This window comes from Populus trichocarpa, chromosome 1 (assembly GCF_000002775.5).
Source record: "Populus trichocarpa isolate Nisqually-1 chromosome 1, P.trichocarpa_v4.1, whole genome shotgun sequence".
Classification (NCBI taxonomy): domain Eukaryota; kingdom Viridiplantae; phylum Streptophyta; class Magnoliopsida; order Malpighiales; family Salicaceae; genus Populus; species Populus trichocarpa.
In genome coordinates this window covers 36,506,231-36,575,954 of record NC_037285.2, presented here as the reverse complement: position 1 = coordinate 36,575,954, position 69,724 = coordinate 36,506,231, and the positions used below count along the sequence as shown (strand labels likewise).

Sequence of the window (69,724 nt, the reverse complement as noted above, 5' to 3'; positions counted from 1 at the left end):
TTACCCCCCTATAATATTTCTCAATTTCATCCTCTACCATTTTTAATCTTTAAATAATCTATCAAATTATAAATATATTTTTTAATTTTGTCCCTTATGATTTTTTAATCTTTCAAATTTGGTCCTCATTTTTTAAATTTTTATTTAAATTGTATGAGATCATTTTTTAAACTGTTTTTTTTTTAATTTCATTAAATCTAATCCTTATTCTTTTTGTTGTTTTTATTTTATTTTATGCTTTTGCATATTTTTTTATTAATATTTTATCAACGATTTCATCATTTAAAATTAAATTTGTTGAGATTTAACCTTTTTGATTGAACTCAGGTTTAAGATTTCACGAGTTTTAGAGATTACATCATGTTTAGAAGGTTTGCATGAGTTTGCTTGGTTTTTTCTTTTATTTTTTAAGTTGATGTTTTTTTTATTTTTATTAATTTTTTTGGAGTTTTGCTTATTTTTTAATCTAGTGGCTGGCAAATCTAGTGGCAAGTCTAAAAGACCGAAAATAACATGCCTGTGAAGTTTTGGTGATGGTTCGGGAACACGGTTAAAATCGTGTTTTTTAAAAATTTAAAATTTATTTTTATTTAAAATTATTTTTTTATTTTTTTGGATTGTTTTGAAGTGTTAATGTCAAAATAATTTTTTTAAAAAATATATTATTTTAATATATTTTTAAATAAAAAATATTTTAAAAAATAGCATTCTAGAAAAATGTTTCTCAAGAGATAACTATGAGCTTTCCAAGAAAAACGCACACCATACTTGACGATCAAGAAGATTCCCCACTGCACATTGAATGGGAGACAGAAGAAAAACTATGAGAGGCTGCCTCCTATGGTAACCACTCATCTCACATCACATGATTTTCATAAATGGCCGCCTGCTGCTTTTCTAGTTGTCAAGGGGTTTGGTATATATCACACCTGTAAAAACACATAGTTACACGCTTTCAGTGGTGGGGCAAGTACCTTCTTCAATCTTCCGTCATGTTTTGTAAGACAAACGCACACTAATATTCCTGTGTAGTTCTGTAGCGCCATTAATTTTGTGTTTATTTTGAAACTTCTACATGATCAGGTCGGCAGGCTGTCATGATCACCCTCAGAACAAGAATTTCATAAAATGCAGTAAAAACTATCCTGTGGCATAGGAAATCCCAAATTATTCATCTTTTGTGGTCTAATTTGGGGTGAATTTCTAGCAGTTCAGTTTGTTCTTTCGATCTGCTCGGTTTTGGTTGTTTATAAATTAAAACCAAACCATGCAGAACTCAAATTTTCAAAACCAAATTAGTGAAACCGAAATATTTCAATTTGATTTATTTGGTTTTTAATTTATCATTTTCTTTTCCACTTGATTGATATTTTGAAAGGAAGTGGTTTTATGTATCATTATATTTTAATAATATAAGGATTGTATCTAATTTACCATATTATATTATATATTTAATTGTATCTAAATGTTTTTTTTATTGGTCATATTTTTATTATAAAAAATATCAAAAAATTATTTTAACCCAAAACCTACAAGGTAAGGTTCCAATATATAATTTATATTATTCTATAAAATACTAAAACCCTTTGATTCTTTAACTGTACCTGGGTTATAAGTAATTTGCTTCAATTTTTAACTTGAAAACTTATTTGTTTTTCAATGCTCTTTACTACATTGAAAGCCTTATTCTCATGCTAGGATTTCATCTCCTCATGCATGATTTTTAACCACTTATTTTTCTTTTTAATGTTTTGACTCTTCCATGTTAGTAACCAACACATACCCGTTAAGAGAATATCTAGTATAAGTTTTGCGAGGTCTAGTAAGCCTTCTCAATTGTGGCTAATCTAGAGCTTCTTGAATAATAAGTTTAAGAATAACAATATTATCATCATCATTAGCTGGCTTAGGATCATCAATTAATAGCTCAAAAGAAAAACCACCATTATTATCATTTTGCAAATTTCTTCCATGACTAAAAGACATCAAAGGTAAATATGGAGTAGATCTTGGATCAAAATTAGTAGGAATAAATTTAGTAGACTCCATTTTTTCCTTCTATTCAAAGCCTTTAGTGGTTTGATCTTTAAATAAGACAAAATCTCTACATCTAACAATTGTACTCTCTTTATGAACCCGTAACCTATAACCAAACTCATCATCTTCAAAACCCTGGAAAACACATTGCTTTGTCTTGTTGTCAAGCTTATACCTTCCATCTCTAAAACCATGTACAAATGCCTTGCAACCAAATACTCTTAAGTACACATAAAAAACATATTTTTGTTTACATACTCTATCTGTAACATCAAAGTCAATAAGAACTGATGGAGAAAGGTTGATAATAGAAACTATAGTTTTCATTGTCTCACTCCAAAAAGGATTTAGATAGCTTTGCATGAGAAAACATACATCTACTTATTTTAACAATTGTTCTATTCATTCTCTTAGCCACTCCATTCTGTAGTGAAGTCTTTTGATTTTTCTTCTCCAGCTTAATACCATGTTCCCTACGGTACTTCTAAAAAATTTTCCTATATTCACCATCATTGTTAGATCAAACACAATTTAGCTTTCCATCGGTTTTCCTTTTGACTCTAGTATGAAAATCATTATAGACATCAAGTACTTGATCTTTGGATTTTTAAACAACTGGCCCAAAGTTTCCTGAAATGATCATTAATAAAACTAACAAAGTATAAAGAAACTCCAAGAGACTCATTAGTCATAGAGCAAATCAATATGAACTGAATCGACAATATGTGATCTTCTATATGAAAGTGATATTTGAAATGAAACTCTATGTTGTTTTTAAGCTAAATAATTAGTGCAAATGTTTAAGTTCATACATTTTAATGAAATGTAGTTCTTCTTGGAAAGAATGCCAAGGCATTTATCACTCAATTGTCCAAACCATTTATGTTATAAATTGGTGGAGACATTTTCAATTGCATTTACCTTTCCCGTAACCTCCTTGAATTGTGACATGTAGAGACCAATCTTCTTCCTTTTAGCAACAATCAAAGAACTTTTGGAGAGCTTCCATTTACCATCTCTAAAATAATTGTGATAGCTTTTTTCATCAAGTGTACTCGTGGAGATCAAGTAGGAGCATATCAAGTACATGCTTAATATCTTTAAGTTGCAACTTGCACACAAAATTGATTTCTAACCAAATATCTCTAATGCCTATAAAGCTAGTCCTCTATTGGTTTATTATCCTAACTTGACCAAAGTCACCAACAATATAGAATGTGAAAAAATCTCACAGCAGTATAACATGATAAGAAACAGTTGAATCTGCAACCTAAGTGGTATCCTGACATGTAAGATTAACATAATCATTATCACAAACAATGGAAACATCACCATTGAAAACAACTATAGTTGTACCATTTTCTTCATTCTTATCTTTGCCTTTACCTTTTTTATATATTTTGTACTTTCTACAATCCTTTTGAATATGTCCAAGCTTGTCACATTAATAACCCTTAATTCCATCCCTTGAATGAGATCTCTCTCTAGGCTTTTATTTTCCTTCTCAATCATCATATTCTCTATCTTGCTTGCCATGATAAAATCTGTTTTGCTTTCTCCCCTAACATTTTATAATAGGTACATGAGACTTATAAGTGCCTATCCATTTCCTTTTTTTTTTTCTTCATTAGAAATATTGCCCTTTACTATCTTCAAAGTGAGCTTTATATTCAGAGTAGAATTGCTAAGTGACACCACCAAAATCTCTTAACTATCAGGCAATGAATTTAATAGGATTAGTACTTGTATCTCATCATTAACTCAAGATTCATCAATTGACATTTGATTCAATAACCATTGAAAGTTATTTAACATTTTCACCATCTTTATATTTTAAATTCAAAAGGTCTCTAATCGCAAAAGGCTTGTTTTGTGTACTTATTTTAGCAAAGGTTTCTTCAATATCTTCCAAACTTGTAATCCCACAATGAGTTTATAGGCATGCTCTGCTCTTAAGAAGACTCATACTTTAAATATCATATAGCAACTGGGAGAACAATGTCTTAGGCTGCAGTTTCAGTGACGGATGTAGAGTAGCTATTCTCAAACACTCTTAGAGACTTTTTTTTATATAGATCTTCAATTTGGTCGGGATGGGTCCACAATATTCTACTCAGAGGTAGATCTTTATGGCATGTCAGGCCCCTTTTAGTGTCCTCTTGGTCATGAAGAAAGATTCTTCACAACAGAGATTGGTGTAGAGGGAAGTTTGTTTCATGTATTTGTGATGAGACTATTACTTCTATGTGGTTAGACTATTAATTTCTACATGGGCAATGGTTTTGTGACCTCTTGCTTTAGAGTTGCTAACATCTACTAGGCTCCCCTAGAATGCTAAGTTCTCAAACATTATTGAAAAGGGTACTTGAGCCTTTCCATTAGGTAGTTCGGAGCTTCAGCCTATTTGAGACTCATTTCACATTCACCCTAAGAGTGCTTTACCAAACCATTATGTTTGGAAAGGTCATTCTCTAGGGAGGTTCTCCATTGACTCGGTATGAGGGGTTCCTAGAGAATCCAGATCTACAGGCTCTATGCACCATCTACTTTGATTTTGAGGATTCATCTCGAGGCATTCATTTATCATTTAGCTTGTTTCTATGGGTTGTCTTCATATCATGGACAGACTACATACTTTTCAGATCATTCCTTCTTCGATATGTATTCTTTGTGGGTTGCAGGTTGAAACACAAGACCATTTGTTTTGTCAATGCCCTATTTTTTTCTATAATTTGGGGTGCTATCACGAGCAAGACCCTTCTAGGTTGGTCTTCTACGACATGGTGACCTCTGCTTCAATGGGCATACACACACTTGAGAAAAGAAAAGGGAGTTCATGCATCTTCTTGCTCAATTAGCCCTCTCAATCACAATTTACTTTATCTAGTATGAGAGGAATAATTGAGTCTTTCATCAGTTTTATCAATCTCATCATGATGTTTGAGATGAGATTTTTGAACTGGTTTGGTCCCGGTTGATTAAGCTAGAACCAAGATATCATATTTCAGTTGCACTCAAATCCATTTGGCACTTCCTATAGTAATTAGGTATTATTGCTCTTATTGCTTTCTGAGTTCTGCTTACCGCTTATACTTATCTATAGAATCGGTCGACTCGTTTTGTGATTTTCAGGAATCAGTCGATCGTTTCCTAGGTTTCTTTTTAAACCACTGATTGACTAGTTAACCAGTTGTTTATCTTGGCAATTTACTTTCGCACTCTTGAGCTTCATTAAGCTTTTGCCTCTTTTTTTGGGATACTTTTGATAATTTTGACCGAGTAACAAGTCTTTGTACTACTTGAAATATATCCATCATACTTTTATACCTTTTTTTTAACTTTTAATACAATTACTTTTATATATAAAACAACTCTTCCTGGACTTGGATGCTATCTGAACGACACATTCTTATTTATTTTCCTGTGACACAAATGAAGCACCCTAATCCTGTGTGGTTACGTAGTTCCACGTATAGCAGCAGCAGCAGGAGTATTGTTATTTTTATCATCTACGCAATTATAATTCGACACTTGCCGGCAGCCTGGAATCACCTCTGAAACGGAGGTTTTAACAATACTCTGCTTAAACTGCCTAGTAGCATCAAAGACAAGCAACAAAAATACAAATTTACATAGGCTCGAAAATATTTTTATTTTTTATTGCATATCCTTATTATCGACGAAAAAAATGAGAACTCTTCTCGCTTTAAATCTCAACAAGCCTTTCTTCTTAGCTTGCTCAATTGGGAATTTAGTTTTGTCATGGGAGAAGCTCAGGAAGTGCAGCTCCAAGTCATGGGTAAGCAAGCTTTTACCTGACTCCTATTCTCCTTCCTTCCAGTCCTAAACTTTACAGAAAGAAACACTGCTGATTGCTTGTATGAATTCAGTACAAATGGTTATTAAACATAGTTTTTAACTTCATCCCTCATCACCTAAAGATAGCTAGGATATATTATTTGAATATTTTGTTCAGATTGAAAAGGGTTTGATATTTAGGATTCCGAGTACACGATTTTCATTTCTTGAGATGTTATTAGCTCTAGTACATTCGAAAATTTGATAAATAGGAATGGCAATTCTGTACCATTTCCAATTCATTCCAAAGCATATATACATACAATCTATGCTTTTCAGTCTGAAAGAGAAAACTGAAGGGGGAAGAAAACAGCTTCAAATACTGGTTTGTGTACTCCGCATGCTCATGGATTCCTCAGGATATTAGAAACTCAAGTGGCCCATTATTGGATGATGAGTTTATAATTGATTATGCTCTGTACTAAACCAATTTACTAGTAGACTAGAACGTAAATATACTGAATTACTCTACATTTATGTATCCTTTCCAGGGAAAGAAGCCAAAGAGGCAAGCCCACCTAGGCATGAAAATGAGACCAACCAGCCAGCAATACCTCAAAAGAGAAACTCTAAGTGGTGGCTCCTAGTGGCCTTCTATTCACTTCTTCTTCTTGCTGGCCAGTCAGTGGCCGTTCTCTTGGGAAGATTATATTTCGAAAAGGGTGGGAATAGTAGCTGGATGGGAGCACTTGTGCAGCCTGCTGGATTTCCCATTCTCCTTCCCTTTTACTTGTCACAACCAAAAAGTCCTTCCACAAGCAACTTCGAAACAAACTTGCCTTCTAATTTAGTCCTTGCTTCAATTTATATTTCAAGTGGCTTATTTCTAGCCATAGTTAGTATGTTGCATTCACTTGGTCTCAAATACCTTCCAGTGTCTACTTATTCTCTTGTTTGTGCATCCCAATTGGGCTTCAATGCTTTGTTCTCTTTCTTCCTCAACTCCCTTAAGCTCACTCCTTTCATAATCAATTCTTTAGTACTTCTCACCATCTCCTCCATCCTCCTTGTATTCCAAGACGACTCCGCAGAATCTAAACAAGTCTACAAAAGAAAGTACGCATTCGGATTTATATGCACTGTTGGTGCTTCTGCTGGATATGGATTGCTGCTTTCTTTAACCCAATTTGCCTTTAAGAAGGTTCTAAAGCAGGAAACCTTCAAGGTGGTTTTGGATATGACAATCTATCCATCACTAGCTTGTACCATTGCTGTCCTAGTGGGACTTTTTGCTAGCGGAGAATGGAAGGGTTTAGGGAAAGAGATGGAAGGTTTTAAACTTGGAGAAGTATCCTACTGCATGACTTTAATTTGGACTGCAATATCCTGGCAGCTTTTCTCTATTGGTTGTGTAGGATTGATTTTCGAGGTGTCCTCGGTCTTCTCGAATGCCATTAGTACTTTTGGTTTGCCTGTAGTTCCTGTCCTCGCCGTTTTCTGTTTTGGTGACAAAATGGATGTTATCAAGGCTATTGCCATGGTGTTGGCTATATGGGGCTTTCTTTCATATGTCTATCAGCACTATCTTGATGACTGCAAGCTCAAGAAACAAAAAAGCAATGCCGCCGCTACTGAAATGTTAATCACTGGATGAGGATTTCCATGCACACTTATGTTTCATATACAATGAAGGAAATTCCTCTATCTCAGATTGAAGGGGTTAATAAATAATTGGAAGAATTGAATTTTTTTTAATGATAATCCTCCAAGAGTGATTGTCAATTCATAATTGAATTTACACTCCTTGTATGCTGTTTCTTCTATCAATAAGGAGCGACAATCACTTCAGCCCTCATACTATAGATTTTTAGTTATTTCAACCCCTATCCAATTCTACTGCAAACCAAACCAAACCCTGTATTAAGAGTTCGTCCGTTCGAGAGTGTGATGCAGTGTGTTTGAAGCCGTGTTTTGCTCTGACTACAATTTTAGTGTTTGATTAATTAATACATATTATTACATGGATTCATTTTTTTATAAATTTTAATTAAAAAAACTATAATTTATAACTTTTTTAAAATTTATTTTTTCAAACAATTAAAGTAAAAGCTTCTAAACTATCAAATACACTTTAAACAGGCTGCGACGTGTTAGCCCTTCCATTACCCAGTTCCGCCAAGGACAAAGCATTCTTGTATCAAACCAACCACACGATTACATGAAATGATTCATCGCAGGACTTGGACTTGTTTTAGTTGCAGCTATACCCGACCAATTGAACTGTGTCATAGATGGTTGAAAGTGATAGAAATAAGTTAAAATAAGATGTTTGGATTTTACTCCCTCTTTTTTTTAACCTCTTCTTCCATAAGAAATTATGTCACCAAAATTAATGTATTCAATTAGGAGAAAAAACGACGATCCTCCCGTTCATTTAGTAATTTTTCACCAAAACTTCTTTTTTAATTAAACAATTTCCTCCTCGTTTTAGGGAATTCAAAAACAAAAATCATTTTGTCATCGAATTTTCATTTCGGTGACAATCTACCCGGAATCCGTCATAAAATCATGACTTTGTGACTGAAAATAAATCGGCCTGAAAAAAACATGTGGTGCGTTTGTGATCAAATTTGGTAAAAAAACAATTGTGACCGAGTTTGCAATCACGGATTAATTTTTTTTTAATTTCTTGGCAGGAACTAATGATTGAATTCCCAGTCGCAACCAGGTCAAAAAATGAAAAAAATTGATTTGCCGGAAATGATTAATATTCATAAAATTAATAAAAGAAATAGAGGGCTGTGAATAGATTATAAATAAAATAAAAAAAATGGTGTAAATTTGATAGAAGAAAAAAGAGGAAAGTTGATTTTTTAAAAACTTTTACATAGTTTGTGATAAATTTGTGACCGAATGTTTTAGTCACAAAATGTCACAAACGAAAAATAAACTCAAAAAAGAGAAAAAAAAACATTCGTCATTGAATTTTATGATTGAATGATTTGCTACTTACTATATGGTCACAAATCAGTTAAAAACAATAAAAGGGTTGAACAAAAGTTGTGACCGAATATAATTTGGTCAAATTTATGGCCAAATAATTTTCAATCACAAATTTCAATAATAAAAAATATGTATTTTTTTTGTGATTTCCTCGGATAAAATCATGAGCATTTCAAGCTGTTTTAGGTTTATCAAGGGTTGCATCTTAGACTATGGGGATCTCGTTGGGGTTGGTGTTTCCCAAAACACAAGTTCCTTGTTGGAACAGGATCTTTTGATACTTAAATTAATAGGAAGGAAAAGTAATATACATGAATAGAAAATAGATTAAAGTTGTGGGGAGTTCGTATGTGAATGTTGTGTGTTTCTATCTAAAACTTGTTTAATGTTTGAATTCTACTTCAAATGGTATGTGATTTCTTACCTAGTGAACAAGGTACTTATAGACCTAGATCACATCAATTTAACTCTAAAGCATGGAGAGTAGGGTACCTCGATGTATAAAGTCGCAAGCATGTAGAGAATGGAGTGGTAGAGGTTGTTGCTCACCTCATAGAGAGTATTAATGTAGACACCTTATAGAGTATGTGAGTGTTACCATTTGTGGAAAGGTTGATGTTAGCCATGTATTGAAAATGTAATATGCATAATGCAACACTAATATCTTGGGAATAAATATATTAAGGTATGTGACTTGTGTGAGGGTAAAGAGAGAGAGGGGGGATATGTGTGAGAGAGAGGAGAAAGTGTGTGGAAGAAGGAATATGTGTATGACAGAGAATGTATGTGTGTAAGAGAGAAGAAAATGTGTGGGGAAGAGAAGGTATGTGTGAGAGAAAGGAGATGTATAAATAGAGATAAGGAAAGGGATAGGTATAGGGAGAGGGAGAGGGAGGAGATAAAAGAAAGAGTACAACTTATCCGTCTGGCCTAAATGGTTAGTTGTTTGGGCTAGCCCAAATAGCCATTTTTTGTGTTTTTTATGCTCTATCATTTTCCCCAGTCTTTTAAACAATCATGTTTCCAAGCCTTAACCAGTACAAGCAGAGGGAGAGAAAAATATGCATGTCATGTTAGCTTCTCGTGATTTTGTTAACGTGCTTCCAAGAGATATGATAGTTTGATCAGTTTGTCTATTTCTCTTAGAATAGAGAACATTATTATTTATTATTTAGAAAGTCGATAATGCTTTGTGATCATGAAATAAGTGTTAAAGAATTGTATATGGAGATGTTGCACGGAGACATGGAGATATGAAGAATTTGTTTGGAGACATGAAGGTCCTGCATGAAGATTTTATTGGAGACAAGGAAACATGTTTGGAGGGTTGGATAATTCAATGGAAATCTCCCCATAAATATTTTATTTGATACATGAAGAATTCAATGGAAAAATAGAGAAACACTATTGCTTTTATTTGCAATTCAAAAGATTGTGGAGATATAATTTTAAAATTATCTGATCTCGAGTAAAGAATTATAGGGATATTTTTCTAGTTTGGGTGGCATGTCTTTCCTTATAAATCATAGGAGGTATCCTTTGAAGATCAATCTTTCTATCTTTTTTTTCCAGGGCATGTCATTCCTCAATATCATGACTGTTATAATGGTAAAAATAACATAACTTGTTAGGGTTTTTTGTATTCATGCCACTTTTTAAAAGTGATGCATATTGTAAAAAATCATTTTCCAGAATGGCAGCCTATACCTCAACATATGTAGTAGTAAGATGTGTGGTCATGAACTTAGAGAAAGTCAGGTAATCATGAATGGATTCATTGATGCTCTTTTTAGATGTCTTGGTAGGATATTTATGGCATTAAAGAGATTTTATTATATTAAAACAAAAATGTCATGTCTAGTCATGTTTGCTTATTCTACTTAAATATGGTTCTTTATTTTCTGTTTCACGTTGAGAAGAGTTCTCTATGCTGAGCATTTCCTTGTTAAACCTTTAGGGATATGCTATAGTGCTCTCTTCTTCTTGTTATGTGATGGTGAAGAACTAAGTAGTGTTCTTTTTAGCTTAGTATTTTTATAATAAAACAAAAGATGATCTTAACATAACATAAAGATTATAAAGGCCAAGGATGGAGCCAAATTAAAAGTCGTGATACCATACCTGAGTAAATCCACATAATGCTATTGGAAAGATTTTGCATATGGCATCATTCTTTTACATTATAAAATTTAGAATGCTTCTCGTATTTTGTATGTTCTTTTTACTATTTGTAAAACCATCGTAGTTGTTCAAGTTGACCTTCATGGATATAGTATTTGGATAAATGAGTGTGTAGCACTTGATGAAAAAGTTGAGTCTCTCACATGGTGGGAGTGGTGTTCAAAGATCGTGCAGTTATTGATCTCATCTCACATCTAGGTCTTTTTGATAAGGAGCATGTGAGTGAGATTTAGAAGAAAATTAATAGTGTTGTGACTAAGACTTTTTAAGGAATGCTCTTTGTAGCGGTAACAAATCTTTTAAACAGTTAGAGCATGATTGTTCTCGTTCTTTTCTTACATGTAGTTCCATCATGTTCCTTTAGGGTACTGTAGTTGTTTATGTGTATTCTAGTGTACATGTAATAGAGCTACGTGTTTTATTTTCTATTAAGGAGTGGAAGAGTGTAAAGCTATTGTTGGATAGCTATAACATCATCATTAAGCATTTGCACTTAATAGGGGGGTTGTCTTTATGTATTCTGGTGTACTTGTAATGAATCTACTCTGGTGTACTTGTAATGGATCTACGTGTTGTATTTTCTATTAAGGGAGAGGAAGAGTGTGAAGGTGTTGTTGGATAACTATAACATCATCATTAATCATTTATACTTGGTTAGAGAGTTGACTCTTTAGGCTTGATGTTTCCTACAACTCAAGTCTCCTATCAAAACAAAACACCATCAGAGAGCAGGGGGTGAGGAGATATGGGTGCTATTGTGTGATTTAGGGTTTTTATAAAATCTTCATTTTATACCTTTTTTCTATAATTGGTTCAATCAGTATTTGTTAAACTGGTCTGATTCAATCAGTTTTAGATTTTTGAAATCGGAACCAATTCGAACTGAATTTTTTATTTGTTTTTTAATATTTTTTTCTTCTTTTTGGTTCAATTTTCTTGTTTTTTTTCTTTTTAGTTTTCTTAGATTTTTCAATTGCTCAGTTATTTTGAACACCCTAAAAATAAAGAATATTAAGGAATTTTATAACCTTAGGAGGTTGGCATGGTGGCTCATAAGATACGCTACGTTGCTTGATTTCTTGGATTCATACCTTAATAATAGTACTTGAAAAAAAATATATTAAATTCATCTATATACACGAGATTGACATTGTTTAAAAAAAAATAGTCTCCGTTGATATGGATCTTAGTTTAAGGACATCCTTATTGTTAAACAAAAAAAAAAGAGAATTTTAGAATCTCCTAAGCTTTTTTTTAATCCCAAATCCAATCAAAATACTTTATTATATTTTTTAATTCTTACAATTTAATTTAATTTTATTGTAGAAACAAGTTTATGGTAAGAATAAAATGTTTTCATGGTTTATATATATGGTATTATACATTATCTAGATTATGAAAGAGTTAATCTTTTAAAAAATTCAATAGAATTTAATAAATCTTTTAAAAATTAAATTAAAAAAAAATAACAAAAGAGGGCTTATGTGTTCCTAGTGGCTATAAATTGTTCGAAAATAGATGTTCAAAATAAAGCCATAAAAAATATGTTATTTTGTGTTTATATATATATAAAATTGTTTAAATATTTGTTTTGCAAAACGGTGTCATTTTACTTGGATGAGGATGCATTGTTGATAATGAGCAATGTTAAGTCTCTAATAAGTGAGTTAGTAGCTCCACAAGCAATAATTAAGTGGTAAGGAATCAACTAGGAGAAGAAGACATCTCTAGTTTGACTTCTACCACTTGTTTTTCTCAACTCACATGTAAGTGTGTGATTACTAAGAATCTTGAATTGGGAACTCTCTTCCGTGATTTGATCTTGAAAGTGATCATTTATTTGTGGATCATGTTTAGAAATGTATCCACGATATCAAAAAAAATAAAAATTAATGTTAAGCCTCCAATCATTTTAGAGTTTTAAATCAGAAATAATAATTATTTTTTTTCACATAGACATAAGTGATAAAAATTAGAAAATAAAATGGTGTAAAAGTTTTTACAGTTGCATACAAATTGATCAATTCATGTATTAATATTATACATCAACATTGCAAATTGCAAGCAAGTCATATTTCTAGGATTGTTTTGTTAATTTTTCTCTAAATGTAGATAAAATAATAAATAAAATAATTTAAGAGTGATCAGAAATCCAATATAATCCATCATAAAACTCACGAGGACGACTAGTCTATACCTAAAACTAAATGTGTGGTTCTATGTAAAAGGTAATAAATAGCCAATAAAAATCAAACAACGTCCTCCTGCTGGAAACGGCGGGTTCTTTATTATTAATTGTTAAAATAGAAAATTAAATACAGTTAGAGCCACACATAGACCAACTCAATCACAATCATTTTTAATTTCAACGCTATCACTTCACTGTACTGATCATCCCAAGAAATTCATTTACTTTGTATGTATGATCTTTTGCTTTGACATTCAGCCATCCTTAATCAATATAAAAGAAGGATAACTTCTCAGGGACTGGTCTAAAACCCACGTGGAATTTAGTTTCAATTAATTAATTAACTAATACACTAGCTGGCTTGAAAATATCCTTACCGGCAAACCAACCGGAGTTATTGAATTATTTTCGGGATTGTTTGAGATTGTAGTAATGATGATGATTTAAAGTGTTTTTTGTTTATAAATACATCAAAATAAAATTTTTTAATTTTTAAAAATTTTAAAAAATTATTTACCTTGATGTAGTAATCCAGAGTGAAGTCGAGAATTAACTTCAACATGTTTCTGCATTTGTTTATGCATTTAGAATAATATGATAAACATTATTATTTATTTTTTGAGAAAAAATAAAACAGTTTGGCTGTGAAAATATGATGATGTGAACTGTTTGGTTTTGCGGTTGGAAAGTTTTTGTTGTTTAAATTTTATATATTTTTTAAATTAATTTTTTGATATTTTTAAATAATTTTAATGTAGTAATATTAAAAATAAAAATAAAATAATTTTTTTTTTAATATATTTTTTTTAAAAAAGTATATTTTAAAAAATCATTACCGAACTGGCGGCCTAACTAAGCATACTTGACTACTTGTATTCGTCGACGATGGGACACAACAGATCAACAAGTGGCCGGGTGGGTATTATTTTTTCTTCTTCTTTCAAATCAAATTAAAAGCATGCATGCATCCATCCACATCGGGACCATTAATTTCGGCCTGAATGTCTGACAAAACAAGCAGTTGACTTGGTCGTAGGTAGTCGTAGAAGGCGATCATTTCCTATCATAGAGGATCAGTTCCAAAATAATCGCATCCTCAGGCCTGTCTGTCAGCATGGAGACTGGAAACTCATCTTCAGCCACAACTTGACAAGTATCATTTGCTTATAGTCCTTACATGCATACATGTGAATGCTTCTCTTCCAGTGTTCAATTATTAAGGCTTAACAAGTGAAGAATGGAGGGTAGCTGAGGTTGTTTTTTAAAATATAGTTTTTAAATTTGGTTTGGTGGCCGGCCCGGTTCAAGGCTCGGGTTTCGGGTTTTGATCGGGTCACCGAGTCTTGACCGGGTCTTCAGGTCGGCCGGGTCAATCTCTATTTTTTAAAAAAATCAAAACGGCGTCGTTTTAATAAAAAAACAAAAGTCAGCGGATTGCAACCGGGTTTTGCTAGGTCAACCGGGTTGGCCAGGTCATGACTTTTCCTATTTTTTCATCAACCCGGCCAGGTTTCAGCCCCGGGTCGGTCGGGTCGACCCGCCGGGTTTCAAAAATATGTTTTAAAGTACTTTTTACTTGGAAATGTATTAAAATGATTTTTTTAAATTATTTTTAAAATTAGAAAATTAAAATAATCTAAAACACCAAAAAATATATTAATTTAAAATTGTTTTTAAAGACAATTACCAGTTACCTTTAGATTGTATTGTTAGAATTGTTACATTGGTTATTTTTTAAAATAATTTTAAATAAAAAATTAAATTTTATCCCGCTTCCATTCAGAACGCAATACAGAACTGGAAAGAAAGAAAGAAAAAAACTAAAAAGGCTCATGAGTCCCATCAGCAGCTAACATCAGAGAACAAGCATCATCACATAATACAAGAATGCTAAACAGAGATCCATAGACGTCTCAGTCTCCCTTCCCGCAAAACCCATCTCTCTTGTGGATCTTCTTAAGTGGCTGTCTTCTTGTCTTCTAGCACGTTAAATTAATCTGACAAATACTCGAGGTAAATCTTGTCAGAACTCCAACTTTTACGCAAATATATAGTTGGTGTCTAAATATTCTGGCTTGCTTCGGTAAAGAACAAAAACCATATTCCACTGATTTGGTTTTTCCAGCTGAGCCTAATATAAATGCCGAATTTGTATCTTTCCTATACTTAATTTATTTGGGACAAGAAATATGCTTGTCGTGGTTGATTTATTTCACGCATTTTGGGTGTCAAGAGGGCTCGTCAGAACAACTCTTGAAAAGTGTGAATTTGTTGAAGCAATCAATCCGCGGAGATGCAGAGTAGACCTTGCCGTGAGAAAAATGGATTTGAAAAATAATTAAATTGCATTGGGATGCTGCTGGGGGGCATCCGCGGCGAGTTTTAAGAGGAAAAATGAAGAAAAAGAGTACCATCTAATACTCATATTGAGAAATCTAAATAACTGGTTTGCTCAGAAATCCAAGGCTAAGGATGGAGGGTTGGCTATACAAAACGAAGATAACAATTATCTAATACATTGCATTGCGTATAAGTCAAAACCTGTAGGGTAAGATAGTAAAAAAGAAAAGGAAAGGGAGTCACTCAAGTGTTTTTTTATGTACATGTTATACGTGGATTAAATATACATGCATGCAAAAGATGGTAACATATAACTTGCATAATAATAAACATTAATTCCAAATAAAAAAATAATATAAAAATGAGATATAAGAGTAATGCTTTTACAGATATTCAGATATTTTTGTTTAATGAAAATCTAAACACAAAAAAATATATTTACGCAAGATGATAAATAACCCAACAAACTAGGAATACAACTCGAAAGGTTATGGTTGGAGCACCATTGAACCAGCAAATTTAGGCAAGCATTTCGCATCAAAAGATAGAGAAGAAAGATAATAGCAATAATCTAATAGCTTATATAAAGGCATATTCAATTTATTTATCTATGACATAATTCTAAAAGACACAATGTTGATATGATAGATGATCGTGAAATCAATTATTGGCTAATTAACTAATCAATCACTCATCTTCTAATCAATTATGCTATCTAATATTGATCATTTCTTTCTTTTTTTTTCAATGAGAAGAAACTACAACTAGGATCTAAATAGTTTATAAAACCTATTCAAAACAAATGAAAACTAAATAAGCATAAATTATAAAAATATTAGGAAAGAATTATTTGAAATGAAAAAAAAATTAAACACAAATTAATTTTGTTAATTTGAATGAAATAAATGGACAACAATTTAAAAAAAAAACTTAAATAATTTATTCAAGTTAAATAAAAAATGAACCAATGATGGTTCTAAATCAATTGTGAAAATCAATCATCACAAAATGAATTAAATCAACAAGTGTTTTTCTCTTAAAATTATCTTCATCAAAATATACCATGTAAGCTAACAATCAAAATTTAAAAGATCAAAGTCTTGTCAACAACAATCAACACGTCAAACACACAACAACAAAAATGACAAAACCAAACCAGGACCAAACCATTACATCCCAAATAAACCAATCAATTAAGTTCAAAAATTTGCCCTCTCAACCATATGATATGATAGAGTATTGAACATCAACCTTATTACACCTTAAAATTTCTTTGACAGCATCATATACACCCTCAGAGTATCACACAACATTATGAGCCTAGCACTTTAATGTTTTTCAAAAAAATGCTCAAAGAATAAAAATCCTCATAATTAGTAAAACATATAGGTAAAGGATGAAAATATTAGGAGAACATAGAAAAAATACCAAATATATCACTAGCATGTGTATGCTACACACTATTGCTCTTGTTACTCAATAACTAGTTCCTAGTGGCTTCTTTCCATGCATGCATGGACTAATTTGCCTTGCAGCCCAAGATCTGATGGTGTAAGCCATCGATAACCTATAAGCACATATCTGAACTCAAATGATGGTTTCCTATTCTTCAATTTTTTACTGAGTTGCTAATGTTGCTTGTTGGTTTTTTAAGGGCTTTTGAGAGCTAAAAAAGGCTACAAATATGGTCCTCAATGTAGGGATGTTATATTCATCACCATAGAAGAAGAAAATTTTGAGAAGAGGGGCTAATATGATTGAGTTCAATGAATTTTAGTCAGAATAAACACTATTGTGGATGAGAAGATGGCAGTGAAAAGGGGAGAGCTTGACTTTAGCAAGTAAAGGTTTGGTGTGTCGTATTTTGACAAAGTTAAGTGAGGGAGAGAAGTAGATAGAGAAATGGAAAAGGAGAAAGATATTTTTATTTTTATTGCTTTCTTGTATGGTCCAGCCCTTTCATCTTTTTAGATTTGTTATATATATAAACCGCGTTGCTCTTTTACTATGGATGCTAAGACATTTTCATTGTGGATTGTGGCAATGTGATGCTAGTTTTGCCCTTGGTTAATTCATGGTTGGGTGTTGTTGGGTAAGGGCTATCTTGGTTTTTGGTTGCTTTCTTTGTTAGGCGCAGGGTGAGGCAAATGAGAGTCAACCATTTTTTCCTGTTGTGGGTTAGGGCTTCTTGTGGGCATGCATGCTTAGTGTTCGAGCCTCTTCGAGGGTTCTAGAAAGCCGTTGGTTTTCATATGACTTGGCTAGGTTGTTGAGTGGTGTGAGGGTTGTCTTGCAGGGGATGGTGTGTAGTCATTATCATGCATTTAATGCAATGCAAGGTGCAATTGTCTTTGTTCTTTGTCTTTCCATGATCTCGTGGGGCCCGGTTATTACTTTGGTGGATTGGATTTTGATTTGGGTATGGGGGTTTGGTTTCCAGATTTTTAGTTTCTTTTCCTTTGTTTTCTCTGTGTTTGGTTTGTAGATTGTTTATTTCTTGGCCTCTGCCTTTTCTTCTAATGTTCTGGTTTGGCTCATTTTTAAAAATTATGGTTGGTTTTGCTTGTGTTATGTCACTTCATGTCATGTTTTTTTATATCTTTGGGAGAGTGGTGTGGTACTGTTTTGATGTATTTTCTTCTGCTAAGGAGTAGGTGTTATAGTTTGGATTTGGCATCCTTTATCATTTGCATCTTTTTTTTAAAGTCTTTCCTTTTTGCTTAATTTGTTAGGTCCTACGGCATTCTTTTGCCTTTTTATTGGTTCTATCAACCTTCTATTCCTTTTTTTAATTTACTTGGTTTCAATTTTAGTCTTTTTTATTGTCATTTTAACTGTTTTGTTATTTCTTTTCCTCTTAATGGCTTATCAAGTTTGGCTTCTGCTCATTGTGTTTAAGTTGGAAAAATTCTAGTTTTGTGGCATGTCGTGCTGGTTCTTTTGTTGAGGTACTGTTATGACAACTTAAAACAAAAACAACATTGTTCGAGACTTTAGATAGCTTCAAAATTTTCTGGTTATAATTATTTGGTTCCCTTAATATATTAATCAACTACATTATGACAACCTTTGTTGTCTTAAATTTGCTTGCTCTATAAATTTTTAAGCCTTCTCTCTTGGGTTGGTTTGTTTTATGCTATTTTTTTTCATGTGTGGCACATTTCTTTTGCATGATAACCTTGTAACCAACAACATAATATTGCATATTCCATATTTTGGATAATTAGTCATCTGGCTTTAGCTCATTGACATACACAACAAGCATTTTTTTTGTTATAGCAACATATTTACATGTGATTTTATTTGCATGCATACTCAATTGCTTTGCAAGAGCAGTTCTTGCTGTGGGGCTGTTGCCAAGGCTTTTCCTGTTAGTAGAAGCATTTTCCTATGGTTTTCTCATCTTTTTAGCTCCTTGCTTTTCTACTGTTGTGTTATAGGTTTATTTCTTACCTGTATTTTTAGTTTTTCCTCTTTGTTTTATCCTTTAATATTTCGCTGTGTTTTTATTATTATTATTATTTCAAACTAGATGTTTGACCTACGCTTTCACGATAAGTTTTAAAAAATGTTTAAGTTTCAACCACGTTGTATGAAAAAAAACAAGAGGCATGTGTTGATGTCTCACAAGCTAGAATATTTACCCGGATATTTTTGCTATATTGAATTGGACACTTGTTGACGTATAAGTATAATTTATGTTTATTTAAAAGTTGGAGGACTATAGTGTAACTTTCCTTAAACTTCTAACATGTCCCAAGCGTTATGGGTCTGGCATGGTTGTTAGACCTACGCGTCATGGATCTGGCAACCATACTAGACCTAGGTCGTGCTAGACCCAAGGCGCTTGGATTTGGCGATTTGTGTTTATTTAAAAGTTGGAGGGTCATAATGTAACTTTCCCTAAACTTCTAACATGTTATCCATGTTTAGAGCCTTTTTCCATTCTAGTACATATTCTTCTGAATCCACTCTTGACTGAGAAATCAAAATCAAAAGGCCTTAAATTAGGATTAGATAACTCGTAATAAAACTTTGATAGCCAAAATGAATCATTAGGAATTGCATTGTATGTCCACAATATTTTTTTCGTGTGTGGGTATTGTTGGTCAAGGGCAAAAAAGCCAACACCTTTTAGAATTTTGCTTGATTTTCATAGATATTTTGCCTCTATTTGATGTTTTAATTAGATCTTGACACAATCTTTAACCACACCAGACCCAAGCACCTTGGGTCTAGCAACTAGCACAATGATAGAAAAAATATCACGGCAGAATGCGGACATGTATATATATCTGTGTGTGTGTGTGTGTGTGTGTGTGTGTGTGTGTGTGTTACTGGATTTTTTAACTAGGTTCTTGGACCTTGGTTATCTAGAAACAACATTTTGTGTTTGGTTTAAATAAATGGATTAATTTTTAAATAGGAGAAAATTATCCAAGAAAGTTACGATAAGAAAAGTTAAGGCCTTATTTATTTGTTGGAATGTGGTTTCTATGAAAAATAGATTCCTAGAAAGTGAATAATTTTTTAATTTTTAGTAATATCATGGAAAATAAGTTGAAAAATATTTTCCAGTGTTTGATTATATCATGAAAAATAAACTGAAAAATAAATTTTTAATTTTTTAATTTTTTTTCAAGTTTAATAAAAGAATAAGGACCAAATCTAACAGATAAAAAGTTAAAAGATGATGAAATTGAAAAAATAAATCTAATTTCATAAATTATTTCAAATAAAATAAATAACAATCAAATAATAGAGATCAAATCTGATAGATAAAAAAGTTGAAAGATGATGAAATTAAAAAAAATCTAATTTAATAAATTATTTCAAATAAAATAAATAGCAATCAAAAGAATAAAGATCAAATCTGATAGATAAAAAATTTCAATTAAAAAAAGGATAAGAGAAAAGCAAATAATAGTAAAAAAAATGAAGACCAAAGTTAATATAAAAATAAAATTAAATCAAATTCTAAATGATGAAATTGAAAAAAAAAGATTCAAAACAAAATAAATAGCAATCAAAAAATTGAGAACCAAATTTAATATAATCAACAAATAACAAGATATTTTTGAATTATTTGTAATTTCTAAAAACTATTTTTTGCCCAAAATAAAAGAAAAACACTTTCCTAGAAATCAAACCAAATTTTTATTTAACTAAAAAGTGTTTTTCATTGATCAAATTTTCTAATAACAAACAAACACGATAAAGTTTGGAAAATAATTTCTAAAAAATTATTTTTCATAAAATAAATAGGACCTAAAATAATTTTGGGATATCAAGCTTGCACATTAAGAATATTGTTGTGTTTTTTTTTTTCACTCTACTCATGTGTTTTTTTTTTCTCCTTTTTTTTTCTACCTTCAATCTCTTTTCTATTCTCTCACAATTGTTTTTATACTTAAGGCTTAAAAAAATATCAAAAATTATGAAAACATATAAAAATTGTTAAAAATTCAAAAAACATGAGAAAAATAATGATAAATGCATTTTTTTTTTAATTTTTTGAAAAATATTATAAAATTAAAGAATCAAAATTAGATTGTGACATTGAACACCGTTAAAGAAATTGAAACTATCATAAAGTCTAGGAACCAATTAAATAACTCTTCATGGTTAATTATGACGTAAAGCTCTATCGACCCCATGAGAACAGCTAGCTAGCAGGTTCAATAAACACACAAAATGCCATATCATTGTGCTCACTTTTAATGAGACAAAAATTATCCCATAAATATTATAATTATATCACATAATACTTCGATTATATATATATATATATATATATATATATTGTGCCTGCCTTGTATTGTGACAAGAATTATCCCTCAATTTTAGAGGAGGTTAACAACCCCGTGCTTGTTTGTGAGTGTCTCACATAATCAAATTATTTAGTAATGTAGAAGACAAATTTTATTATTTTTAATTTATTTATTTTAATTGTAATATTTATTTTAAGATTTAGTTAATTTTTTAAAATTTGACAAGGGCTTTATTAGTAATTTTAATATTTTATTTTATTTAGCTACCACGATTTGGTAAAATTATATTTTTAAGATCTTTATAAATAAAAAATTATAATAGATTTTTGAAGAAACGTTAAAATAATAAAAACAATTATAGTTTTGGAAGTTTCATGTAGCCATGTCGGGTTGTTTATTTTAAAGATTAAAATAAAAATTAATAAATCTCCTTATCCAGCTATCTATGCATCATTTAATATCTTTCCCTATATTTTTCTTTTCTAGAAAATAAAAATGTATATTATATATACATGCGATGTAAATAATTTTTTTTAAGTACCAATAAAGAATTGATTTAGCGATTAAGATATTGCTATATTTCTGCAAGGATAAGAACACAAAATTAATTTTTAGAAAACGCACTTATTAGGAAGGGCAGTCAGAAACCCCGAACAAGATAAGATTAGTCTCACTTTTTAAAAAGATACGAGGATACTTGAGTAAGAAAAAAAATAATTTTTAATCTCGGTTAAAAAAAGAAAAAAAAAAGAAGCGGTTCTGCAAAATGCATTATTAACCTAATCTTTTTTCTATATTATGGGGAAAAAGCCACTATGTTCTGAGATGAATGAAAGCAAACGAAAGGCCGTCAAGCATCCAGACTGATTACAGATCATGCATCCACCATTCGGAGATTATCAATCAATCCATAAAAGAAGCATATATTATACGATCATGGGGCCTGCCATGCCAATCCTTGACTAGGATGCCTAAAAAAAAAACAGGCAGAAGCACCTTGCATCTACTTTCGTCTCTGTAAGTCACTAATTCCAAGAAGAACATGGGATGACAGATTTATTTACCATATACTGTTACGATCAAAACAAAAGCAACCAAAGATTAACTTAAATGGCATAAATACATTTGCATGCTGCATCTTCATTTCATTTCATTTGAAATCTCTCTCTCTCTCCCCCTCTCTCCCTCTCTCTCTTCTAAGCTTTATCTTTTCGGGGCTTCTGCACTACCTTTGACATGGGAGAAGCTCAGGAAGTTCAACTTCACATCATGGGTGAGTTAGCTCTCTCTTATTCTTGACGTGTGGCACTTTTTATCAAAGAGTATATATATATATATATCGCAATTTCATCAATGTTCCTCTGTTTTAACTTCTTTCACAAGTGTATGTATGGGAATTAATTAGGTGGAAAGGTCATGAGGTCTGCAATAAGCTTACATTTAGCAGTAGTACTATTAAGAGTACATAGTCACCTTGGAATCATTGGTTATTTATGATGAAAGAAATACGCATCAAATTTCTTCGAAGAGATATGGCAAAGCAAAAGGAGAGTAGGATTCTTTTACATTTTTTGTTATACAGCTAGGCAGCTATACTGGTTTTCCCTGCAAATCTCCAGATGAAATTCTGCCGGCGAAAGTTCGTCTCCTAGGTATTCGTTGTAAATTCTCTTTCCAAGGAGGAGGCTATTCAGGGTCTGTCTTGGAAATCTATTTAATAAGTTCCTATGAATCATGTTTTTGGCCTTGCAACAAGGTTTTAATTTTTTAAGCGCCCAACTTGGGAGATATCGACATGCTCAAATATATTATTTTCAAATACAATCATGTATTCTTTGTACAGTAGCTGACTTGTCCGATATCTGTTCTTATTATCAGACCAAGAAGCTAAAGATCAAACAAACTTACCTCAATATACAAGTATCACCGATCAGTGCTCAACGGCTCCACAAACAAGAAACTACAGGCGGTGGATCCGCATGTCAATCTATACAGTCTTTCTCCTAGTTGGACAGTCAGTGGCTATGCTTTTGGGAAGATTGTACTTTGTTAAAGGTGGAAACAGCAAATGGATGGCAACACTAGTGCAACTTGCAGGCTTTCCGGTTCTTATTCCCTTCTATCTCATCTCAACTAACAGTAAACCCAGCACGAATGATAGCCAAATAAAATCACCATCTGTCACAACACTTGCATTGATTTACGTATCGATTGGACTACTTGTAGCAGCAGGCTGCTATCTATACACTATTGGACTGCAGTACCTTCCTGTGTCTACTTTCACCCTCATCTGTGCATCTCAGTTGGCCTTCAATTCTGTCTTCTCCTTTTTTCTCAATGCACAGAAGTTCACACCATTTATAATCAATTCTCTAGTCCTCCTTACCATCTCCTCTATCCTACTTGTCTTTAATAATGAGTCTTCAGACGGCACTTCTGGAGTCTCCAAAGCAAAATATGCTATTGGTTTCACATGCACTGTTGCTGCTTCCGCGGGGTTTGGACTGGTGCTCTCTTTGACACAGTTCTGCTTCAACAAGGTTATAAGGAGGCAGACATTTAAGGTAGTCCTGGACATGACAATCTATCAACAAATAGTAGCGACTTCTGTTATTGTAGTTGGACTTTTTGCTAGTGGAGACTGGAAGGGTCTAACAAGAGAAATGGATGGGTATAAAATGGGAAAGGTTTCTTATGTGATGAACTTAGTTGGGACTGCCATATCTTGGCAGGTTTTCGCGATTGGCTGCGTTGGATTGATTTTTGATGTTTCTTCCTTGTTTTCCAATGCCGTAAGTGTTTTGGGATTGCCTATTGTTCCAGTCGTAGCTGTGTTCGTATTCAATGACAAAATGGGTGGTGTGAAGGCAATTTCAATGGTGTTGGCTATCTGGGGTTTCATTTCCTATGCCTATCACCACTATCTAGACGACCGTAATTGCAAGGATGAAAAAAGAAATGCCGATGAGGTTTCTAAAGCTCCCATGCTGGAAAGCTAACTGATTTCTACGATATATGGGAGCCTGGAAATTGATCGGTGACAGATTTCCATGGTTACATACAATTCGGGTGCCTCTGTCATGTCCTAAAATGTAGTTTTCTTCCGTGTAGCAGACCTGTAAAACAGTTAAGCTAGGAGTGCTGTAAAAGAACATCGATGATCAAATTATACGAGCATATTGGAACGATTGCTGAGTATGAATTGGTTTAGGTCTATCTGCTGGAAACAACGTAACATGTTAATTGAGTAGCAGGGACTAAAAGATCTGTCACTGAATCTCAGGAGACTAATCACTTATCAGGATTGCATTCGCATGTGGATGTGGATGACCTCTCATAGCAATTTAAAACTGCAAGTGGTGCTGTGTATGAATTATCATTAATGCTTAGCCATCCCTGCTGACCAGTTGGTCCATTCTGTTAGAATTTGAACCTTCCACTTCTCTCATTAAGGCTTACCATTCGAATCTGGACATAGATTGGCCATAAGATGTGCTAAAGTAAAAGTATGTAGTTAATAAACTACATAGCTTTTGGACTCCGTGGAAGTAGATGCTTTTCTGACATGGGAATTCGGCCCATGGATATTTGAGAGAATGATCGATTGTACAAATTCATAAGATGAACTGAAACTTTGTTATCCTTGAATTTGATTTTGCTTCTCGAAGTTCAAAGAGGTGAGTTTTATTTTGTGCTTGATTGACAACCCTTCCAACATTTATAGCTGAACAGTGTTTTAATGTGTGTGCCCTTATCTTATCTAAACTTCTCCTTGTTCATGAATATCCCGAATGACCTCAATGTTTTTTCCATTTACATTCAAGGTATTGCATGATCAATCCACCTGTTTTTTAATCTTAGCTCTGCAAGCTCATTACGTGTTAGAAAATTTTGTTTCAAAACATGTTTAATCTTTATATTTGAAATCAAATTGAAAATAAGATATATTCTGATGGATCGGCATTTATTACTTTTTGTTTGTTTATTTGTTTGAAACTACTCTTCAATGAGCTAACCATGAGAAGGTTAAGACCCATAATTCTTGGGCTCGGCCAAGCATTGAGCTTAGACACCTATGAATCTAGCAAATTATCAGACCCATTGTCTATGGACATAGCCAAGCGCTGAGCCTAGACGCCTATGAAACTAGTGAGTCGCCAAACTCATTATCCCTAGATGCAGCCAAGCGTTGACCCTAGATGAGACTGTAGATCATATATATTTTATCCCGATGGGACAGGTTAATATTTCCCCTACAAGAAAGAGAAGAACATGAGGGGTTATAAGAGGAAACAAAGATGATCATGCTAAGTTTAAATTTTTCTCTTTGCTTTAACAATAGCAATTCTATCTTAATAGAAAAACCCTTAGTCAAAGGATAATTGATTTTTCTTGAATCGATTCTAATTTAATCATTGTAGAGTCCCAAAATAGATAAAAGGAGACCTTTTGCAGGTAACAATGATAATCTACTTTTGCCAGACCCGACCTTCAAGCCCACTGGATAAAACAGGACCTCATCATTAGCGTCGACTATAAGGAAAAATTCCAGAGATATGATGAATTTACTCTTCCTAGTGTGATAGTACATTTACTTTGTAAGTAACGATTGTCTCCCTAGTGCAACGATATAGTTTATCTTGGAAGGGATTAACATGTTCTTCATAGTACGATCGCTCATCTCTCCAATGATGGGATAGACACTGCATCAATAATGGGGATGGATATGCTCTCTCCATCAAATTTTTCAAAGATGGGATGAATTTATTATCTCTAGTGCGATAACACATTTACTTTGAAAGTAATGATCATCTCCCTAATCCTACGACGCAGTTTACCTTGGAAGGGATTAACATATTCTTCCTAATATGATCGCACCTTTCTTCAAGGATGGGATGGACATTGCATTAGCAACAAAGATAGATACGTCATCCCAAATCAAATCTTTCAAAGATGGGATGAATTTACTCTTCCTATTGCGATAACACATTTACTTTGCAAGTAACGAACATCTTCCTAGTTTTACAACACAATTTACCTTTTATGTTGGATCATGAGTTTTATTTTCTCTTATCTCTTTGTGTTTGTCGTTTTCTTTAAGGTAGACCCAAAAAATAACTAATTGAATATCATTAATTACTCTCTAAGCATCATAAAATTTTCCCTAAACATTCAACCCAAGGTGCACTTAGGCCTCAAAAGATGGTCTTGTGAGCTTGGGCTTGCAATGCATGCGTGTTTGGGCCTGAAATCCAAGCCCATATGTCTAGGCTTCGAAGCCCAAACTAGTTTTTTAAAAAAAAACATAAAACAGACGACACTCGTCTAGAGAAATAACACGTCATTTCCCTGCAACCTTTCTTGATCACTAGACTTGTCTTTGATCACTGAAAAACCAGGGTCCAAGATCTTAGCCTCTAAATAACCAAATTTCAATCATTTTTCACCGATACATTAAAAAGAAAACAAATCTATGGACCCCTAAAACCTCATTTCCAAAGGAAAAAAATTAATCAATCAAAAACCTCAAAATCAAATAATTTTTTTTTTTAAAAAAAATGAGACTTGATCTACTTTTTCTGGTATTATTAAAGGTAAAAACCATTTCTATTTTTCACAAACACTAAAATTGAAGTTATTGATAATCAAAACTCGATCACCCAAAAGCTTTATTTTTTTCTAATTTTTTCAAAAACTTTTTCTTCACTCTCAACCTCCACAAATTAAAACATGATGAAAATAAAATTTAAAACCATCACATAACAACCTAAAAGAAAAGTGACAAAATATGAAAAAAATAATAATAAATTTAAGAGATCAAATAGAACTTTCCCATACCTTTTGTGAAAAAGAATTGTTTCTTCAATTTTGGTCATTCATCTCTCAATTTATTTTTGACAAAAAAAAACAAACTCTATTTCATAAAATTGATTCTTTATTTAATGTTGAAACAGTTAATAACAAATAAAGTGTTAAAACGTTTTAATGACAAATCAAAACATATTTCAGAGTATAAAACCACAAAAATATAAAGTTAATTAACTAAATTGAAAATTGTGCAAACCACAAAGACCAGGTGTTAGGAATGGGAAAAAAATATTAACAGTAATTTGCGCACAGCGAGGAGTTGTAGTTTATTTAACAATAACAATATATAATTATATAATAATTAAATGTAGGCTGACGTCCAACAGCCCAACCGCAAACTCTAAAATCGCATGGTTATATGACATGGCAATATTTGACATGCATCTTGCATCTAAAGCTGCCTCAGGACAGCTTCTCCCGTCCAAAACATTTCCTTTAAAAACATAAGATCACTTGTGTTGTCTCCAGCTGGTGATGCATACAGTTTTTGTCAGCAGCTATACTATTGGAGAGAATGTACTCCAGCAAGGGCACAAAGAGTATATAGATGGCAGCTCTAGCACAACTTAAAGGCTTTTCGATCCTCATTCCTTGCTCCTGCTCCCAACTGGAAAATCCCACAATAAACAGTATCCACCAAAGAAAAAAGAAACAGCCATCAATCTACCTCCGATTGTTTGTATATGCCTCTTTTGATCTATTCTTAGCTGCGAGCACTATGAAGTGCTGGATTGGACTCTTGTATCCTCCTGTATCTACACAATACTCTGCACATTCCAGAAGCTCCTCAATTTTTTTTTCCGAGTCCTCCAATCTCAAACATTCACTCCTATAACAAATTCTGATCTCCTAGTCACTATCTCCTCCATTTCATAAATAAGGCATGAGAAACAGCTAGCAAATGTATATTCCAAACAATTATTGTGCTAAAAAAGTACATGAAAAGAACGTTAGAATTGTACCAAACAAGTGACGAAGAGATGTTTAGGCAGTAAAATGACCAGCTCATGGCATAGTGGCGAAGAGATGCTCTTTACATGCTGGCAAATCATGTTCATACCTTACATCGCTCTCGCATATGAATTGTATATGTATATGTATTATATATCTATGCAATACGAGCTTCACAAAAGCAACACTCTTCCCCTCCCTTGCTCTCTCTGTTATGGACATCCATAAAACAAATAGATCTCCTTCTCACATGAAATTCAAGCTGGAGACTAAGAGCTACAGGTTGAATACCACTCAAAAGAAAATTTCAAAATGTAGATTGCAGTGCAAAAACATGGAGGCTTCATATGTACTCATGTAACTGGTAAAATCAATGAACTACATGAGACAGCCAACATAATGAGCTCGTGGATATTTTCTCTGTAGTTGTGGCCATTGTACAAAAAACTGATCAGCTATCCGCAACTTGTAAAGAAGCAAACCACTTAAAGAGAGCTTCCTCACTCTCGCTATGCTCTCAACATAAAAAACAGATGACCACCTAACCCCCACCATCTGCAGGTCAAATGGATATGGTATTACAATTAACTCCAACACAATATTAGAGAAACACAACACAAAGACTAAGGGCTGAGAGAGAAGACATATACCTTAAACAAGAATGCAATTACACAAAGAGGAACACAAGTACCAGGGCCATTGCATAGAACCTGAGGAATGTCAGTGGCACTTAATTTAGGAATTTCTTTAGTAACAGAAACGACTAGAAAAAGAATAGAAATTTTACCACTTGAGGTCTGATTCGAATCATTAGCCATAATGCATGAACCAAAGCTAGGAAAGTTGTTCCAATAGAGGTTATGTATGACTGACCAACTTCCCTACTCCTGTAAATTTGCAGGAATTGAGTAGAGCCTCCCTTACCCCCACTCTGCAATAACAAGTTAAAAACCACTTCAAATTAGTATAAATCAAAAATATACCATTCACAATTATTTTTTCCTTTTCAATTAAAACCACTCACAATTAAAATAAAAGATAAAAGCAACATTAAGTATAAAGCCAAGAATTCAATTCGACGTAAGTTCCACATTTTATACCGAGAAAACCAAAATGAGAAAAGTTAAAAAGAGAATAATTTGATGAACCTACCAGATTAAAAACATTTTCCTCCAAAAGATAAGCTTTTTGTAAACTCATATTATCAGTAGCAGCAGCCACATAAAACCTAGGACAAAACCTATCTTTTTGCAGCAGCACATTCAACACATTGATCATCTCCGCCGTGTGTCCTCCTATAATTGACAGCAATAATAATTAATTAACATAGCTGAAAAATATTACAGTTAAAAGAATTAGTTTGAGTTACCTGATCCCAAAACAATTAAAGTGCTGAGTGGTTTTGGGGATTTTGAGGGACGCAAGGGCTTTCCTGATTGACATAGAATGTAGAGAACGCGGGTAATTGCAATCAAAACAACACTGGCTGTGACGGTGATGATGGAAGGAGTGAAGAGACAACAATTGTCATCGTGTTGGTTCTCCATTTTCCAAATACAACTTCTAAATGTTGCCGAGGATGGAATATTGATTGAACTCCAAGAATATCTCTTACCAAACTGCTTATGAATTATTTCTGAAAAAAAAAAAAGACAAAATCAAGATCAACCAACAACAAGAACTCAAGCCTGATCTCCCTTTTCTTTTTTCAACTCAAATCTGATCTCAAGAATCCCAAAATCACAGCCAAAATGAACAACCAAGAATTACCCAAAACTTCATTCAACAAATCTACAAATGGGTTTAAAAAATAAACAGAAATAAGAATTGGGTTTCTCTCTAAAAGTCACTCAATGAAGAACACAAATTAGTTTTTGGATAAATTTCACCGATTTAAGCAGCAGAGCAGATTATCTTTTACAGGTAGCAGCTTTTTCGTCAACTCTATTGCTGCCAATGGATTGTTCATTCTACAGCTTGCATCATCTTAACAAAAGTCATAGCATTCAGTCATACAAATATATATTTGTCATTGTTCTACTACTTTGTAATTGGCACACATGAAAGTTGATTCAAACGGCATTAAAAGTTACAAACTGAAATTGAGAGACAAATAAACCCTGGAAATTAAAATTTGTTGTTTACAGACAGACATGTGTTTGGGAGGGATGTGGAGAGAGAATGAAAGTGAAAAGAAAAAATACCATAATGGGTACTTACAAAGCCCTCACTAAGAATTGCCTCGATTCCTTGCTACTAAAGAAAGATTCGCGCGCAGTTGCTGGCTGGATGGCTGCTGGGGGTGGCCGCCTGGCCGATCGATGTAACTCAGACCGGAATTTAGCGAAAAGAACAAAGAGATTGAGACGTCAGGGAGTGAGGGCACAGAGTCGGACTTGGGAAAACAAGGAGACAATGAGCTGCTAGTCGTTTCACGTTTATAATTGTGTGTTATAACTGGTAACCCAAACGATATATATATTCATTCCAATCAGTTTTTTTTTTTTTACTCGCATGTAAATTTAAAAAAAAAACAAATTACACGTCACAAAAAAAATCTAATATGTATTTACTTATTAGTCTTAATAGTTATAGGCAACTAGCTAAAAAAAAAAAATTAACTAGATGTAGATGTAGTAACCCAAAAATATTCAAACTTGTTTTACAATTTTATCAATATGTCCAACTTGCTTACAATTACAATCACATTATAATTAAATATAATAATTAACATAACATAATATTTTATTAAAATTAAAATAATTATATCTAATCATTTATTTATAATTCTTATAATATTATATCATACAATCTACCTAGTTCAAAAATCACCTCAACTCATGGATAAACCTGCACCACCATCTTAACTTGTTCAATTCAAAAACGGTTTGTAGCACCCTTCTAAGAGTTAGCATCAATATCAACATAGCTCATAAACGAGCTTAGGATGTTCTAATATAAACTAGTATCCCTAACATTTTCATGATAAGTCATCTTATCTTTTATTAATGTCGTTTCGAGACACTTAACCTCCTCAATCTCTTGAAGTCCACCACGACACAAATTGAGTGTAATGTTGGTCATGACACATCTCATCTAGAGTTTTGAAACTCGGCCCTGTGGTCAACCTGGCTCAAGGCCCGGGTCACGGGTTTTGCCCGAGTCACCGGATTTTAATCAGGTCACCTAAGTCAACCCTATTTTTTAAAAAAATTAAAACGATGTTGTTTTGATATAAAAAAAAATTATCAACGAGTTACAACCGGCCGGGTCACACCGGGTTGTGACTTCCCTTATTTTTTCTTAAACCCGGCCCGGTTCCAAACTCGGGTCAACCGGGTCTCGGATCGACCCGCGGGGCCGGGCCGGATTTCAAAACTATGATCTCATCTCATTGATGCCTTCACTGATAGTAGATGCTACTTTTTGAGCCTCACGTCATAAGTAATAAATCTATATACATGCATTAAAAAGTAATTAGCATTTATCATCTATAATAACATTAACAATTTTTAAAAATATTGTATTTAAAAAATATTTTGTCAATCGATTTTCAATCTCAGATATCGGGGTATATAATAAATCATATAATGTGAACACCTAGGGAAACGCAACCAGGTAAGTGTAATAAACTGACTCATGATGGGAAAATATCATTTCATGTGTATGTGTGTGTGTGTATTGTCAGATGTCGATCCTCAAGTATCTAATCCCTCCTAATATCTCAAAGATTTAGGTAAGGTTTATAAATCACCAACTAATTCTCCTTATGTTTTCCCTGATGGCTGATGCTATGCAGCTCGACGCTAGTATCAACTTAATTTAGTATGTTCTGAGACAAACCAAATTGTTGCATTACCCAACTAGGGTAGTGCATCCCAACTATATCGAAGCAATGTAATGGAACTTGTGTTAACCAGACCTCAGATACCTCATAGAATATCGATGAAGTTGGTGGTATTAAACAATATGAAAGACTTATATTAGATAACAAGTCAAAATTAAAAGTTGACGTCTAAATAAAAAAAATACAATAAATTTGTAACTCATACTTAATGAGGTTGCTAGGTATCCAACTTGTCCTAGTTTAACTCATGAACATGAATGGGATTTATTGTGAAATGTTTAACCCCATACCATCTAGCATGATAAGCCACACAAATAGTAATTGCTTTGCATTTAATTTATATAAATAATGTGTTATTCAAAATTATTTTAGTTTGTTAGTACCTAGATCCAATGGATAATGACCTTTAAGTGTAAATGTTGAACATATTATTACCCCAACTTTTTAGATGTCTAATATGAAAATGCTTTCATGATTAGAATTATATTAATTAACATTAATGGTTTTAAATTAGTATTTAAAATGCAATTAATTCTAACAATCAAAGTATTTATTGGGTCATAATAGTTAAAATAATTATACATAGAGAAATAATATACTCTCATCAATTTGTCTTCTCTTCTTTATATATGTTTTATGACACGGCCAAAGAGTTGATATCTTCTCCCAAATATAGGAGTGTTAAAGTAATAAATAACCCGGCAAGACCGAGATCGAACCACAGGGAGGTTAACTGTATAAACTATAAATAAAGAAATAGATAATAACAGAAAATGAGTTGAAGAGAGCTTTGAGATATGATATTGATATAAGGATTAAACAATGATAAAATAATTGTCAAGGTTAGAGGATCCACTAATGTTATTTCAAACAAGTATAGTATAAACTATTTTTATTACTCAACTGGAAACCACACAGAAAAGAGGTTCCAATCGGATTATAAATTGTTAACATGATTACATTAGTTATCTTATTCGACTAATGCTAATACTTGTAAATGTTGTCAGGTATTCATGATTATAACTTATGTTAACAACAAATCAAGTTCCTTTCATAGCACAAGTGTCGGTTATACCATACGATTGGGCTATGAAAGTGCCAAGTATTTGTTGTACCAAGGGTTATACAACATAAATCTAGATTAACCATTTAACAAGCAAAATATTAAAAGTGAACAAGATAACAAATACAAAACATGTTAGTATCAAACATTAAAGTCCATGTTGAGTTTATACTATTCTTATTCTTACACCATTAGTGTAACCTTTTCACCTTGACATAATAAACTTAATTAAACATAATGAAAGAGAGAAACATAAATAAACAAGATAAGAACATAAATAAGATATAAGTTAACTAAGTAAAGGAAATGAAATGAAAAGCATAAATAAGAGATTAATATAAACCAAACTTAAGCATTATAAAAATTTAAAGAAAGAGAGCAAGAACATGATCTTGATCTGAAAAACAAGATGCCTAAATGCATGGCAAATGCCTCCTTTTATAGGCCAAATTTTAGAACTATTGATTTGATGACTAATTGTTGAGTGGGTGGCCACATCTTGACTTGGTGACAATTCTTATCTTCTTGTCTAAACAAACGTCATTGCTAACATCAGAATTTGAACAGATAGTCATCATGAAAGTTCTAGGAAATTGTCTCAACTTTTCAACAAAAAAAGAATCGGTGCATTTAGACTTCTAGAACTCGAGATATAGGCTAAACACTGAACAATGTCTGGGCTGCAGGGCAGATTCTGACTTCTCTGTTGTTGCTACAATTTGAACTTGAAAACAGTATTTTTGAATCTTGGACTCTACATGGAAGTTTTAGGCCTATGTCTTAGCTTTCCGTTCATATAGACCAGACCTAAATCCAAGTTCTATAGCTCCAGGTATGATCCAATAACCGAATAGTGTTCTAGTTTGGACTGAACCAACATCTCTTTTCTAAGCTTGCCCCTATCTTTGTCTTCTCAATTTCAGTAGTTAAACTCATCAATCAATCCTTTGATTTATGTGACAGACCTGCATGAACATTTACCATAAATTAAAGGTATCTTATAGTATCAGACTTTTTATTATAAAACATGCTTTAGTTAAAGAGTTATTGATACTTCAAGTGCAAAATGATGATATAAAACCTTGATAAAAATGCATTTTTAAGTACTAATCATTTTACATAGTTGATGGTAGAGATATGAAAACATGGCCCTCTTAGTTGTAATTAGAAATGGCCTAAAAGTCAAGTAATGTCAAAAAGAACACTAACACTACATTGTTTGTGGTACTTATAAAAATAAAGCCTCCAAACATATACCTTATGTATGCTCAAGTATTCATAACCAATTAGTCATTTATCGCACCTACTAGGGGTCTTACAATTTGTATCTAACCACATCAATTTGATGTAGTAGCCTCTATAAGCACTAATCATATGCACTCATCCTAGTAGACAACCATATAAATCATCTCTATCAACCGACCCTTTATATCCTATCACTAGGGCTCCATCTATCAGGAGGCCAGTCAACATAATGACATCATGTAGTGTGGGTGAATTTCACTAACATGTAGATGGACCATGTATATCTTGTGCCTCAATTACTCCACCAACATTATAATCAATATATGGTCAAGATATATGCCACGCAACTAACTTACCTCAATAATAAATGGGTGGGCATGCTCATGCAACTATATAATTGCATGTTATCGAGGTGTCATGGGATCACTACCCTAAAAATCAAGCTATTTATGCAAAATTATTTAAACAATTATAATAGTTTAAAATTTTATTATTTAAATATCAATTAAAGTAGTTTTAAATGTTTTAAATCCAATGAACTGACCTCTTCATTCTAGATATCATCGGAACGATGTTTTCCTACATTTATAAAACTAATATGTCATATAGACCTGGCTCTGCAAGCAAGTGGTCATGTTTGTCGGCACTGCTAGAAGTAGATGAACCTCCTCTAATTCGAACCATGGCTCCTCTGTGGTTCTATCACAATAAGTTGTTAACATTAGAATATAATTAAACATTAAATTAGTTGAATTAAAAACAATAATTCTAATAATTTGAAACAAATACAAATATTAACATGCATTGTCAAGTTTCATAAGTTTTTCTGTTATGACCTACTTGACCACATATGTCATATTTATTATGTAACAGTCCGGCTCAACTTGCCATATATTATCCGCTTTAAGCCTTACCGCTCTCACAATTTTGTTCATGATGATGCAAGCCCACTTTTAAGCTTGACACCCCAAAACGCGTATGAAAAATCAGCAACCAACACTCTTAATAAGGCCAGTTACCACTCCTTCACCCGCCGATGTGGGATATTACAATCCACCCCCCTTAAAGAGTCTGACGACCCCATCGGCACAACCAGACAGCCAGTGAGGTCGGCTCTGATACCAAATGTAACAGTCCGGCCCAACTTGCCATATATTGTCCGTTTTGGGCATTATCGCCCTCACGATTTTGTTCCTGGTGACGCGAGCCCACTTTTAAGCCTGACGCCCCAAAACGCGTATGATAAGTCAGCAACCAGCACTCTTAATAAAGCTAATTACCACTCCCTCACCCGCTGATGTGGGATATTACATATTATGTGAGTGCCCTCTTTAGCATTTATTTCCTTACGATGATGAGTGGATTTTCTTTAATCCTTATTTATTCATCATTTAATTGGACATCCATATAAATCTAAACCAATATATACAGGGCATAATGGTGTGTTAAGCAAGGGTTGAAAATGAGTATATGCATTTTTGTATGAAACGTTGGAGAAGAAATTATGAACAAATTGTACATAGTCAATATTTCATAAAATGTAACATGTGATGAGGCATAAACATGGTCGATAATGCAATTGTCATTTACTACAAGTACAAGTTACTTCATTGATGTTAATTATTTTTTGGACTCTTCTTGTATCGCCATCTATTGGGGGTGTCTTAGACTGAAATAAATCCATTGCAAGATCAAATAGATTTGTCATGTGTGTTCTAAAAGTTGCCACATTAGCAAGTAATTTAACTAGGATGTTTGGAGGTCACAATACACCACGACTTAAAATTTCTTCAACTTTGGCTCTTTGCTCTATAAAATATTTATTACACCTAAAAAGGTCATCTACATTATAACCATTATAGGCAAAACACAAATACTACTCAAAAAATTATTAAGAACTTTGACAAATTCATTATCATATTGTCATAACAATAACCACTAGAATCATATGAGAGCGCCCATTTCTCTTAAAGTTTAACTTTTAGTCAAACTTTGATTGCATCATCAGTATCCACTAGATCATCATATAGGTATCAAAGTAAGGATTCCCTACTTGGTTTAAAAAGGGCTTTCTAACATTATTTGAATAAGAAGTTTAGCCATATAACACTTCCTTGAATGTTAGAATAGTAGGACACTTAGTTTGTTAGTATATATACCTTGTAGTCAATCAGTTAGTTACACGTGACATTGACTTTATTCATGTAAATACATTTAATTTATTAATAAAGGCTTATTTATCTTTAATATTCATGAAATATTTGGTTAATGAATTAAATATTTGATTAATGAATGTAGAGTGAAGATAAAGTCATTGGGATAAAAATGTTTTACAAAGAAAATTATAAAGTTGTTATAATTATGAGATTCCTATTGCATTAAAGAATTGTTCTTAAAATGTTCCTAGTCAATACTATATTAAGACCAGATATTAATTAGAGTTGTAGAGACTAATATATATTATGTTCTTTTCTTTGTGAAAGGAAGTAGTTGTTCTCATAAACTAAGGTATGATGGTTATTGAGAACTAATATGTAGGTGTGTCAGATAACATGTTCATTGAATTGACTCCATAAGGATTCCATATGGAGAGATCATATGTGTTTATGGAAAGGTTCACGTGATGATTATGTAAGTGATCTTTAGACTTTAGATCACTAAATTATCTTATATATGAAGTTTTATGTTTTGATCCTGCTACATGTTGTCCCAATTAAGGGTAACAAACATACATATATTGGGTATAACATAAACTATACAAAGGAATTTAAGTAATCAAAATAGCATTCATCACCCTAGGTGAATTAGAAAATATGTTTCATCAGTTCTCAAATAGTATTATTGTAAATCGTTATGTAAGGTGGAATGAGATTTATAAAGAGTTTTAAATCTTATTCAAATAATCAATAACTATAATGCTAAGAATAAACATGATTTAACATAGTAGGCATATTTTATGCTATAATGTCTAGATTATAACATTGTTGATGAAGGGATAATAATTACACTAAGAAACTGGTCACTAAAAGGTTAAGTCAAACCACTGATGACTTTTCTAATATTAGAGGGATTATGACAGGTTACTAAATATTATACTTGATTTTCAAATATAAATCAATTAATTATTTAATTGATAATAAATTAATCTGTTTAATTTATTTAATCCTATTTTATATAGGATTGTGATTTATATCTGAGCTAACTTATTAGGGAACTTAATGGACAACACACATAAGAATCATTTGTTAGAAATTAAAATGGGATGCTTAATCAAGTGTGACTTGATTATAAATAAGTTTTAAAAATTAAGGACTAAAGTGTAATTTATACAGAGAATTATAATTCTAGACTTAGAAAAATCAAGTAGGGATTTGATTGAATAAATTTCTAAAGTTAGCCTAAAATAATATATATGATATTATTTAATGGGCAAATTGATATTTTATCATTTATAGGGTTTTTAGGTTTCCCTATAAATAGAAAGTTATGCCTCTTATTTCTAGTGGATGGTAAAAAAAAATGAGTAGAGTACAATACTGAAATACTTAAAACACAAAAGAAAAGAGCTAGCACTCTAAGGTATATCAATTCCTCTCTTCTAAAAGGATTTAAGAGATTTCTAACTAGTGGTTTGTATGGATTATCGTTAGAGGCCAGACAATTGGACGGCTTGTGATTTATGACAACTCGACTTTTGAAGCAAATATTCAAAGCCAAAAACAACATCTGATCTTCAGGTAATTTTTGCATAAAACCCTAAAAAAACTCTAGATCTGTCTAACAGAATCTTTGAGACTCCAAAAAAAAATTTAAATTTATTGTTTCCATTATGTCCATATGTTTCGGGAAACCCAACATAGTTATCATATGCCCTTTGCTCTCACACATTACACAACTTTCTTCTTGTTGTTCACTCACAACATGAACTTTTTTAAGCTCAAGAGACTCTACTTTCTTAACTAATAAGGCTAGTTTAGTGTTGAGGTCATCAATCCATTTCAATTAGAACTTCCCACCTGAATGAGAAATGGTGTTTCTAAACTTAATATGAAGTGGAAGAAAGGTCTCCTGTTGCTTTATATTATCAGTCAATTGTTCAAGAAAATCAAAGGCTTCACTTGGTTTTTTGTTATAAAACTCACCATTACACATGATTGGCATTAACTTCTAAAATCTACAGTTTGAGAGTTATAGCAAAACTCACTAACCTTCACATTTCAAAAGCATTGTGAGGGCAAACATTTAACAAGTCTTTAATCGTTTCCCAAGCTTGATGAAATGACTTATTTGAACTATAAGAAAAATTTATCATTTGACGTTATAAGGTTATAGTCCTATAAGTGAGGAAGTATTGTTTTTTAGAAACTCACTTTACATTTCTCTTTATATGCCTATAGACCTAGGATGCAAGGATCTAAAGCTTGGTTTTATCATTTAGAGAGAAGAGGAAAAATTTTAGCCGAATAGTTTCCTGAGTGCATGTTCTATCAATAAAAATGTTACATACCTCTTCAACATCTTTAATGTGTATGTATGGATTTTCAGAATCCATACCATAAAATGTGGGAAGAAGTTGAATCATGCCCGATTTCAAATTAAAAGCTTGTTGGTTAAAGGGGAAAATAATACATGAAGGTGTACTTTGTCTTGCTAGGTAAAGATACTCTCTAAGAGTTTGAAAATTAGGTTGGTCATTTAATGGTGGAGTTCCATTTCCTTGGACACTCCCTTTACCCTCTACATCTCCAACACTAGCCATGATGAAAACAAATTATATAATGACTATATGAATAAAAAAAAATACAAATAAAAGTAAAAGAAAGGTAAAAAATAAACTAATAGCTGAAAAATAAAAATACAACAAATTAGAAAATCCACACTCCAACTAGTAAGCAATATTAACAACAATAAATGTTAAAAGATAATTAAAACAATCATATACAATAATCATTAAAGATAATTATAACAAGCATAAATAAAAGGATGTAATATCGACCAAGCAAAGAATAAATAAATAAATGTTAGAACACACACACACATACACACACATTGTTTTCCAATAATCAATCCTAAATTTGTTACCTTCACTTTCTAGCTCTTCGACAATGACACCAAAATTGCTTGACTGTTATTTTTTATTGGCTTGTTTTAACTTGCAAATGCTTGAGTGTGCAATATAGCAATTAACTCGGTAAGATCAAGGTCATATCAATGGAGAGCTAGATCTAGAAATTAAGCTAGGTAACAAAAAAAGACTCAAGAGAGATTAAATTAAAAATAACTTGGTTGAAAATGATTAATGAAATTGTTCTCAAAGATGAATGAATATGAATAGATTTTAAATCACAAAAAAAAAAACATAAGTCTTGGTTTTAAATCAATTTTAATGATGATGTATTGTTGATTCGTTCAACATATTTAAGATAAATCAACCTAACATCAACGATGGTGATATTAGATCGGAAGATATTACAATGAAGTTCAAAAAGATGAAAATGAATTCTTGCTTAATAATGGATAAGTAGTTTCACATTAAGTATAACATTGAATCAAGCAATCTTTATATCAAAACTAAGGTTAATGCATAGAAATTCAAGATTATAACATTACCTAAATGATTTCTAAAATTTCTTTACAATAATCAATCATTCATGAAGAAAGTGAGAAGATAAAACATTAAGGTTCATTCATACCTTAAGAACTCACCTCAACCACCATTATTCTTGATTTGGAAATAAGAAAGAGACTAACTAACCATCATTATATATATAAACACTTGAATAAACATGAAATAACTTAAATCCAATTTACATAAGTTTTACAAACTAAAAAATAAAATTCTATAAAGAAGAACACAATACAATTTCGGTAGGAATTTTAACACAAATCTAACTCTAACTTTGGATAGTAATTCGACCCTTTTTTAATATGTTTTTAGAGTTGTCTATTGGGAACATTATTATAGATAGTTCTGTTATATTTTCAGATCATTAAAGAATAGCTCATTTGGACATCTTAGTCAAAAGTTAAAGGCAACACACCAAAGGTTATTCTGAAAAGTCAAATTAGAACATCTTGGAGAAGACTTTGGTGCATGTGTTTTCTTCTTTATAAGGTATTTATTTCATTTGTTTGACCTAAAATGATGTAATATTGTCCCCTTTAGCTTTCTTTCCATGTGCTTGTCCTTTTATATTAATAAATTACCCAAAACATGCCAAATGTTATTATTATGTGGGCTTGTAAGATCATAAGTTGAGTTTGGGCTAATTTGGGGGCTGTTTTGGGATTCTTTAGGGGCTGAATTTAGGGTGTCTTGGGGGCTGAATTTAGGCATCAAACAAAGTTACAAATGTATCTATTATTTGGGCTAAAATTTTCATTGAAATCTTGAATGTTTGGTGGTTGAAATTTACACATGACATGAAGCAAGTTTAGGCTTCAATTAGATCATGTGTTAACCTTTTCTAGGATTGGAATTAAAATGGTTTTTAGGGAAAATCCGGAGCATTTCTTTGAACTAAAATTTGCTTCAATCTTCACTAAATTTCTCTTCAATTCTTCGTTCCAAATTCTAACCTTAAAAATATTTGAAATAATTCATTTAAGCTTTAAAAATCTATCGAAACATTAAACCAAACTTCATTACCAAAAGGCACACCAATTATTATGCAAAACCCAAATAAAAACAATAAATACATATGTAAAATAAGAGATTTAATGACACTTTTGATGCACAATCATTTACGATGTAGACTTGTATAGGTTTAATATAAGGGATGATAGAGGTAATAAAATAGACTTGCATGAGTTTAATATAAGGGATGGTAAAGGTAATAAAATAGTTGATGATGTTTTGACATTGTAAATTATGAATATGCATGAAGTATAAGGAGATGAAAAAAATCCATATTTATGTTGATGCTGATCCTAATGTTGTTTTATTAATATTAAAAATGCCTAAGTGTTATACAGTCAAACCAAATGTTGTTGGTAGGTTTAATATAATAAAATATTTTATAAACAATAATGGTAATAAAGTCACAATAATTATTGATGAATAAGGTTTAGATTTCAATGAAGATGATGATTGTGTCGGTATGGGTTCTGAAGAGGGTACAACTACCACTGTGGATATTGGTAGTGATTATAGAAGTTATGGTGTTGATTTTCAAGTGGGTGTTGGTAGTTCTAGTAAAGGTGCAAGTGCTAGTGTGGGTAGTTTAAATTATAATATATTAAGTAATATGGTTCGTTTTAATGTAGAGGGTGGTATTAAATGTGAGAAATATTACTAGGATGATGATTCTAGTAAAGATGACAAGGATTATATTCCATTATATAAGGAATGATTTGAATTCTAGAATGCAAATGAAGATGAATGGATTGATAATTTACAAGGAGATGCTTGTTCTGGTCACACATTGAATGATACAATAGATTTAGAGAATGTATAAAAGTTAAGTAGTGATGAAGATAATATTGATGTTGAAGGCAGTGAAACTACTAGTAGTAGTGATAAGGATATAAGTGGCATTGATGGTTTTAAGTGTTGATCGAGTTACACATTCATGTTTTTATATATTTTGATGATAACAATAAAATAAAAAATGCACTAATATTATGCTTGGTTAAGAAAAAACTTTAAACAAGTTTTATATAAAGAACATATCAACAAGCATGATAAATTACGTGAAGAACTCAATTCAATAGTCTAAGAAGAGAGGAAAATGAAGGCTTAGAATAAGTGTTCATTTTAGTGCTTAAACATAAATCTTTATATCTTACTTGATAGTACAATTACAATGAACTTACACATTTCACTTTGTATACATTAAAGGAATGATAATAATCAGATAAAATCTAAGTTAGATGGTTCTAAAAATTCACCTAGGTTAAACTTTCAAATCTTGAATTCTGCATGAACCGGTTGACCGTTTAGGGTTAACTAGTCGATTGATTAGCTTGACCAATTTGAACCGGTCAACCGTTTTAGCTGTCAGAGAAATAATAATGGTTATAAACGACTAATGTTTCTTAGAAACACATATATAACTTGTCTAATTGTAAAATTAGTAAAAGAATTTGAACATATATATTATGCAAGCCATTCTAAGATTAAAACTACTACAAAATTATCAATTCTTGATCATACTTTAATTTGTGCTATTAAACCTTGATATTATAGTACAAAGAGTATTTAATCTTATTCTCACTACACTTAAACACTTTCATATTCTATAAGTGCTATCTAGCGAGATGTGAAGATATTAGAATTTCAATTATGTTATCCATTCTATTGAGAAAGTTTATTGTCAAAACAAAATTATCTTTGTAAATCTTTGAGAGTTAGGTAAAAACTCTTGGTATTGGTGAGGGAATCTCACCAAGAAAAATATCATAAGAGAGATTTCTTCAAGTGGTATAAAAAACTTGGTGTGGATTCATCAAGTGGAAACTATACTTTAAAGCTTGGATAAGTTAAGGAATACAATACTCAAGTACAATTTGCTACTTGATGTGTGGATGTAGGCTTGCCAAACCATGTTAAAAAATGAATATGCAAATTATCTTTCTTAACTCTTTACTCTAAGTACTTTAATTAAATTATTGGTTATTGCATTTACTTGAAGTAATTTATATTAATTGTAAAATTTAGTGATATATCAAATTCACCCCCTCATAGGTGTTAAATTGCCTTAATCCTTAAATAACATTAAGGTGGGTGTTAATGAATTGATTAAGTTTGTTGAATGTTAGGTTTTTACTAATATCACTCACTTTAGAGATGTTCTTAGAGAATATAAAGTGAAACATGGATATCATATGAAAATATACATTAATCAAAAGGAAAAAGGTTGGAGCTACAAGTATAGGTGATTGTTGTGTGTGGGAGATATATGCTTCTTTAGTTCTTGGTAGCAAGAATTTCATGGTTAAATCTTTGTGAGACCAATATAGTTGTATTAGGCTTGGAAATAAATAAACAATTAATGGTACTTGGATAACAAAGAAGTTGCTTCCAATTATTAATGACCCAAACATATCCAGTGAAGCATTTGATACAATATTGGATGATAAGTTTGGGATTAAGTCATACCTAATACATCTATGAAGAGCTAGGACTAAGGCTAGAGACTTTGTGGAAGGAAGTCCAAAGAAGTTTTACAGGAGACTTCCTAGATATATTCAGATTTTAAAATAATATAACTCAAGGTCTAATGTATTTATAAGATTTAAACTTAACTACAACTATGAAATATATTCACTAAGAAAATTTCAAATGGTGTATGTATGTTTGAAGGTGATGAATGAAAGATTCGTTAATAGATGTAGACCCTTTATTAGGATTAATGACTGCCATCTAAAGAGTTCTTATAGAGGAGTATTATTATCTGCAGTTGGTTTAGATGACAATAATGAACTATTTTCTCTTGTTTATGTTGTTGTTGAATATGAAAGCAATGATACATATAGATTGTTTTTATATGCACTTCATGGATGAATCAAGCATAGGATACATCAGAGACCTTTCTGCATCATATATGATAGAGAAAAAGGTATATACCTCTTTTACAATAAATATTTTATTTGTATTTTTTATAACTCATTTGATGTTTTCATATATTTTTATGTTTTTTTTGTTAATAAAGTCTGTTTGAAGTTGTGATGGAGATTTTCTCAAAGGCAATCCACATATATTATTGCAAACATATCTATACCAATATAAAAAAAAAGGATTTGGGTGCCTCAAAAGCTTATACAAATATGGAATACAACAATCATATGAAGGATATTAAGATTGAATACAATGGAGCATATAATTGGTTAAAAAAAATACATGGTAAGACGTAGGCTAGACATTTATTTGATAATACAATTAAGGTAGAAAATATCACTAACAACTTGTCAAAAGCTTTCAATACTGAGGTTGGGAAATACAAGGCTATTCCAATTATGATGCTGCTAAAAAAAAATTAGATTGAAACTAATGGATAGGTTTAATGGTAGATTTGTATAATCTACAAGATGGGAAACAAAAACTACACCATATGTGAGGAAGTTAGTGGACAAGTCTATTAAGAATGGGAAAAACATGAGAATGATTTTAGTTAGTAATGTTGAGTATCAAGTATATGATGGTCAAATAAAGCTTTGCATTGATTTGGATAAGAAAAACTATTTTTGTGGTGAATGAAAGATGACTGAATACCATAAAGGTATGTGGTACCTTGTTTGAAGTACAAAATAAATTGAAATTGAAGATTTATATCATATGTATTACATTATAAAAACATAGTCTGAGGTTGTTCACCTATTACCAAAGGTTGTATTAGATCTTAAAGATGAAAATATAATTGTACTACCCTTGAACCTAAAAAAAAGTGTGGGTCGACCAAGGAAGAATAAAAGAAATGAAGAAAAAGAAGAAGGACTTAGTAATGTTTGAAAAAAGGTTGTCACACTAAGGTGTAATAAATGCAAATCGTATGGCTATAATTTCAAGATATACCAAAGAGGCAGTGCTAGTAGTCTTGGTAGAGTATCTAGAGGTGTGAGAGGATTTATGGGTATTATAAAGGGATTTAAGGGATCTAATAGTGCTATAAGAGGAATCAAATGTGTTATGAGGGGGTTTATTGGTGCTAGTTAAGGATCCAAATGATTAACCAATACTGGTAGAGCTGTTAGAAAAGGTGTTAGTACATCATCCTCTTCATTTTTAATAGATATATCCTTTTCTTTTAATTTTCATATTGTTCAATGTACATGCTCTTAACATTCAACATATAAAAGTTACAATGAGTGAAAAATATAGAGATTTTTTTTTATTAGTGCCAAACTATTATGTGTGTTTATGATGCGGTCTATAAACATTTAAGATGATATATATATCTTTTGAAATATATTGCATTGTTTATGTATTAATATTATGTTTTATATTATAAGGATGTTAATGAAATATTGTTATTTGAATTTGTTTCATGCATTAATTTCATTTGTTCGATGTGAACATTATAATAGTTATGAACATCAACATTGCACACGCTAAGTTAGCTACCACCATCAACTTTATACTTGCAATGCTAGCCTTTATATTATGATTCTTGATCCAAACTCAATGTAATTCATCTTCCATTTTATTCACTTCATCTAGTATAAGCTCAATATCATTAACACATGTAGACCCTCTTGTATTTAATTCAATTTCATTTATAGGCTAGCAATAATTAATGAAGGTGTTGTCACATGACATGTCATCACATTTGTATAATAGCTTGTTCTTGCTAGCTTAGTTTATGAAATCCTAACATCTATTTTTCCCTACATTGCATACACTTTCAATTCTTTAAGTTCAATTCATCATAACTATTTTTGGCTCCTTGAGACCACTTGCCTCATGATTGATAAAATAGTTATAAGATTTATATGGGATAGCAAAAAGGGTAAACAAGGGTGGCATTTAGTGAAATGAAATACTGTTACTTGTCCTAAAAGATATGGAGGATTGGGGGTGAGAGAAACTAGGCTTGGGAACATTACTCTATTGGGTAAGCTAATATGGCATCTTATAAACAACCCTAAAAAGTTATGAGTGAGGGTTCTCACACATAAATATATGAGAATGCATGATCTTTTCCATCTTTCAGATCAGCTTCTTACATGTCCTTAAACTTGGTATGATTGCTGGTTGGAAGGGGATCATTTTGCTTCTTATATTCTTTCTGTCAATATAATGGATATTGATAAGCAGGTTAGGGATATATGGAAAGATAGCACTTGCGACTTATTATTTGGGATATCAGAAGGTTGATGGCTTGGAATTGGGATGTGAGGATCCAACATACTTACATGGAAGCAAATGTGTGTGCAGATTTCATGGCCAAACTAGCAACTAGTGATGATCAGGGATTTATTGTTTGGGATGTGCCTATAAAAGGAATTGCCAGTCTTTTATTAGCAGGCCAACTAAGGACCTATTTCCATACAGTAGTCAAGTTTTTTTTATTTTCCTTACTGTACCAAAAAAAACTACATTATATCATGACAATGCACATTTAATTCAAAATTTTACATGATAAAAATTTAAATGTTTTTCATCATTAGAGCTAATCCCGTTGCTACGTGGTGACACTTAACTATTTAAAACTATAAAAAATATTAAAAGGGAAAGCAAATTCACTATGTATATAAAAACATTTTGTTATTCATTATGATAATGTAATTATTTATTTGTCTTCCAAAAAAATTCAAATGCCTATGTGTTGGCGGTATTTCAGTTTTTTTTGCATGGCTCATTAGTCATTAAATGATTAATCGGGCTATATTTGTCTCTTATAATTTTTTTATATATGGTAAACTAACTCAACTGCCCTCAAAGTTAAAATTTTTAAAATTAATAGACAAGGATATTTCTATTTTTTTCACTTTTTAAAACACAGTAAAATGACAACTTTACACTTGAAATAAAAAAAAATTAAAACATGCATCCATGGGACTTTCGGTCTTTTCACTCCTTTTTTTTTGTTGTATTCTAGTTTCATGGAAGGAAATTTGGTATTTTTATATAAATTAGTTGTTATTTTAAGTGGAGCGTATGACACCTCTCATCAGCCAAAAATGCCCTTCCACCATGTCATTGGAAGCGTCGCCGCGCTCTTTTCCTATTAGTGCGGTATATCGATGGTGATGGGGTGGTTTGTTGTCAATGAGATTTTTTTTATCTTCTTTTCTCTCTTCTCCCTTGAAATTCACAGTTTGATCCTCTTTGTTGTTGGTATTCCAACTTCAGTCCTTATTCTTTTAATTTCTAATTTTTGTTCTTCACCTTTTAGTAAAAGTTTGATTTATTTTAATTTCATCATTCAATCTTAATTTTTTATATATTGTTTTTTTTTTCAATTTAGTCCTTATTCTTTTGATTTCTATTTTTTTTCTTGGCCTTTTTGTAAAGTTTTTATTTGTTCTCAATTTCATCATTCAATCCAAATTTATGGTATATTATATTTTCCAAATTGATCCTCATTCTTTTAATTTTTTCTTATCCTTTGGTTAAATTTATTTTCCTTTTCAAGTTCTCCCTCCAATCGAAAACTTGTAGTTTCTTTCTAATTTATTTTTTATTTTGATTTTTATTCTCATTATTTTAATTTCTATATTTTGTTTTGGGTCTTTCTATGTAATTGTTTTTTTTCTGATTTCATCATTCAACATTTGAGTTGTTGGAGATTAGGCTTCGTGGTTTTTTCATGTATAGTGCTTTTGGTCTAATGATCTAGGTCATGAATTTGAAAAGTTGATGGGGGTAAACATCTTCTTTTTATTTTTTTGCTTATTTTTTTTATTTCATTGTTTGACATTATTTTTTTTAAATAGCTTTATGATTTTCTTTGATTTGTTTATCGAGTTATTTCAACCTTATAACCTGAGAAAAAAGTTTGAAGGGTTAACTCGGACTGACTTGACCCTTATTGCCCAAATTACATGTTTATTATGCTAACCCAGGTTGACGCAGGCTGATTGTTTTGTCTTTTTTATTCAATTTCATCTTTCTATATTTAATTAGTTGAAAATTGAACTACATTGTTTTTCCACTCTTGGAAAAAAAATTATTTCTCAAGTTGTTGTGAACTCTTTTTTTACTAATCTCTTTATCCGTATACTATTATTGCCTTTTTTTTATTATCTGATTAAAATAAAACCAACTTATATAACCAGTCGATGCTATAACCTGAGTCATAGAATTTTCTTTTATAAAAAAAATATACTTGCGATTCTATATTTTCTTATAAAAAAATAATACAAACATAACCATAACGCAGGCACACATCTATAACTTGTTAAACAAGACTTTTCTCGTAATAGAACAACAAATGTTTTTTTACTTGTATTGGAAATCAAAACACAAGTGATCTATCTCTAAAATAAATAGTTCATGGTTTAATATATTTATATAAGGATTATTCTCTAATCTATCCTTATATAATTACGCTAATTTTATTCTTAAATATATGTTTTTCTAATGTATTTTTCTTATAAGTTTCTAAAATAAACCACCAGAATTAGTTATTAGTTTTTCTAATGTATTTTTCTTATAAGTTTCTAAAATAAACCACCAAAATTAGTTATTAGTTATGTGATTTGCATAAAAAAAACCCCTTTATTTGTTTGGCTTAAAAGGATATTTTATAAATAATAATATGCAAATTATGTAACTATTTCTGGTAGTTTGGCCTAAAAAACGTACTAAAAAAATGATTAAGAATTAACTTATATTAATAGATAAAATTGACTCAGAGATACAAGGATATCTTGAAAAACAAGAATAAGTTGATTCATTAACCCTAAAAGAAAATCATTATTTTGAATTAGCTATGAACATATTTCTATTAATAGTTTTAAATGTTTTTTTTTTTGCTAAATTAAATAACATTTTCTATCTTTCAAGAAAAAAGTAACATTTTCTATTTTATAACAATCTATCAATTTAATTTCAAAAAATTGTTGTTTTGGTTTTTAAAAATATTCATTCCCTTTTCAATTATTTTAATGCAAATGAATTCTTGTCTTGATATCTTTTGTGAGGAAATTAAAATATGATATTTAAAAAAAAACAACAATTACTATTTAATTTAAAATCTTAATATTTTATCTATAATTCCAAGTTTTAAAATGTTTCGAACCACAAATAAAATGGCTAACTATTTTTGTATTATACTACAAATTACAAATTAGTAGTTCAGGAAATTGGATGCCTTGAAACTGTACATCAACTCGTTATAAATATATACTAGCTTTGATACCCGCGCGATGCTACAGGTTATTTTTTTTTTCATAAAAAATATTAAAAAAATAAAAATTTAGAAATCTTGGGTTTTTCTGCAAAGTTATACCCAAGAATCTTGGGTTTGGCTGCAACGCCTGACCTAAGAGTAATATTTATAATATTAATAATAAAATTAAACTTGCATGACTCAAGTTTAAGTGAGTCTGGCTGTAACACCGGACCCAAGAATACTGGATGTGGATCTAGCTATAAGGTTGTGTCATAAAAGTGTGATAATTAAATAGATTAATTAAAAAACAAAGAAAAAAAATCAACAGGAAGGAAAAAAGTAATGAAGAAAAAGAAAAAAAACATTGAATTAATTGGGTCAACATTTTAAACTAGGTTATCCTGTAAAACCTGAGATTTGCGTCATGAAAGTTTGATAACTAAATAGAAAAAAAAATGACGGGTTTACCTAGAATTAACCGGGTTAACCCATCAAACCAAGTTAACCCGTCAAGCTCAGGATACGTGTCATGAAAGTATGAAAGTCTGATAATTAAATAGAAAGAAAATTAACTTTAACAAACTAAACTAAATGAAAAAAATAACTCGTCAAATCAGGTTAACCCATCAAACCCGAGATTCGTATCATGAAAATCTGATAACTAAATAAAAAAAATTTAACATTAACAAACTAAATCAAAAGAAAAAAACAGTTATCTAATATAATACAATATAATAATAATTATAATGAAAAAACGTGGGGAAAATTTAAAAAAATGAAAAAAAAAAAGTGGGGAAAGCTAAAGTTAAAGCTAAATTCTCAACCAACTCAATATTAAAAAAATAAATTTAACAAAGATAATTTAAAAAAAAACATGTGGGGGAAACATTGTAGCTAAACAAAAACCATGTAAGGGAAACACTGTAGTAATCCATAGTTTTTTTTTTAAAAAAAAAAAAGCTACAAAGCTAATCTCTCAACCAGCTCAATATATAAAAAAAACCGACAAAGGCTATCTAAAAAAAAAAGTCAATTTTGGGTAAAAGAAATGATAAAAAAAATGTACAAAAAAGGAAACAAAAGCGAAAAAAAACACGTGGGGAAAGCTACAGTGTTTTAAAGAAAAAGACAAAAAAACTAAATTTTCAACCAGCTCAATAGTAAAAAAATTAAATCAACAAAAATAATTATGAAAAAAACAAAACAAAAAAAAGAAAATATGTAAAAAATGACAATTTCGGAAAAAAAGAAAAATAAAAAAAAAACATATGGGGAAAGCTAAAGCTAGATTATCAGCTAGCTCAATATTGAAAAAATAAATTTGATAAAGATAATTTTTTAAAAAAATATATGGGGAAACACTGCAGCAAAACAAAAACTATGTAGGGGAAACACTGTAGCAATCCATATTTAAAAAAAAAAAACTACAAAACTAAATTCGCAACCAACTTAATATAAAAAAAATAAAATCTACAAAGACCAATTTGAAAAAAAAAAGAATAAATAAATCATAAAAAAAAGAAAACAATGTATGGGAATATTATAGCAATCCACAATGTTTTAAAGAAAAAAACAACATACTTAAATTTTCAACCAGCTCAATATTTAAAAAAAATAGCAAAGATAATTTTAAAACAAAATTTTTTTTAAAAAAAAGAAACAAGAAAAAGAAGAAGAAATCAATTTTGGGTAAAAAAAAAACATGTAAAAAAAAACAAAAGCAAAAAAAAAAAACCTGCTACAGTGAATATCCCAAGCGTTTTAGAGTTCTTTAATATATAATTAGTTACATGGCTTTGACTTCGTAGTGGTTGATAATTTTTTATGTAAAACAAATATGAAATTATTATCAATTGTTTTTTTTATCATTTAGAAAAATTTTTAATAATGAATTCAAGATTTGTAACATATATTTAATAAAATTGACCAAGATTTCTATGTGCTAATAAATATTAATATTATCAAAATACTGTTTTTTTGATTAAATATCAAAACAGGAATATGAGAGATAAAAATATAACAAAACATCTGACCATCAAAGATTTTTTATTTACTTATATGGAAACAAGTTTTTATATAAAAAGACTAATAATTGAAATTTAATTAAAACAAAATAATTTTCCAGTATAACTCCTTTTACTCTTATTAATATCTATTATCTCTACAATTGTATTTTTTCTATCCCATTCATTTAATAAAAATCAAAAGCAATTACTACTAACATAAAAAAAAAACCTTGGACACTTCAAAATAATGATAAAAAAGATATCTATCCAATTCGATTTTTTTTATTCCATTAAATTATGTGGGTCAACGTCGAGGCCCCTCAACCCAACTATTTGTTTGATATGGAATTCAAATTAAATAGTGTGAGACTTGAACTAATATGATCTCGTCGATTTAACAGGTTCAACCGCGAGCTAATCAAACTGGTCAAAACCAAGTTTGACTAAAAAAATATATAGATGTTGTCATTTTAATTTTTATTATAAATATTAACATGATGATGTTTCGGGTGGACCCGAGTCTTAAGGTATGACCCAATTGTCAATTCGGCCAAAACCCAATTTTTTTATTTAAAAAAAAATTAAAGACTCTGATCCAACATTTTCTTTATAAAAAAATACAAGTACGATGGAATTCTTGACAAATCATAGTCAACTTGCCCAATCTTTTACTTAGATCATAACACTTACTGGGTTTAATCACCTTGTCTTTGAAAATATATTTTTTGTTTAATTGACCAATTAACAATCTAAAAAATAAGAGGGAGGGTCTTAATAAAAAATTAAAATAAATAATAAAAACTACAAAAAATACATATAAAAGAAGGACGGGTTGAATAAAAATTTAAGAGAAAAAATTAAAAAATGGTCACACGCAAATGGACCTAAGAAGAAACTCTAGCCCAAACGCGTCTTGGCCTGAAAACACAAGCTCATGAGCCTGTGTAATTTTTTTTCATAAGGATGGATGACATATTGTGCCTATTTTTTTTAAAAAAAACAAACAACTTGTAGTTTGCAATAATAGATGACATATCATTCAAGAATCTAAATTCTGACCACCACAGTGGTGGTTGAAATTTTAGAGTCCAACTTTTTGGACCCTAAAACTAATATTTCACTTGAAAATACTTTTAAATATATAATACTCTAGAGGCCTTTAAAAATCCATTCGAGGTCATCAATTTGGAAAAAATTAGTCCCGAAACACAAAATAAACTTGATTTCAAAAAACTTTTCGAGATTTGATTTACTTTTTCAGGCAAGATGAAACCTAAAGAATACCTCAATGGAACTCTTCTCATAAAAAAGGACCTATTGACACCAAGAAAGAATTTTTTTTGTGGCTAAAATATTGATCAACCAATAACTCCCTCTCTCATTTTTCGTTTTCCTAACTCTACAATATTGTCTATCTCATGGTTCAAACCATTTAATAATCTAGTCATAGTAGATTCCATATCATCCTCTATATTCGCTTAAATTATAGCTATCTTCATCTTTTTATAGTACATTGCCTTCATCTTATCTTAGGTATCAATAAGCCTCTCATGATTCCTTCTTATACTCAAAACAAGATAATCCCACCAAATAATAGCATAATTAGTAAATTAATCACAACTAAGTTTACATTTTCTCCTCCGAATAATTGTAACAATAAAAAATCAACTCCACTTTATTTTTCTACTCTAAGTAATCTTATGGATAATTCTTCCATTGAAAAACAAGAATCTTCATCTTAATACTCCTTAGGTTCCTCTCCAAACCATCTTTAAATATAATACCTCTCCTAGATCCTCTATGTTAAACATCCTCGTAATGTTGAAATCTCCTATTACCAAAAATACCATGTTGCCGAATTATTCCTCATTTCTTAAATGAAGCTTGATCATGATTAATTTACATACTACCACCAAATAATTTTACATATTACCTTAATCCAAATTATAATCCCCATTCTCCTTAACAAACTCATCTATATGTTTGGTAGTATGTTTTTCTAGCTTTCTGGTAGCAGGAACCTTTTAGAATGACCTCTCTTGCAAACTAGCAATCACAATATCCTATCTATTTATTTGATCTTTTGCCTCGCTAAACAACACATTTATCCTTTTAAATTGTTGTTGCATAGCCTTTGAAATAAAAAAGTGTTTTTTTCTCCTTCTTAGGTGAAGATTCTCTTTTGAAAGACATCGTTAAATCTAAAAAACATATTAGTTAATAATCCTCATATATTCCCTTATGTGTTCATATTTAAGGATATGATGCTCCACACCTATTTCACTTATAATTTAGCTTTTCGTGATAATATTCTCATTTTTTTTGCCTTTTACCCCTTTTAGCTCATCTATTTAGTTCTTTAAAGAACTAAACAAAAACAATAAAAACATTTTAGATTATAATGTTCAACCAATGGATTCAAAAAGACACAATAATAATAATAATAATAATAATAATAAAAACAATAAGGAAACTAAGAATAAGAAAAACTCAACAAACAAGCTCAAATCAATACCAACAAAATGAATTTAAAATAAAAAAGACAACAAGAAACGAAAAGGAATTTAGGAAAAACTCAACAAAACATATTTAATATTGAACTTCTTGACTTGTGTTAAAAAAATAAAGCTCCAAAGATCAATAAAGAAAGATTGTCAAGACCCGATCTCCGGATTTATGATCGGCACATAGACAAGGTCCTCCTCCTAGGTTACATACCTATGCGAACTCAAACTTACATACAAACTTATTCCTTACTTGAACAAAATAGAGTTCTACACAACATGATAACATAACTAACTCCATAATATAAATGGATTATCTTAATACAAGAGTTAATATAAATATCATAATTGTGGAGCACAACTAGACATAAAGGAAAAGTTCTAATTACAACAAAAAAAGCAAGTTCTTAAGTTCAACAAAAGTGACATGCTAATAAAGATATAAGCCTGAAAAAAAAAACAAATAACGAGAGAATAAGTTCAATAACTTTATGAGTAGATAACTTTCAATATACACATATAAGGTAATAAGATAAAGAGAAACATATATGAATTTGGTTTTAGGCTTTTACAAGAAAGTTTCACAAATAAGCCATAACAAGTAGTATATCATAAGATAAGACTTGTCAGAAAATTAAAATGCAATGAGTATGATGCTCCGTACTATGGAATGATCAGTCGTCACAGGTTGGAGACTCCCCGACCAACTAGGGTTCATTTACAATGTGCAGAAAGACTATCACTACCATGTTAGCAAGGGTATTCTGACTAGCATACCATAGTTTTATATCATAATCACACAAATAAATTCATATCTCAAGACTTAACTCATGACATCAATTAAATGAGGAGCTATCAATTCAGATGTACATAATGGTTCATATCAAAGATTCAGTTTCAATAAGTGACCATACTTAATCACAAATAAGGAATAAATAACAATATAAGAATTACCAAGAAGCACAATCAATTCCATATTAATAATTCAAGTGTTTATACTAATCCTCTAGCATATGAAAAATTACTTACTCACCCGACTCAAAAGTATAAATAACATAGAAGTAAATACGAAGGCAATACTACTAATGTCTCGCAGGTAGAATATTAGGATTATCTAAATACAAAAGAAAACATACTGAAAAAGAATGTAAAATCTATTTAATACGCTTAACTTAGGTTCTAACTCATAACCTTATATGTTTATGAACAAAACTAATTATTTTTCCCAAAAACCAAACAGTTTCCCGAAATCTAATTTATAAGGAATAAAAAACATAAAACTTGGTAATAATTCACCAATAAACCTTAATTATTCATCAAAACCCAATCTGAAAAACTGAAATTAAAGCTAGGGACTAATCTGAAATTTCCTTAGATTTTTAGGGGTTACATTGTAATTTTGCCAAATTAGAGGACCAAACTGAAAATGTCATAAATTCATAACTATACTAAAATTCTACCCATAATTCATCCTTAATTCTTTCCAGAATATAAAAATTTTCTCCAAGGACCAAAGTGTGATTTTTCAAAGTTCAAGGACTAAACTATAATTTTCACAAATTAATGGACCAAACTGAAATTCCATCATCTTCAACCTTAAACCTAGATTTTTTCACAGATCAACTACTGATCTACGAAAATATCTAACTCAAAATCACCATGTAACAATTCATAACTCAAAATCATCATCTTTACCCAAAATATTTCAAAATCAACTAATTAAACCATTACCCATAACAATTAATCTATAATATTCTAATTAGCTCATCAATCGAACCCAAAACATAATCTTCAAAACCCTAATCTTAAATAAATTCATAATCTTAATTAATACCAACAATTATACACATCAAAACATAAATCTTACTTTTTAAACTTATTTTCTCTAACTGCCTTCTCCTTCATTTATCTTTTCTTTTTCTCTTCTTCTTCTTATGGTTCTCTCTTTTCAAATTGGAGTCTTTTTTTCTTCTTCTTCATTTTATACTTACCAACTCTTTGTTTAATTACTAAAAAATCATTCATCAATTTATACATAAAACTTACTCTTCTAAGGATATTGTTGTCATTTCCTATTAAACATTTGTTTCTTTATTTCAAAATATTACAAAGACTTTCTTAAGGAATAATTCAACAAAACATTTTCAAGATCGAACTTTTTGACTTGCTTTTGTGATTTCTTTTCTATTTTTTTCATTTCAATGCAAGATGCAGTTAATTAGAAGACTTTTTTTAAAAAAAAAATATACATGGCAAATCGTAAATCTTGTATATTAAATCTCACATTTTTTTTAAAGCGATCACAAATTAGTAATGCAGAAAATCCCTAATTTAAGAACATGCTGACTTTAAAGAATAAGAATAATAATAAGAATTGATTAGCAAATAGAAATAGTGATCTTGATGCGAGGAATAATTATCTAAGCTGTAATCTTGAAAAAAAAAGAAAATGATAACAAAAAACAAGAACAAAACAAGAAATTAAAGATAGTGAACCTAGTTTTAGAGCATAGCTCTGATACTAACTGATGCGAACTTAGAGGGTAAGAACCCTAGAACCTATAATCAAGATTGAACACAATTCCAAAAAGCTAAAATTAAGTTAAAAAGAACTTGACCCAATGATTACTTGAACTGAAAACCCTAGTTATTGGATGAAAACCCCGACTTGTTGATTATAATGAACAAAGAACCAAAGGAATAAGGATGAATGCTACAAAGAAGAAATCTTGATAACTTCTGACAGTTCTATAAAAAGCTAAAAGTAAGAACAATCTCTCGCACACAAGTTTATTTCTAAATAATCAATGAGTTATGACAGCTTACAAACAGTCCAATCAATATATATAATGAATCATATGGTATTGCTTGTCTTTTCTAGGAAGTTAATGTTTATATTATACTACAAATTAACATTTCAAGAAAGTGGCTGCCTTGATAACTTGTTTTTATTAGGAAAATAATTTGTTTTTACTTTCTTCCATCCTTACTGTTCCCTGTAATGTCAAATTTATTTATTTTGAACGTAAACTAGTTACATGACCCGCACGATGCCGCAAGTTATTTTTTTTTACATAAAAAATATCAAAAAAAACTAAGATCTAAAAATATTAGGTATTTCTACAAAGCTATAACCAAGAGTTTTAGGTTTGACTGCAACACCTGACCTAAGAGTAATATTTATAATATTAATAATAACATTAAACTTGCATGAACCACAGAAAAAGGAAAAAATCTAACGTTGGATTCCTGTCGTGAAAGTTTGATAACTAAATAGAAAAAAAAATTGACGGGTTACCCAGAATTAATTGGGCTAACCCGTCAAACCCGAGATCCGTGTCATGAAAGTTTGATAATTAAATAGAAAAAAATTGAACATTAACAAACTAAATTAAATGAAAAAAATTAATTAAAAAAGAAAAAAATAAAAACAAACAAAAGGCATCAACCTTTTCACTATGGACTGCACAGTGCAGTCCACAGTCAAAGGCATAAAAACGACAAAAAAAAAAAACAAAAAAAAAAACTAAAGGCATTAGCCGATAACTAAATATAAAAAAATTTAATATTAATGAACTAAATTAAATAAAAAATATTAATTAAAAAGAAAAAATAAAAATAAAAAAACTTATAAGAAGAAAAAAACTAATGAAGAAAAAGAAAAAGAAATCTAAATTAACTGGCTTAACCCGTCAAACCTAAGATCTATATCATGAAAGTCTGATAACTAAATAGAAAAAACTTTAATATCAACAAACTAAATAAAAAAAATTAATTAAAAAGAAAAAAAGAAGGCATCAGCCTTTTCACCGTGGACTGCACTGTGCAGTCCACCGTGAAAGGCATAAAACGAAAAAAAAAAACAAAAAAAAAACTAAAGGCATCAACCTTTTCACTGTGGACTGCATACAATATTAAAAGATAGAATCGGAAGAAAAAAACTAATGAGAAAAAAGAAAAAAAATCTGAATCAATTGGGTTAACCTTCCAAATCAGGTTAACCCGTTAAACCTAGTATTCGTGTCATGAAAATGTGATAAATAAATAGAAAAAATATTTAATATTAATGAACTAAATTAAAAAAAAAGATTAATTAAAAAGGAAAAATCAAAGAGAAAAAAACCTACAGGAAGAAAAAAATCTAATGAAGAAAAAGAAAAAAAATCTGAATCAACGGGGTTAACCCGTCAAACCTGGGATCCGTATCATAAAAGTTTGATAATTAAACAGAAAAAAATTAAATTAAGAAACTATAGATGAAAAAATAAACTAAATGCATAAGCTTTTTCACTGTGGACAGAAAAAAAACCAATAGGAAGAAAAAAACTAATGAAGAAAAAGAAAAAGAAATCTAAATTAACCTGTCAAAACTTAGGATTCACGTCATGAAAGTTTGATAATTAAATAGAAAAAAAAATTGATGGGTTAACCCAAAATTAATTGGGTTAACCGTCAAACCAAGTTAAGCCGTCAAGCTCGGGATACGTGTCATGAAAGTCTGATAATTAAATAGAAAAAAATTTAATATTAACAAACTAAACCAAACAAAAAAAATTAATAATAATAAAAAATTCCAGGTTAACTCGTCAAATCACATTAACCCGTCAAACCTGGGATTTGTATCATGAAAGTCTGATAATTAAATAAATAAAAAAAATTAACATTAACAAACTAAATTAAATTAAAAAATAATATTTTGTTTTTAGATAATATTTTAAAATAAAATATCGTGTATTTAAATTAATAATTTTTGATTGAAAATATATTAAAATAATAATTTTTTATTTATTAAAATTTATTTCTAATAAAAACACATCAAAACTACCTATAAATACAAAAAAGCTTTAATTTTTTTTTTTTAAAATCTAAAAAATATAAACGGACCGGAATCCGAAACACCGCCCCGAACTAAAATATCGTATTTAAATTCATGAAATGAATGCAAGAAGCGAAGACCACCACCTGAAAAAGAGGATAAAAAATGGTAGCCCCACTGTCACTCAAAGGACCCACAATCCTCCACCGTTCGATGAAGATAATCCCCATAATAAAAATAATAATAGTAAAAAAGAAAAAGAAAAAGAAAAAGAAAAGAAAAAAAAGCACAGCTTCCCTTCCCTTTGGTGGGAAATCACAAGCATCCTTCAACACTTCCAGTCACCTTGACGCATCCATCTTCCTCCTTTCCTTCAACAACAAACCAAAAAAGATTCGAAAACTCCAGAAACCAGCCCAGCCAAGCAACGGATAATGAGTAGAGTCCGTACACTAAACTAAAAACTCTGCTGCTAATTGTAAATAAATAACCTTGTTAATTTCTTCTGCACAGAATGGCAACGAAACTATCAACTTGTTTTCTGAGCCATCGCCTTGCTACTGCTTTAAATTGCAATGCTATTACTACTACCACTAATGATCCCAAGCACACAAATGTTCGATTCTTGTTGCCTTGTCATCGATTACTCTCATCCTCCTCTTTCAGAATAAGGAATCGCAACTCGAGGTACGTACTACGCTTCTCAATTAGGTTTTTAATTTTACTGTTAGGTTTTTATTATTAATTTGATTTCAATAATTTGATGCATGGCTGAATGAAAGAAGCTCGCAGTATAAGCGTAGACAAATGAAGAAATCTTCTTCTACAGAGGATTCCGAGAGTCATCAACCACAACCACAACCACAACCACAACCACAACCTCAACCCCCTCCTACGGTGTTTAGTGCTGTACCAAATGATGTTACTGGCGCTAGCGTACTCGTAGATTCGGAAACTAGTACCAGTGTAGATGTGGAGCGGATTGAGCAACTCACTGATGCACAAAATCCACAACGTCTTACCGTGTCCCAAGAAGCCAAATCTTTGGTCTTCTTTCTCTACTTATGCAATCGTATTAGCAAATTTGTTTTTGATCGCTGCTTCGGTGTAATATAGTTTAATTTTTTTTTTTTAAAATTTGGTTTCTCTCAGGCTATTGATGTTAACATAGAGGAGGATGAGAAGCATTCAAGTGCATCTGATGAAATGAAACAATTGGTAGTCCTTTTTACCATGCTCCTTAAAAAAATAAAGTATTTCACAATCTGTTCTTAGGCTATGTAGTTTATATTTTTTAAGTGACTGGGGCTTCCATGCACTTTAGGATATCCATGCTGGAACTCTGTTGCTTGAGTTTTGGTCCATTACTGTCTGGATGATTATTCAAGTGTCGAATTCACATTAAGTCTATGATTTCAAATTTGTTCCTCAATTTAGTTTCACTTTTCTTGTTTTGGATTTACTTGAATGAGAGACAATGGCTTGTTTCAAAAAAATTAAATAATCTATCTTCTACCCCCCAGGCCGTAAACATGGGTGGCGGAGAGCAACTTTCAAGTATTCAAATTGAAGATTTGATAGGCATGATAAGAAATGCTGAGAAAAGTAGGATGACTCTCTTCTATTCTTGATTTATCTTCCTCAATGCTTGTAGTTTCAACACTTCCAAGTAAGGAGGGCATGCGTTTATATTCATTGGTAACATGTGTATGTTAGATACTCTTCTTCTCAACAAAGCTCGGGTTTTTGCGCTTGATGACCTTGAAAGAATTTTTCATGAGAAGGACAAGTTGCAAGGAGAAATTAATGTTTTGGAGATGAGATTGGCAGAAAATGATGCTAAGATGAAGGTTGCCGCTCAAGAAAAGATACGAGTGGAACTCCTGGAAGCCCAGTTGGAGAAACTAAGGAATGAACTAGCTCAGAGGGGTGCTACTGAGAGAAGTGTGTTTGATCTGTATGAGAGCCAAAACAATGTTTTTAATAAGGAAGCCCCTCTACTTCAGAATAACACTCTACTTCAGAATAGCAGTGTTCATTCTCTTAGTGAGGAGCTTAGTTTATTGAGGTCGGAGAATATGTCTCTGAAAAATGATATAGAAGCACTCAGGGAAGAGCTTAGTAATGTCAAGAATACTGATGAACGTGTTGCAATACTGGTGAAGCAACACTCTTTGATGAAGTCTTCTCTGCAAGACCTGGAGTCCAAACTAATAGCTTCTGAGGAAGATGTTTCAAAATTATCTAGTCTAAAAGTTGAATGCAAGGACTTATGGGAGAAGGTGGATACTTTGCAAGCACTGCTAGATAAGGCAACCAAGCGAGCAGATCAGGCTATTCTTGTGTTGCAGCAAAACCAGGATCTCCGAAAGAAGGTAGATAAATTGGAAAAATCCCTGGAAGAAGCCGTTGTTTATAAGCTATCATCAGAAAAGTTGCAGCAATATAATGAACTAATGCAGCAGAAGATGAAACTATTGGAGGAGCACCTCCAGAGGTCTGATGAAGAGATACATTCTTATGTCCGATTGTATCAAGATTCTGTACAAGAATTTCAAGATACACTCAAGAGTTTGAAAGAGGAAAGCAAAAAAAGGGCACTGGATGAACCTATAGATGATATGCCCTGGGAATTTTGGAGTCATTTACTGCTCATAATTGATGGTTGGCTGCTCGAGAAGAAAATATCTACAGATGATGCAAAGCTTTTGAGAGAAATGGTATGGAAGAGAGATGGGCGTATTTGCGAGGCATACATGGAAAGCAGAGAAAAGAATGAACGTGAAGCTGTGTCTAGGTTTCTCAAGCTGACATCATCACCCAAAAGGTAACAATTTTTAGGAATGTTTTTGGGAATTACCCGTTACTATCCGATTATCTCTTTACTATCTGATTTTCCCTTTCCTTGATCTTCAGTTCTGGATTATCTATCATTCATATTGCAGCAGAGATGGCACCAGTTGCCAAGGTGAGCTTAACATATATGTTTCACTCAGTCACTTTGTTTTAGGATTGCTAATTTCTTAGCAGCTTGTCAATCTCATGTGATGTATTCTGGACACCTTCAGAAATACATGTACATATATATATATATATATATATATATATATATATATATATATATTTGTCTCAGATGAATATGCTATACATTACATGATATGTCTTTCAGGGAAATATAACTTAGATGACCTCTTTCAGTTTATGTTTTTTGTATATTCCCATGTAATATTGGCCATGTTGTGTTGTCCCTTTTAGCTGCAAATTCCAATAAGGTTGTTTGTGATCATTTATTTCAACTGGCCATTCAAAGTAAAAAAACATGCTTGTTTCTGACAAGCTGGGAAAAATTTCACAATTCTGATTGATAGCATGACCTTCTCACAGTAATTGACTCCAGTTTTCATTTACAGGTCATGTGAGGGTTGGCAAGGTGATCAACCTTTGAAGTATTTATTATCACATGGATAGTTTCATATCTATTGTATGAATCAATAACTATAACATGCTAAATTAAGGTCTTCAGTTTTCATATCATTAGATCACCTGATAAGTTAGATAGTTGGTACTGATTGGTAGAGTTTCCTGGACAAGTTTTTTTGGCTTGGAAAGAAAAGGGGAGAAAATCTTGTGAGGAGGTCCTCTAATTAATTTTCCCTTTTTTCTATTTCACTTTTAACGATCAAATGAATCTTACATACCTGATACCTGCAAGACACTTCATAGACTTCTTCTGTGTCTTGGTATCAATATCTCATCAATACTCCCTCGAAGTTTCAAATAGCTGCTACATGATTTCTGAGCACTCAATTAAAAAGACGTGTTTCTGTGGTGATGATTTTCACCTTTTTGGTATTTTTTTATGTAATATGCAGTTTCCTTCAAATGATGCAGTTGTACCATAACATTATCCTGCACAAAATTGGATATTGGTTCTAGATTATTGAAGGTTATTAGTTTTTCTTGTTGTGGTCGCCTTTGCTTTTCTTCTCTTATGTTGGTATGCTTCTTGTTGTAGTCTTGTTATTACTGTTATTTTCTTGCTTCATTTACATAATTCATTTACTTATGTTTTACAGGTTGGTGGTTTGGGAGACGTCGTGACTGGTCTATGTAAAGCACTACAAAAGAGAGGACACCTTGTGGAGATTGTTCTGCCTAAATATGATTGCATGCAATATGATCGGATTCACAACTTGAGGGTATGTTAAAAATATTTGCTTAAGTAACTGGTATATCTTAATAATGTTTACAATCGTTTTGATAATTGATTGCCTTTGCAGGCCCTAGATGTGGTGGTGGAATCATATTTTGATGGCAAATTATACAAAAATAAAATATGGGTTGGAACAGTTGAAGGTTTGGATTATATTGGTTTGGTTTGTGCTGTGGCATGAACTTTAGTGTTGCATTTCAATATCAGTTTTGATCGTGCAGGTCTCCCAGTTTACTTTATTGAGCCTCAGCACCCTGAAAAGTTCTTTTGGAGAGGACAATTTTATGGAGAGCATGATGATTTCAGACGTTTTTCATTTTTCAGCCGTGCAGCACTTGAGTTACTTCTTCAATCTGGCAAAAAACCAGATATAATTCATTGTCATGACTGGCAGACAGCTTTTGTTGTATGATCAATCCAATTTTTTCATCACAGATTACTGTTCTTTTACAGCGCCTGATCAGAATTCACAACAATAATCTCTCTCTTACTGCCATTTCAGGCACCACTCTATTGGGATTTATATGCCCCAAAAGGGTTGAATTCAGCCAGAATATGTTTTACATGCCACAACTTTGAGTACCAAGGGACTGCACCTGCATCAGAATTGGCATCTTGTGGACTTGATGTCCATCAGCTGAATAGACCAGATCGAATGCAAGACAACTCTGCACATGATAGGGTCAATCCTGTCAAGGTATCACAATTCTTTATTCAAGTTTAATTTATTTTACTCTGCACATTACAGGGTCAATCCTGTTAAGCTATCACCCTTCTATTCTCACATTTTTCTCTTGTTCAGGGTGCAGTGGTATTCTCAAACATTGTGACAACAGTATCACCTACCTATGCACAAGAGGTGCGGACTGCTGAGGTATGGGCATTGTGATCTGTTATATTCTGTTTCATACATTTGATTAGAGTTCTTAAAAGGTACATAAATAAACTTGCAAGTTATATTAGACTCTTAAACAAGTACATAAATAATCTTGCAAGTTATTTTGCAGTGAAGAATTTAAGTTAAAATATTTTGGTTATTATGTTTTAGCAAGAAAAGTTCCAAATTCCTATAGGTGTGGCAATATTCACAAGAATTTTTTGAACGATGTCTGGATGTGTTTTTTGGTTTATTTGCAATTGATCCAAGTAGCATGTGGCTGTAAAGCTTAGAAAGAATTATATAATCTGCTAAAAAGCGGATACATGTTTATCCTACCAGCTTATAGTGAAGTATACAGGCACCACCCCTATTTTGTCAGTTTCATCCAAACTCAATCAAAATTGGGTTCAATTTGGTCCTTATTTAAGAAGCGCTACAATGAACATAAGGAATGGATAATTTGGAATTTCTTAGTATTGTTTTGATCCAGCATGGCAATTATTTTTCACGTGGATATGAGATTCCTTTAAAGAAAAATAAGGGTAGAACATTGTTTGGCTGTGTATTTTCTCCTCCATCTACACACCACCATCACCATCCTTTTGTCACCCACAACCTCAACAAGTTCTCTAGGGTTTACCATTACTATTGAAAAATCAATTGCATGTTCTTTTCATTTATGCCATTGTCAATGGTATGTGCTTTATTTCATAGAACTGAACAGCCTTTTTTTTTTTATTATGTTTATTATAGTGGTGTCCCAAATCTTATGGAGCTGAATCTTCATAATGCTGCGTGCAATGTGAAATGACTTGTCACGCTATTTTAGTGGAACTATTTTTTTTTGCATGTGCTTCGCACATGTATTATTCAACTATTTTATAGCAAATTTTTTATAGTCTCTAATAGAGTATTTTGAATTTTTATAACTAAATAAGTTTGAATAGTTATTATATATGTTTGATTTTCATATCAAGTTTGATAAGGTATAATTGAATTAGTTTGTTGGATTCTTAAAACACAAAATTAAATTACTTTTAATCCTTGATGGTTAGAATAACAACTCTTAGAAATAATAATCATTAAAAAAATTGCACTAATTTATTGTTAGTATAGTTAGAAATTGAAATGACATTTTTTATATCATATGAAAAAGTTTCATGTTTTTAAAAAATAAAAAGAGAAATCGAATTTCAATTTCATTTTAAACAGTCCTTTTCTTAATTAGAGTGGGATTGGATTTACATATTTTTACTGTAGTATGTTACAATATTAGTATTATATTATGGTATCGTCAAGCACAAGTTATTATAGCCTTTTTGCTTTTATATATAATTATGGATTCTTACATTTTCTCCAAACTTTCTTAGTTCAAGTATATTTGGGATAGTCTGTTTTCCATAGTCCATGTCCTGATTTTCTGTTGGAAGGAAAACCTTCTAATAACTAACTTTATAAAAATGAGATTACACATTTTGCCATGTTCACTTGATGGAGCTTTTCTAACTATATTGAAACTTTCTTTCATTTCTTTTCTTTTCTTTCAAAAAGATCTTTTTCAGTAGATTTGCATTTGTGCTGGATGGCCTGATAAGATTGGGCAAGACATCTTGAAAAGCAGGGTGCTTATGATCTTCTTGATACAAATTAAACGCTCACTTGAAGATAGATTGCCTCCTAAGTTCACTTTACCTATTTGGGCACTAAGTACAAAAAATAAATAATAAACAACATTTACAAGTCCTTTTCCGACTGCCCATATACCAACGACTTGACTTTTAATTCAAAGAGGCGAGAGGGGATTGTTTTCTCAAATTCTTTTTTCCTTTCAAAAGGAACCAAAAATACTAATGGAAAGAATCTGATTTATATCCTTACCCTTCATAAAACACATGCAATTTCTGAATCTATCATTATGCATAGAAGGCCACTTCTCCATAAAAAACTTCCATAGAGCTTTAAGCCCATTCACAATGTGAACTAAATGGTTTCATAGGTTCAGTGACAACTTGACGCTGAAGTACCTATTGATCATGACCTCTCATCTCTATTGTAAATTATCGTCAATTAGAATCCTTTGCCAAGCTATCTCCCATTGGAGAAAATAAGACAAGATGGAGCTTTAAACTTCTCATTTCAGACTTGGGAGCAGGTGGAAGGGAAAGGAGGGAGTATTTAGGAGAGGAGCGAGGTGTGGAAGGGAGAGAGGGGGAGGGAGTCTTTATACACCCAGTCGAAGCTTTCCCTATAAAATCACAACACAAGTTATGTTACATATCTTAAGCTTTTTAAGCAGAATAATGGGTGCAAGGTAATGTGGTAGTGCTTTCTGGAACCAGCCAAAACCGTGCTTTTTTTGACAATCATAAAATCTTTGTGCTTCAATAGCCTTATTGTTCTTTCATAGCTCAGAAACTGGAAATTCTTCTAATTCTGGACACTAAAAGATAAAAAAGAAAAGTATTGTTTTTGGTCTTAATTTTTGCTGATAAGAATTTACTTATTTTACACATGCATCCATGCATGTATGAAAGGAATTTTTAAACTGATAGGGTACAAGGAGGGAAATGGAAATCCTCATGAGTTACTGTCTTTCTGATGAAAAATATCCATATTGTTGTGAAATACAATATCCCAGTTTCTAGCATCTTCCCAATTTATTTTCAGATCTGCCTAAGCTGCTTCATCTGAGCTGTGTGAAGACATAAATTAATGAGTTTGTTTTTCTCACCATGGTTTCTATTTTGGAATAAAGCCTAATGAGTGTGTGAAGACATAAATTAATGAGCTTGTTTCTCACCATGGTCTCTATTTTGGAATAAAGCCTAATGATATGGGGTATTATATGTTCTGCCAGTCTGTTTGAAGCAAATGCTTCTTTTCTTTTTCTTGGATAAGTAAAATCAAATGTTTTAATGTTTTATTTTTTTATTATTGAAAATTTCTCACAGTTGTTGTGTTTTGTTGAAGGCTTTACTTACAACTCTAACTTGTCTTGTACAGGGTGGGAAAGGTCTCCATTCGACTCTTAGTTTTCACTCCAAGAAGTTTGTTGGAATTCTTAACGGAATTGATACTGATGCATGGAATCCTGCTACTGATACTTCTCTCAAAGTCCAGTACAATGTTAATGATCTTCAAGGGAAAACTGAAAACAAAATAGCTTTAAGAAAATTTCTTGGGCTCTCTAATGCAGATGTCAGGCAACCAATGGTAATCTTACTGTAGAAGCATTGTATCGCCTTTCCTTTTCTTTTGAAAGTATTTGATTTCAATCCACCTATTCCTATCAGATTTCAACACTTTTCCATTGATATTACCTCAATGTATGACCAGGTTATATGGATCGCCTCCCTTGTTGGTACTGTTAGTGTACTGTGTATCACCTAGGGTACATGGAACATGGGCTATATGTTTGAGAGTAAATTTTGACAACCACAAACTTCCTCTAAAGATGTTCTATCCCAAGGTTATTTTTTTAGTGGGTTAGCAACTATGAAAAATCAGATTATCTCTGGTGAAAGATGACCAGGATGGCTAATTAAACCCCTTTGGGTTGGAAGATTTCATTATTTTTCCTTTTTGAGAAACATCTTAGTTTCTTTATTAAATCCTTCACTTAACACTCTGCATGGAACTCCAGTTTTTTTTTTCCCTCCCATTTATATTGTTTTATTTAGGGTAGTTGATCATACTATGATGAGCAGTGCCATCTTTAACTATAAACTTTAGGATTAGCCTGTAATTTTACCTCCTGGCATTTCATCTCAATGTATATTGGAAGTAAAATCAAGTTTGATCTTGTATCAAATGGGCTCCACATTTGTTATCTTGTGTGAAGTAGTCTGCATTGGAATATCATGAGCATTCTTTTATCTCCAGAGTACCCGAGATCATATGGGAGTAGATTTGGGAGGGATATTCTTAGTCTAGCATATCGAGGGAATGACGTAGTTCATAATGCCATCATATTGCACGTGGGAACATTCTGAATACTTTTATCATTACTTTATAATGATGCAACTTACCTTGTTAAAATTCTTCCATTATTCTTTGAATAGGTAGGCTGCATAACACGATTGGTGCCACAGAAAGGTGTGCATCTTATTAGACATGCAATATACCGAACACTGGAGCTGGGAGGACAATTTGTACTTCTTGGTTCAAGCCCAGTTGCACATATTCAGGTAATGCTCTGTTTTTCCTTTTTGCTATGAATTCACTGGTACCATCCAAAATTTTGCACGTTATATTGGACACATCTGCAATGCATCCTCAAAACATAATGCTATAAAGATAAATGTCTTTATCTAGCTGGGCTTTTGAGAATTTTGGGATTACAATGCCCTTTATGGACACTGAAACATTAGTTTTGATCATTCTTTCCGTTCTCTTATTCTATTTACTAATTAACATTTTATTTCTCTCTTTTATTTTGCAGAGGGAATTTGAGGGTATTGCTAACCATTTTGAGAGTCATCATCACATTCGGCTGATATTGAAGTATGATGAATCTCTCTCCCATTCCATTTTTGCGGCATCTGACATTTTTATCATTCCATCGATTTTTGAGCCTTGTGGCCTCACACAGGTATGATCAACACCCTTTCCCTTAATTTTTTAGGGAAGGCGAAGAGCCAGAGTGCATTTGTTTACATTTTTAATTGAATGATACTTCATGAAAATATCGATATAACCTATAAAAAATGTCTCAAATCTGGCAAACATGAGCTAATTTGTAAATTTTGTGCTTTGGACTGTGGACGACTAATTATTAATTTTACAACAAAATGGCTTCACCTTTTCTTTCATAAATGTATATATGTATGTAAACCAAAATGTTGATATGTTTTTTTTTTTGGTTGAGTAGGCTTCTGGCTACATAACAGAGCCCTTTGGTCATATTACTATCATATCTAACTGCTGACACCTGAACTTTTTCTTCATGTACTTTTTTTTTCCCTTTTGCAGATGATAGCAATGAGATATGGTTCCATACCAATTGTAAGAAAAACTGGTGGTCTAAATGACAGGTAGGGTACTTGATTTCTGACATAATTCCAGCGATCTGATGTTATTATGGTTGTTAGAGCATCACTGCATTGACGTTTGGTTTTAATTCTGCAGTGTTTTTGATGTTGATGATGATACCGTGCCGCCTCAATTTCGGAATGGCTTTACATTCTCGACTCCTGATGAACATGTAAATAAGTAGAGCTGCAGATTTAGTTGTATATCATCCATGCTTTCCATGTGGCATCTGTGTGAGGCTTTGAGCTATCAATTCAATGCTCCCACCAGCTACCACATTACTTCACCGGCCTCTATGAAACTAGAATTCATTATGAACCTTTTTATTTTCCATCCCCGCTCTGGATTTTTATCCAACTCTTAGTAAAAGCTTTCATTTAGGCTGTTTCTTATTATAATGCTTCCTAATGCATTTCATAATTTCTCAGGGAGTAAACAGTGCTTTAGATCGTGCATTTAACTACTATAGAAACAATACCGAGGTCTGGCAGCAGCTTGTTCAGAAGGACATGAACATGGATTTCAGTTGGGAATTGTCAACATCGCAATACGAAGAACTTTACTTGAAGTCAGTGGCCAGAGCAAGGGTGGCAGCAAATCGAGCTCAAGGATTGTAAGAACAGGCAGTCCTAATTTACGAGTTCTGTGGAGGTGCAATTCAGTCAAGTTTCATTCAGGGGTGTGGATTTATAGAGTTACAATTGAGGCAACCCAGCTAACAAGCACGTACTTCTTGAGAGTTTCCGATGCTAACACAAGGTTTTTATTTTTTTTATTTTTCCTTTTTTTTTTTAAATATAGATTAGAACATTCATGTGTTCTTAAAATAATCCTCTATTATAGTTAATACAAGTTGAGTTCTTGTATCAAATTGGCTTTCTTATATGCCCTCATTGTACTTTGTACTTCAATACCATAGGAGATATGACACTACACATCAGAAAATTCACCGTTGCTCTGGTTTTATCTTTAAGAAAATTTGTAAATGTTGCTCTGGTTGTCCTTGGTTGTTCATTTTGCATAATTATCTCGTTAATCCCTGTGCCTTCCTCCTGCTTGATCCTAAAATGCAGCAAGTTTCATAGTAGAAAAGGTGGTAGCCAAAACAATGAAGCAGAAAATTAGGAGGAAGACGACTTCCTTTTTTGAAACGACCATGCAGATTATTATGCACTCTTGGCATCCAAGATTCAAATCATGGTCTC

The 69,724-nt window shown here is 31.6% G+C and overlaps 4 protein-coding genes across 9 annotated transcripts; 3 read left to right on the top strand and 1 right to left on the bottom strand.

Moving 5' to 3' along the window:
• Positions 1-5,435: 5,435 nt before the first annotated feature.
• LOC7496814 (purine permease 21) lies at positions 5,436-7,858 on the top strand. Its single transcript, XM_002298476.4, has 2 exons — positions 5,436-5,836; positions 6,387-7,858. Exons 1-2 carry the CDS (start codon positions 5,800-5,802, stop codon positions 7,487-7,489), a joined length of 1,140 nt encoding a protein of 379 aa, XP_002298512.3. The 5' UTR covers positions 5,436-5,799; the 3' UTR covers positions 7,490-7,858.
• Positions 7,859-22,157: 14,299 nt separating this feature from the next.
• On the top strand, positions 22,158-24,516 carry LOC7496815 (probable purine permease 10). Of its 2 annotated transcripts, none has more exons than XM_002298477.4 (2): positions 22,158-22,591; positions 23,197-24,516. In XM_002298477.4, the coding sequence occupies exons 1-2, from the start codon at positions 22,555-22,557 to the stop codon at positions 24,315-24,317; spliced, it is 1,158 nt and encodes a 385-aa protein (XP_002298513.2). In that variant the 5' UTR covers positions 22,158-22,554; the 3' UTR covers positions 24,318-24,516. The 2 variants fall into 2 exon arrangements, with proteins under 2 accessions (XP_002298513.2, XP_024451372.1); XM_024595604.2 differs by lacking the exon at positions 22,158-22,591 and adding an exon at positions 22,642-22,970.
• A 3,653-nt stretch (positions 24,517-28,169) lies between these two features.
• On the bottom strand, positions 28,170-30,581 carry LOC7496816 (UDP-N-acetylglucosamine transferase subunit ALG14). Of its 3 annotated transcripts, none has more exons than XM_024597063.2 (6): positions 30,342-30,581; positions 29,507-29,773; positions 29,290-29,432; positions 28,925-29,068; positions 28,788-28,847; positions 28,170-28,692 (listed from the first exon to the last, which is right to left on the bottom strand). In XM_024597063.2, exons 2-6 carry the CDS (start codon positions 29,682-29,684, stop codon positions 28,516-28,518), a joined length of 702 nt encoding a protein of 233 aa, XP_024452831.1. In that variant the 5' UTR covers positions 29,685-29,773; positions 30,342-30,581; the 3' UTR covers positions 28,170-28,515. The 3 variants fall into 3 exon arrangements, with proteins under 3 accessions (XP_024452831.1, XP_002300014.3, XP_052303662.1); XM_002299978.4 differs by having other exon boundaries at positions 30,358-30,581; XM_052447702.1 differs by having other exon boundaries at positions 29,507-29,756; positions 30,358-30,581.
• A 28,069-nt stretch (positions 30,582-58,650) lies between these two features.
• On the top strand, positions 58,651-69,518 carry LOC7487835 (probable starch synthase 4, chloroplastic/amyloplastic). Of its 3 annotated transcripts, none has more exons than XM_052447696.1 (17): positions 58,651-59,082; positions 59,181-59,442; positions 59,548-59,613; positions 59,919-60,000; positions 60,112-61,222; positions 61,312-61,363; positions 62,472-62,594; positions 62,676-62,751; positions 62,830-63,014; positions 63,111-63,305; positions 63,411-63,482; positions 66,492-66,701; positions 67,550-67,675; positions 67,930-68,079; positions 68,460-68,521; positions 68,616-68,691; positions 68,948-69,518. In XM_052447696.1, the coding sequence occupies exons 1-17, from the start codon at positions 58,910-58,912 to the stop codon at positions 69,134-69,136; spliced, it is 3,210 nt and encodes a 1,069-aa protein (XP_052303656.1). In that variant the 5' UTR covers positions 58,651-58,909; the 3' UTR covers positions 69,137-69,518. The 3 variants fall into 3 exon arrangements, with proteins under 3 accessions (XP_052303656.1, XP_052303655.1, XP_052303657.1); XM_052447695.1 differs by having other exon boundaries at positions 59,178-59,442; XM_052447697.1 differs by lacking the exons at positions 58,651-59,082; positions 59,919-60,000 and having other exon boundaries at positions 59,371-59,442; positions 60,050-61,222.
• The last annotated feature ends 206 nt before the right edge of the window (positions 69,519-69,724 follow it).

What these genes read in the sequence shown, in the direction of transcription:
- LOC7487835 (XM_052447695.1), top strand. Translation starts at nt 58,910, where the DNA reads ATGGCAACGAAACTATCAACTTGTTTTCTGAGCCATCGCCTTGCTACT. An exon ending in GATAAGAAATGCTGAGAAAA is followed by an intron (nt 60,001 to 60,111) that starts GTAGGATGACTC and finishes TGTGTATGTTAG; the next exon opens with ATACTCTTCTTCTCAACAAA. An exon ending in ATGGGTTGGAACAGTTGAAG is followed by an intron (nt 62,752 to 62,829) that starts GTTTGGATTATA and finishes TTGATCGTGCAG; the next exon opens with GTCTCCCAGTTTACTTTATT.
- LOC7496816 (XM_024597063.2), bottom strand. Translation starts at nt 29,684, where the DNA reads ATGGAGAACCAACACGATGACAATTGTTGTCTCTTCACTCCTTCCATC. An exon ending in AGGAAAATGTTTTTAATCTG is followed by an intron (nt 29,069 to 29,289) that starts GTAGGTTCATCA and finishes TTGTTATTGCAG; the next exon opens with AGTGGGGGTAAGGGAGGCTC. An exon ending in TAATTGCATTCTTGTTTAAG is followed by an intron (nt 28,693 to 28,787) that starts GTATATGTCTTC and finishes TTTGACCTGCAG; the next exon opens with ATGGTGGGGGTTAGGTGGTC.
- LOC7496814 (XM_002298476.4), top strand. Translation starts at nt 5,800, where the DNA reads ATGGGAGAAGCTCAGGAAGTGCAGCTCCAAGTCATGG. An exon ending in AGTGCAGCTCCAAGTCATGG is followed by an intron (nt 5,837 to 6,386) that starts GTAAGCAAGCTT and finishes TATCCTTTCCAG; the next exon opens with GGAAAGAAGCCAAAGAGGCA.
- LOC7496815 (XM_002298477.4), top strand. Translation starts at nt 22,555, where the DNA reads ATGGGAGAAGCTCAGGAAGTTCAACTTCACATCATGG. An exon ending in AGTTCAACTTCACATCATGG is followed by an intron (nt 22,592 to 23,196) that starts GTGAGTTAGCTC and finishes TCTTATTATCAG; the next exon opens with ACCAAGAAGCTAAAGATCAA.